The 65,284-nt window shown below is 32.0% G+C and overlaps 5 protein-coding genes across 11 annotated transcripts; 3 read left to right on the forward strand and 2 right to left on the reverse strand.

Annotated features, from left to right (window-relative positions):
- The first annotated feature begins 13,296 nt into the window (after positions 1-13,296).
- On the forward strand, positions 13,297-21,148 carry LOC107925872 (uncharacterized). 4 transcript variants are annotated; one of them, XM_016856605.2, is made up of 20 exons: positions 13,297-13,441; positions 13,580-14,082; positions 14,604-15,264; positions 15,810-16,010; positions 16,206-16,289; positions 16,904-16,963; positions 17,114-17,158; positions 17,307-17,506; positions 17,627-18,118; positions 18,280-18,382; positions 18,573-18,752; positions 18,838-18,927; positions 19,024-19,086; positions 19,190-19,264; positions 19,397-19,447; positions 19,597-19,677; positions 19,788-19,922; positions 20,126-20,233; positions 20,352-20,420; positions 20,598-21,148. In XM_016856605.2, the coding sequence occupies exons 3-20, from the start codon at positions 14,896-14,898 to the stop codon at positions 20,667-20,669; spliced, it is 2,478 nt and encodes an 825-aa protein (XP_016712094.2). In that variant the 5' UTR covers positions 13,297-13,441; positions 13,580-14,082; positions 14,604-14,895; the 3' UTR covers positions 20,670-21,148. The 4 variants fall into 4 exon arrangements, with proteins under 4 accessions (XP_016712094.2, XP_016712096.2, XP_016712097.2 ...); XM_016856607.2 differs by lacking the exon at positions 13,297-13,441 and having other exon boundaries at positions 13,593-13,738; XM_016856608.2 differs by lacking the exon at positions 13,297-13,441 and having other exon boundaries at positions 13,595-14,082; positions 20,355-20,420.
- LOC107925873 (WD repeat-containing protein 70) lies at positions 21,008-25,013 on the reverse strand. 2 transcript variants are annotated; one of them, XM_041097927.1, is made up of 10 exons: positions 24,352-25,013; positions 24,043-24,255; positions 23,748-23,948; positions 23,558-23,665; positions 23,291-23,428; positions 22,918-23,169; positions 22,476-22,796; positions 22,191-22,365; positions 21,984-22,062; positions 21,008-21,355 (listed from the first exon to the last, which is right to left on the reverse strand). In XM_041097927.1, exons 1-8 carry the CDS (start codon positions 24,856-24,858, stop codon positions 22,198-22,200), a joined length of 1,908 nt encoding a protein of 635 aa, XP_040953861.1. In that variant the 5' UTR covers positions 24,859-25,013; the 3' UTR covers positions 21,008-21,355; positions 21,984-22,062; positions 22,191-22,197. The 2 variants fall into 2 exon arrangements, with proteins under 2 accessions (XP_040953861.1, XP_016712098.2); XM_016856609.2 differs by having other exon boundaries at positions 22,188-22,365.
- A 5,885-nt stretch (positions 25,014-30,898) lies between these two features.
- LOC107925871 (MDIS1-interacting receptor like kinase 1) lies at positions 30,899-34,553 on the forward strand. The gene is made up of 2 exons (XM_016856604.2): positions 30,899-33,794; positions 33,886-34,553. The coding sequence occupies exons 1-2, from the start codon at positions 31,115-31,117 to the stop codon at positions 34,290-34,292; spliced, it is 3,087 nt and encodes a 1,028-aa protein (XP_016712093.2). The 5' UTR covers positions 30,899-31,114; the 3' UTR covers positions 34,293-34,553.
- Positions 34,554-51,505: 16,952 nt separating this feature from the next.
- Positions 51,506-53,582, forward strand: LOC107925945 (plasmodesmata-located protein 1). Of its 3 annotated transcripts, none has more exons than XM_016856705.2 (3): positions 51,506-52,452; positions 53,082-53,237; positions 53,326-53,582. In XM_016856705.2, exons 1-2 carry the CDS (start codon positions 51,678-51,680, stop codon positions 53,234-53,236), a joined length of 930 nt encoding a protein of 309 aa, XP_016712194.1. In that variant the 5' UTR covers positions 51,506-51,677; the 3' UTR covers position 53,237; positions 53,326-53,582. The 3 variants fall into 3 exon arrangements, with proteins under 3 accessions (XP_016712194.1, XP_016712195.1, XP_040953862.1); XM_016856706.2 differs by having other exon boundaries at positions 53,082-53,225; XM_041097928.1 differs by having other exon boundaries at positions 53,088-53,582.
- A 2,045-nt stretch (positions 53,583-55,627) lies between these two features.
- LOC107925946 (mitochondrial import receptor subunit TOM9-2) lies at positions 55,628-56,303 on the reverse strand. Its single transcript, XM_016856710.2, has one exon. It carries the CDS (start codon positions 56,210-56,212, stop codon positions 55,895-55,897), a length of 318 nt encoding a protein of 105 aa, XP_016712199.1. The 5' UTR covers positions 56,213-56,303; the 3' UTR covers positions 55,628-55,894.
- Positions 56,304-65,284: the final 8,981 nt, after the last annotated feature.

Below are 65,284 nucleotides of genomic sequence, written 5' to 3' on the forward strand. Positions count from 1 at the left end.
GAGATAAACAATCTTCTTGATATTATTCAATATTTTATTCATAAAGGAAAAAACAATTCTATTATGAATAAAGTATTTAGAATATGTATGTATAATAAAGCTAGGAAATTATTACCAGTAGAAATATTTACAAAATTAAATAATGAAATTTGCAGACAGCAAATTCAATTTCAAAAAACTTTTTCAGAATATTTTCTACAAGCTTATGTTTTTACTGATTATTTAGATAATGAATTTCCTACTTTAAAATACAGACTTGATCATGAACCATTTGATATAACCAATATTGAATGGGGTTTTACTAAAGAAATAGTTGTGCAAAATCTTTCTTTTCATATTTTAAAAGATTTTCCAGCTATAGTAAAGTCTGTCTTATAAAACATCATAAACAATGATGATTTTTATTACTATTTTCATATTGATATTAGTAGTCTAATTGGTATAGCTGAACAAGCAAAATTTTATCAGCCGTATCAAATTTGGATTATTAAAAAGATGATTGGAACACCCCAATTATCTGCTGTTAATGAAGATAAAGAACATTTGTCAAAAACAATTGATAAATGTTATAATAAATTTAAAGATTATCAAGTCCAAACAGGACTAGATTTATTATCACAAGCCCATTATCTTCTCCATGATAAAGTTTACAAACTCTGGACGGATGGTAGAAGAATTTTGGCATTTCCAAATGGAAACATCCAGGAGGAAAGAAATGAAGAATCTGTAAAGCTCTTAAAAAAGGTTGCTGAAATGGAGATAGAAGAATTTCCATCTCACATCACAGAAAAAATCAAAAATATATGGGAGACGTGGAACTCACCACCAAGACTCTCATCAGATTCTTTACATTTGGATGAGATTGAAGAAATGAATCTCAATAATATGCAAGATGGTTGAAGTCAACAAAGATAGCAACCTGATAAGTAGGAAATCCACATACCGACAACAAAGTTTGGCAATGTGGATGTCATCATCAAATCCATGGTGGAGACAAAAGAAGACAATCCATATGCAGACAAACAAGTCTTGCAACGTGGAAGCTATCATCAAACCAATGATGATGTAAGCAATGATGGAAGCTACCATAACACAAGCAAGTGATGGAAGCAGCCATTAATATAAGCATGCAATGTGGAAACAACCAGGTCCATGCAATTAAAGTTACAAAAAGATGGAGACGTGGAAGCAACCACAACCACAAAGAAGCCGAATCCTTATCAGAAATACTGTTCGGGATTCAAAATACAATTGTATAGAATTTTTTAATCTCCTCTATAAATAGGGAGGAAAGCTCAATTGTATAGCATCGAAAAATTTACTAACTACTTTACTTTTTAGTTTTCTCTCTTTTGTAAACGTTTTCCTTTTGTAATAAAGAGTCTATATTCCCTTCCGCTCTTACTCTCAAATACCCTGTCCTCACCCCTCCCCCTGTTGGTATCAGAGGTGCCGGTGTAACAACTTTCTGGAGAAAGTAGCGTAATATTTATTGTAAGTTTTAATCTTTGATTTACATTTCTGTTTGTTTCAAGATTATTTGTTTCAAAACCTATATCTGTTAATTTGTCTTCTTGTTGCCGTTGAGTCCGGCGTGGACGTTTAGGCGTTTGGTGAAGACGTTAGAATTACAGGCCGGTCTTAGGTACCTGAAGCAAATAATATGGAGCAAATCGAGTGTCATTTTAAAGATAAAACTTGTGATCATATTACGCATATAGACCCTAGAAATGAAAATAACATTTCATCTCTGAGTAAGGGTATTAATAGTCTTGTTGATATGACTTCTTTTTATTTTGGTAAATTATATAGTAAGGTCAGTTCTGTAGAAGAAAAAGTAAATAACATAGGTAATATAAAAGATTTAGACTTAAACCATGAGTCTAAAGAAATATTAACTAATATTAATAATAAATTAGATCAAGTTTTTAATAATAATATAGAGTCCAATGTAGATTTAGGTCCTTTATATTATGGTAATGGTCAAGATCATATTTTAGTTTTATCTGAAGAAGAAAACACTTCTTCTGATGAGTCATCTTCTATGATAAAAAATTATAAAAAACATAAAAAATGTAAAAAAGAAGATAAACAAAAAGAATATGATTTCCAGTCCTATAAAACACTTATAGAACATTGGAAAGAAAAATTTACAACTACTAATGATCAACTTGAAAGAGTTGAATATTTAAAATTAATAGAAGAACTTTATGAAAAACATAAAGATCTTTTTAGCATGTTTAATTATCATTATATGTTAAAATATGATGATAGTAGCAGTTCGAGTAATTCTGAAAAAACAGAATTATATAAGAAACAATTTGATGAAGAAAAAACTTCAACAGATCAGGATGAAGACATAAAAGTCTCAACCTATACTTCTGATGAAGAAACCACTTCATCTGAAGAAAAACATACTGAGATTCCTGAACCCATGGAGACTGAACCACCAGATCCTTGTGGAAAAAGGAAGTTAGAATCAAATAGTCAAAGAAATGATTATTCTATTAACGATCAATATACAACCAGTATGTTGACTAGTAATATTAAAAATTTAAATATTAATGAGAAAAATCCAAGAAAATAAAAAATCTTACAGAAAAGTTAGGAGTAAAACCTAATACTCATCATAGGCATAAAAAGAAATATAAAAAACATGTTATAAGAAAACTAGAAAATAAAAAGTTTTCTAGTCAAAGTTTAAATCAAATATTTAGAAGAAAAACTTCTAAAGAAATTAAAGATATTTTAGATATGAAAACAATTCATATAGTCAAAGACTTTTCTAATAAAAGAAAACAAATTGAAAAAAGAATTAAAAGTCTTGAAAAACAAGATTTACAAATAAGTCATAAATATTGTTCTAAAATATTAGAAAATGAATGGGAATTTTGGTGTAAACAAATATATCCCAAAACTTATAAAAAACGTAAAAAATATAAATTTAGAAAATGGAAACCAGGTAATAAAAAAATTTCTGGTCAAATTAAAAAAATGGTTAGGAAAAAGTCTTCCAACCAAAAGAAACAAATATGTAAATGTTTTATTTGTGATGAAGAAGGTCATCTAGCTAACAATTGTCCTAATAAAGGGAAAAATGCTAGAAAAATGATCAAAAATCTTGAAGAACAAGATTTAGAAATATGTTTCATACAGGAAACAAATCCTAATGAAATATTATATGAATTAATATCAGAAACTGATTCTGATGAAGAATATATTTTTATGTTTAATATAGGAAATAATTCTAAAAATCAATTAGAAGAAATTCCTAATTCTGAACAACAGAATATTAAATTAGGAAGTCTAATCGGAGAAGAAAAAGACTTTTCTGATGAAATGATAGAGAAGATTAACAAAAATCATATCTCTAAAGAAGAAATCTATAAGATCTCTAAGTTCAAAATCTGGACACAGAGACATATAGAAAAAATTAGCGGTAATACAGTCGCTAAAGATACAAGAGGAGGATTAACAGAAATCTCACTCTTTACTAAAGAAAAAATTAAGAGGATTAGAAAGAAATATCCTCAAGTTAGATATATTCATTTAGGTATAATCATGATTACTATAAGAGCCTTATTTAGGAGAGGTCATGATATTCCTATTATAGCAGTACTTTTAGATAAAAGATTTGAAAATCCAATAAAAGCACTTATTGGAGGAATTCAGTCTAATTTACATACATGTGTAATAGGATTTAAAGTTAAACCCAATTACTTTATTTCCATTACAGACCCTCTAATAGAAGAGTGTATTTGCCTTAGAATTCAGACAAAAAATTCTGATATTAATGATTTAGCAGAAGATCTAGCAATCAGTTGGACTTCTATTAATGAATATACAAATACTGCTGAAGTAGAAATAAAAGAGATTAATAACAAAATTATTGAACTCTTTGAACCAAACCGGTTCACTACTGAAATCCAGCCTAGATTATTAGATATAAGAGATCTGTCGATACCAAGAGATTGGATGATAGATAAAATTAGTAATGCAAGTACTTCTAAACCAGTAAGTACTATAGAATATATGTCATCTGGAAACAGATTATATTTTAAAAATAATTGTATAACCAATACAAATGAAAATTTAGTTTTACCCTCTAGTTCTCAACCCGAAGAAGAAGAGGATAATATTAGTACAAACAATACACCAATAGGAATTAAAACTGTACAAATTCCTATATTTCCTACCGAACCTAGTAATAATTCTAGAAAAACTAGAATGGAAGAAATTCAAACTTCAACAATTGACAAAAAGTCAAAAGTTGAAATAATGATTAAAGTTACATTTCAATTTAGAAAATATAAAAAATATTCTCTAAATGCTTTGGTTGACACTGGAGCTACAATCTGTAGTTGCAGAGAAAATGCAATTCCTATAGAAAAATGGGAATTAATGAGAAAACCTATAAAAATATTAGGGATAGATGGTAGCAAAAATATAATAAAATATAAAGCTAGAAATATACCAATTTACATAAACAATGTTAAATTTATAATTCCTAAGATAGTTTGTTTTCCAAAATGAAAACAGATTTCTTATTGGGTAATAATTTTATATGTAAGTATTTACCCTTTACTATTGATAAAAACTCTATTTGGCTATCAGCAAGAGATGATTTTATAGAAGTTCCAATTGAAGAAGATAATAAAATTTTGTGTAATAAAAAAATTACACCAGTTAAAATTAATTAGCCAATACTTGCAATTTATTACTAATATCTGCTGATTTCTTGAACAGGCCTCATGGATAGAGGTAAACAACCTCTAAGTATGGGAGAATGGACTATCGTTCATAAAAAACCCAACAAAGGGAAAGCAGAAGCAAAATCCAAAAAAGGATTTGTACCTGCACAAACACCATTTTATCCTAACCAAGGATATTATGTGTCTTATCCAATGGTAAACCAACCATTTGGAACAAATGTTTTAAATTACCCGATGGTAAACCAACCAATGGGAAATATTTTTTCATTGACCCCAAACACGGTGAGTCAATTACAATGGTCTCAAAAATCGAATTCAGTAACACAAAACAGTTTTGCTGAAGTCATCAAAAGATCAGACAATTTGTTGAAACAACAACAAATTGAAGAAGAAAAAGATCTTTCAAAAATTAAAGATTTTTATAATCCTGGTTTATCACCAGAATTTTATGATTTTATAAATGAAATATGGAAAACCCATGTTTCACAACAAAGAGCCAATTTCCGCAGAGCTCTTACCAGATTTTCATCATTCTTAGTTGAAAAAACAACTAAAGAAAATGAAGCTGAAGATTTATTATTAAAATCTATTTTATATAGAGATTGGGATGAATTCCAACTCGAATTTATGGATATTAAGGAGATAAACAATCTTCTTGATATTTTCCAATATTTTATTCATAAAGGGAAAAATAGTCCTATTATGAATAAGGTATTTAGAATTTGTTTATATAACAAATCTAGACAAATTCTGCATATAGAAATATTCAACAAAATTAATAGAATTATCTGTAACCAACAGACTCAATTTCAAAAAGCTTTTTCTGAATATTTTCTACAATCTTATATTTTTACAAATTTTATTGGAAATAATTTGTCCAACTATAAAATATAGATTGGATCACGAGCTATTTGATATAACCAATATTGAATGGGGTTTTGTTAGAGAAATAATAGTACAAAATTTCTCTTTTCATCTTCTATTAGATTTTCCAGCAATAGTAAAATCCTTTTTACAAACCATCATAAACAATGATGATTTCTTTTACTATTTTTATATTCAAATTAGTACTTTTATAGGTATTTCTGAAAAAGAAAAAATTTTTCAGCCATACCAAATATGGTTTATTCATACTATGCTTGATAGTCCTCGATTATCAGATTTAAATGAAGACAAAGAACACCAGGCAAAAACAATTGACAAGTGTCAAAAAGATCCAAGCTATTATCAAATCCAAATCGGAATTGATTTAATGGCTAAAGCCAGATATCTTCTTCAAGAAAGAAACTACTACATCAGAACTGATGGAAGAAGAATAATGGCATATTATTCTAGAATTGGTGATAAAGACGAAGAATCCATTCAACTATTAAAAAAGATAGCAGAAATGGATATTAATGATTTCCCGCCTCATATTCTGCAACAAATCAGAAGCGCATGGGAAAATTGCCATCAAGATATTTCTAAAGTTCATTATGATGGTTAAAACATCCAGATGAAGACAAAAAGTCATACATCAGGAAAATTATCAAGAAGGTTGAAGTCAACAAAGATGGCAACCTGATGAACAATCCACATACCAACAAAAAGATTGGAAACGTGGAAATCATGATGATGTAAGACATGATGGAAGAAACCATGAAGGCTAATCAAAGACATCCAGATGCAGACAACAAAGTCCTGCAACGTGGAGACTGTCATCAAACCAATGATGATGTAAGCAATGATGGAAGCTACCATAACACAAGCAAGTGATGGAAGCGGCCATTAATACAAGCATGCAACGTGGAAACAACCAGGTCCATGCAATTAAAGTTACAAAAAGATGGAGACGTGGAAGCAACCACGTCCACAAAGAAGCCGAATCCTTATCAGAAACACTGTTCGGGATTCAAAATACAATTGTATAGAATTTTTTAATTTCCTCTATAAATAGGGAGGAAAGCTCAATTGTATATCATCGAAAAATTTACTAACTACTTTACTTTTTAGTTTTCTCTCTTTTGTAAACATTTTCCTTTTGTAATAAAGAGTCTATATTCCCTTCCGCTCTTACTCTCAAATACCCTGTCCTCATCCCTCCCCCTGTTGGTATCAGAGGGATGAGGACAGGGTATTTGAGAGTATGAGCGGAAGGGAATATAGACTCTTTATTACAAAAGGAAAATGTTTACAAAAGAGAGAAAACTAAAAAGTAAAGTAGTTAGTAAATTTTTCGATGCTATACAATTGAGCTTTCCTCCCTATTTATAGAGGAAATTAAAAAATTCTATACAATTGTATTTTGAATCCCGAACAGTATTTCTGATAAGGATTCGGCTTCTTTGTGGTTGTGGTTGCTTCCACGTCTCCATCTTTTTGTAACTTTAATTGCATGGACCTGGTTGTTTCCACGTTGCATGCTTGTATTAATGGCTGCTTCCATCACTTGCTTGTGTTATGGTAGCTTCCATCATTGCTTACATCATCATTGGTTTGATGATAGCTTCCACGTTGCAAGACTTGTTTGTCTGCATATTGATTGTCTTCTTTTGTCTCCACCATGGATTTGATGATGACATCCACGTTGCCAAACTTTGTTGTCGGTATGTGGATTTCCTACTTATCAGGTTGCTATCTTTGTTGACTTCAACCATCTTGGATATTATTGAGATTCATTTCTTCAATCTCATCCAAATGTAAAGAATCTGATGAGAGTCTTGGTGGTGAGTTCCACGTCTCCCATATATTTTTTTATTTTTTCTGTGATGTGAGATGGAAATTCTTCTATCTCCATTTCAGCAATCTTTTTTAAGAGCTTTACAGATTCTTCATTTCTTTCCTCCTGGATGTTTCCATTTGGAAATGCCAAAATTCTTCTATCATCCGTCCAGAGTTTGTAAACTTTATCATGGAGAAGATAATGGGCTTGTGATAATAAATCTAGTCCTGTTTGGACTTGATAATCTTCAAATTTATTATAACATTTATCAATTGTTTTTGACAAATGTTCTTTATCTTCATTAACAGCAGATAATTGGGGTGTTCCAATAATCTTTTTAATAATCCAAATTTGATACGGCTGATAAAATTTTGCTTGTTCAGCTATACCAATTAGACTACTAATATCAATATGAAAATAGTAATAAAAATCATCATTGTTTATGATGTTTTGTAAGACAGACTTTACTATAGCTGGAAAATTTTTTAAAAGATGAAAAGAAAGATTTTGCACAACTATTTCTTTAGTAAAACTCCATTCAATATTGGTTATATCAAATGGTTCATGATCAAGTCTGTATTTTAAAGTAGGAAATTCATTATCTAAATAATCAGTAAAAACATAAGCTTGTAGAAAATATTCTGAAAAAGCTTTTTGAAATTGAATTTGCTGTCTGCAAATTTCATTATTTAATTTTGTAAATATTTCTACTGGTAATAATTTCCTAGCTTTATTATACATACATATTCTAAATACTTTATTCATAATAGAATTGTTTTTTCCTTTATGAATAAAATATTGAATAATATCAAGAAGATTGTTTATCTCCTTAATATCCATAAATTCGAGTTGGAATTCATCCCAATCTCTATATAAAATAGATTTTAATAATAAATCTTCAGCTTCATTTTCTTTAGTTGTTTTTTCAACTAAGAATGATGAAAATCTGGTAAGAGCTCTGCGGAAATTGGCTCTTTGTTGTGAAACATGGGTTTTTCATATTTCATTTATAAAATCATAAAATTCTGGTGATAAACCAGGATTATAAAAATCTTTAATTTTTGAAAGATCTTTTTCTTCTTCAATTTGTTGTTGTTTCAACAAATTGTCTGATCTTTTGATGACTTCAGCAAAACTGTTTTGCGTTACTGAATTCGAGTTTTGAGACCATTGTAATTGACTCACCGTGTTTGGGGTCAATGAAGAAGTATTTCCCATTGGTTGGTTTACCATCGGGTAATTTAAAACATTTGTTCCAAATGATTGGTTTACCATTGGATAAGACACATAATATCCTTGGTTAGGATAAAATGGTGTTTGTGCAGGTACAAACCCTTTTTTGGAGTTTGCTTCTGCTTTCCCTTTGTTGGGTTTTTTATGAACGGTAGTCTATTCACCCATAATTAGAGGTTGTTTACCTCTATCCATGAGGCCTGCTCAAGAAATCAGCAAGTAAATTTTCATCACTTTTAATATAAAAAACTTCAAAATTAAAAGTGCATAAATCATTATACCATCTAATTCTTCTAGGAACAGTTTCTAAACTGTTGTTAGTTAAAAACTGTTTAACTGCCTGATTATCAGTTCTTATAATGAACTTTTCAGGTGCTAAATAAATAAGGAATGTTTTTATCCCTTTTTTAATGGCTAATAATTCTTTTTCATAAATAATATAATTAACCTCATTAGGTTTAAATTTTCCTGAACTATACTCACATATTAGTTCTTCATTATTAGTAGCTATTTTAGCTTTTAGAATACATCTCCAATAGTATTGTGATGCATCTGTTTCTAAAATTAGTTTATCACCTTTTTTAGGTAAATAAACTTTTGGATTATAAGTAATTTCTGTTTTTATATTTTTTACAACTTCTCCATCTTGTTTAGTCCAACAGAAACAAATATTCTTTTTTAATTTATCATATAATCCTCTTATTTTTCAGCTAATTTTGGAAAAAAGGTTCTTCCATAATTAATAATTCCTAAAAATTGTGAAAGATGTTTTTTATCTTCAATCTTTTCAGGAAATTCTTTTATTTTTACAATAATATGATCTTGGAGTTGAAGACCATGTGCTGATAACTTTAATCCTAAAAATTCAATTTCTGTTTTCTCAAGCTCTATCTTTTTAGGGCTTAATATAATTCCATGTTTTAGGAATTCTTGAGAAATAATATTTAGATGTTTTCTATGCTTTTCAATTGTTTTTGAAAAGACTAAAATATCATCTATATATACCACACAAAATTTTTTATACTTATTAAAAATGTAATCCATCCATCTTTGAAAAATTTGTGGGGCATTACAAAGACCAAATGGCATTACCTTCCATTGATAATGACCATTAGGGACACTAAAGGCTGTCAAAGGTTTTGATTCATCGGTTAGCATGATTTGCCAAAATCCCGATTTACAATCAAATTTACTAAAGTATTTAGCATGTTTAGCCTGATTAATTAATACTTCTTTTCGTGGAATAAAATATCCATTGAAAATAGTATTCTGATTTAATCTCTTATAATTAATAACCATCCTAGCTTTTCCTCTTTTAATTTCAGCATGGTTTCTAACCATAAAAGTTAGGCTGGAATGAGGACTACTAGTTTTTTCTATTAATCCTTTTTCTAGAAGTTCATTTCTTTGAACATCAAATTCATCTATATCTTGTTTAGTATAGATTATAGGTTTAACCCTAATGATTTTATTAGGATTAATTAATTTTATTTCACAGTATCTTGGACTGTTTTTCCATAATTTTAATGGTTCTTCACTAAAATTATTTTCAAGAATTTTAAACAACCAATGATTTGTTTCTAGTTGTTTAATTTGTTCTTTCCTTGTTGGAATGAAATTTTGATCACACACAAACTTATGATTTTCTACAAGTGGTATTTCCACTGAGAAATTTTCTACAGATAAAATAACAAAATTTCTATCTATAGAAAAAGTTAAGTGTTGATATATAAAATTATTACCAAGTAATATGTCTCCATGCATTTCAGGAAAACATAAAATTTTAGGGATAACAAATCTAACATTGTTTATGTAGATTGGTATATTTCTAGCTTTATATTCAATTATGGTTTCGTTACCATCTATTCCTATTGCTCTTATAGGATTATTCATAACTTCCCATTTTTCTATAGGAATCGCATTTTTTCTGCAACTACTGGTTGTAGCTCCAGTGTCTAATAAAGCATGTAAAGAATACTTTTTATATTCTCTAAATTGAAAATTAATTTCAATATAAGTATAATATTTTTTAGGTTGAAAATTTGAAAAAGTAATGATATCATTTTTCCCAATTTTCATTTGTTGAATAATAGTTTGTACTTTTTTAATTCTATTGTTTATAGAATTTTCTAATAAAAATATTTTTTCATTTTTATTAGTTTTAATTTTATAAGGATTTATTTCCTTTTTATGACTTATTTGTAAATCTTGTTTTTCAAGACTTTTAATTCTTTTTTCAATTTGTTTTCTTTTATTAGAAAAGTCTTTGACTATATGAATTGTTTTCATATCTAAAATATCTTTAATTTCTTTAGAAGTTTTTCTTCTAAATATTTGATTTAAACTTTGACTAGAAAACTTTTTATTTTCTAGTTTTCTTATAACATGTTTTTTATATTTCTTTTTATGTCTATGATGAGTATTAGGTTTTACTCCTAACTTTTCTGTAAGATTTTTTATATTTCTTGGATTTTTCTCATTAATATTTAAATTTTTAATATTACTAGTCAACATACTAGTTGTATATTGATCGTTAATAGAATAATCATTTCTTTGACTATTTGATTCTAACTTCCTTTTTCCACAAGGATCTGGTGGTTCAGTCTCCATGGGTTCAGGAATCTCAGTATTTTTTTCTTCAGATGAAGTGGTTTCTTCATCAGAAGTATAGGTTGAGACTTTTATGTCTTCATCCTGATCTGTTGAAGTTTTTTCTTCATCAGATTGTTTCTTATATAATTCTGTTTTTTCAGAATTACTCGAACTGCTACTATCATCATATTTTAACATATAATGATAATTAAACATACTAAAAAGATCTTTATGTTTTTCATAAAGTTCTTCTATTAATTTTAAATATTCAACTCTTTCAAGTTGATCATTAGTAGTTGTAAATTTTTCTTTCCAATGTTCTATAAGTGTTTTATAGGACTGGAAATCATATTCTTTTTGTTTATATTCTTTTTTACGTTTTTTATGTTTTTTATAATTTTTTATCATAGAAGATGACTCATCAGAAGAAGTGTTTTCTTTTTCAGATAAAACTAAAATATGATCTTGACCATTACCATAATATAAAGGACCTAAATCTACATCGGACTCTATATTATTATTATTAAAAACTTGATCTAATTTATTATTAATATTAGTTAATATTTCTTTAGGCTCATGGTTTAAGTCTAAATCTTTTATATTACCTATGTTATTTACTTTTTCTTCTACAGAACTGACCTTACTATATAATTTACCAAAATAAAAAGAAGTCATATCAACAAGACTATTAATACCCTTACTCAGAGATGAAATGTTATTTTCATTTCTAGAGTCTATATGCGTAATATGATCACAAGTTTTATCTTTAAACTGACACTCGATTTGCTCCATATTATTTGCTTCAGGTACCTAAGACCGGCCTGTAATCTTAACGTCTTCACCAAACGCCTAAACGTCCACCCCGGACTCAACGGCAACAAGAAGACAGATTAACAGATATAGGTTTTGAAACAAATAATCTTAAAACAAACAGAAATGTAAATCAAAGATTAAAACTTACAATAAATATTACGCTACTTTCTCCAGAAAGTCGTTACACCGGCACCTCTGATACCAACAGGGGGAGGGATGATACCATCTGCGAAGCCTTCTTCTCTTACATTTATGAGTTGAAGTTTTTCTATGTCAATATATAGGAAAAGAGATGAAAAGAAATAAAAAATTTAATTCATTTTAACTATATTTAATATACTTATCAATATTTATTTATAATTCTTCAAAAATTTTATTATTTTACTTGTTAAAAAGGTGACTTAACGTGATTTATTGATGGTACATAAGATTTATACACCGACGGTGCATCAAATATTATCTTATAAAAATGTTAATTCTTTAACTGAATTTGATGTCTCAAGTGAAGTCATATCAACACAATTGATGAAAATAGTAAAAAACCTGTACATGAAAGTAAAATATAAGAGTGATTATCAATCTTTCTAGAATCGAATTGGTGGTTAAATTGATCAGGTCATAAACTTGCTGATCTAATTAAAAGAGTATAAAAAAAATTTTAGTTCAATCAGTTAAACAAATTTTTTAATCAGTTCAATCGGTCTGTACTGGTTCACAATGAAATTATCCGATTCATACCCAAATTGATATTGATTTTTAATTTAACAGATTTCATCGATCGGTTCAATTAGTTTGATTCAAACATCATTGGTATGAAATTAATTATGAAATTGCACTTATGAAGAAATCAAGTAAATTAATTATTTTTAAAATTGGACCAAATCGATGAATCAAATTTTTAATAATTTATTTAATAAACTAGAATGAAATTATTTGATACGTTCAACCATGGATGTTGTGAAAGCCTTCATGTAAGATAGACGGCAATGAGAATGTGCGATTTTCGAGGGTTTATTCAAACTTTTTCAAGCTTCTATGCTCTTTTACATCGTGCCAATACCAATAGGCGTTCAAACCACGCGCCTTCCGGTTTTAGCCAATTTCATACTCTTTTAACAGTGAAAATAATAGAGGATTAACTTTACATGAATAAATTTGAAAATTATGAGTAGTTCTAGGTATCATATCAAAAGAACAGATATTATTAGAATATATAATAAGATATTGTTCAAAAAAAATGTCTTGTTCTCATCTCTATATCGAGAAAATCTGAAAGAAAGACCACGAGCGAAAAATAGGTTAGAATATGTCTTAAATTGTTCAAAAAAAATGTCTTGTTCTCATCTCTATACCGAGAAAATCTGAAAGAAAGACCACGAGCGAAAAATAGGTTAGAATATGCCTTAAATTCATTTAACTTTTTAAAATTTGAAATTTAGTCTTTTTATTTTGTTTATTTTAATATGTCTAATTAACAAATTTAACTGTGTTAACAATTAAATCTGAATTTTGTTTATAAAAATTACAGGATTTATAACGTGTTTTAACTAAAACGATAACCCTGAAGCCCAGCGAGGCCACTGATCATGAGTGCATTTAAAAGGGTAAAAACTTAGGTAGTCACCCTTTTTCCAATTGCATGACCGCCACACGTTGAATCAATCTCCATTCTACTTTCTCGTTTTATGTAAGTTGATGTATTATTTCTCTTTTGTTTTTAGACAATTAATATATGAAAGAACTTCCAAAAACCCATGCCATTTCCATGATTTCAGTACCTTTAGAACTCTTCCATTTTCCTTCATTATGACTTGGATTGAATTACATTTTTCTCTGGAAAAGAAGGGTTTCTGTTTTTTTTTTAGTTGAAGAGAGAGTATATAATCATGGTACAATGATGATTATTTGTTTTAGACCTGAATATTGTTATATAGTTAAGCATTTCAATGAAATAGCCATAGCAATAGGATGATGACACAAAGCTTGAACCCAACCAACCAAAAGGGGAAAAAGTTCTCAGCAAAAAATGAAGTAAGCTGGCATTTGATTTGGATATTTACTTCCCATTATATATATTGTCATGTTTACAATTTAGCTGTATTTTTTTTTCATTTAATTTTTTTTTTGTTAATTTTCAAGAACAGAAAAGCCTAGAGATGGCTTAATCTCCTTTTCTTATGTGTAACCTCTCCTTCTCTTTGTATTTATAACTCATTCTATTTTTAGCATTTTTCTTTTTCTCTCTCTTGCTTGAAGGAACAAAAACTTTGCTAAACAGATCCAAAAGGGGGAAAAAAGAAAAAGAAAAACTCAGGAAAGGCAGAATCTCTCATGTTGCTATTCCAATTAAAATTTTGCTGTTTTTCATCCCATGTTATAATATCAAATTTCTTTTACAATAAAGTTGTGTGTTGATTTTTTTTTTTTTGAAGAATATAAAGCTGTTGGGAATTTATTTATAAGTTATTGGTTTGGCATTTTTCATATTTGGTTATCAAAGTTTTGCAATAATTTTTACCAATTTCAGTTTCTTTTTTCTTCTTTGTAAACAGGGTGTTATAGTGTTTGAATCATACAGCCCAGGAATTGGCGTTGGAATTGTAAATTTATATAAAAAGAGGCAATTTTTGTATTGGATTTTAGAAGAAAATATATTGGAAAGGTTACAGATTTTGAGGATCAAGGGGAAATAAAAGGGGAATTCCATTTATCTTGGTATAATTTTAAAGGAATAAGGAATGAACTTGTTTCATGTTAGACATGGATGACAAACTAATGGAGGAGAGATTTGTATGTATTTGGTGAAAAGAGCAAATGTAAGATGAGATAAGAGAGTGTTTAGAGATGGAAACCAAGGAAGAAGCTGAAGGAAATGAAGATTATCCACCATCACCCTCTTGGGAATTAAACCATCTCTTTGAGGTGGAGGAGGAGGAGGATGTCAAAGGGGATATTGGAGTAGCACAAAATCCTGAGCCCTCAGGGAGTTCGAATTATTCACGGTTGCCGCCGTTGGGGCATAGGCGCACTCAGAGCGATGTTCTAAATGCAGCACATCGCCATAACAATAGTTTCCAGAGATTGAAAACATCTATGCAGAAAGCTTTGCGATGGGGTGGCAATTTGAGGGATGACAGGTTCCGTTCAAGCTTCAATCCTGAGGTTCTGGCAAACCAGAAACGCCAGTGGTATCAACTCCACTCCAAAACTATGGTATTTGAACTGAGCCCTTCCATCTTCTTTCTTTTCTTTTCATTTAGTTTTTCCTTGGTTTTCTACAACCAGTTTGTGTTTGCATTATATGCAGCTTTAAATTTGTTTGATTGAATATAACTTGTTCTTGAAGAGCATCAGTACTTACACTGAACTTGTTTCCTCCCTTTTAGATGCATTTTGTTGCACTTTGTAACCTTAATCCTACCTTGATTTTTATTTGGTTTATACATCAAACATTGATGATATATAGGAAGCCATAATACATGGCTCTTATTGTTAATTGATTTTAGGTTGAATAGCCATGGAACTGGATAAACATTTTGCTCTTTCCCTTGCTTGAAATACCAATCTATAATAATCTAGTATACCTTAATGTAGGAAGTCAAGGGCATACCATAAGTTAGTGATTCTGACAAAAATCTGCTATTGCTTGAAAGAATTTAGATGTTTAGATAAAATGGCTTGTGTAAGTTAACTTTGATGGGATACTGATACATATTTGTATTAGAAGTTTGGAATCTAATTGGAGAATGTTGTTGCAGGATAAGTTTAGATATGAGCAGCCGACTTCAATCTTTGAGCACTTCATTATTGCTGGGGTTCATCCAGATACTGATCTTGGGACTGTGGAGGAAGCCTTTGCTAAGAGGAAGAAGTGGGAAACAGATATGAAAAGATCTGGGATGATAGATGTTAAAATGCTGCAGAATCATGGACCTCCACTTCCAATATTTGAACCGCAGGTTTAGTACATAATTAAATATGACGAAACTCTTCTATATTTTTGACAATAATTACATGACCTTATGGAGATTAGTTTCTCCTTGCAAATTAAGGCTATGCCATTATAGAAGCAAGAATTTACTTTGTGTTTATTTTCTTTTCATATATGCTGACATCATTATTCTGTCACTCATTTTGTTTTCCCTGATTATCAGATACTTTTTAGATACCCTCCTGGGAAGAGGTTAGCTATGCGTTTGAAGGACTTAGCCACCTTTTGTTTTCCTGGAGGTGTTAAGGTTTGATCTCACTATTTTACTGTGATACTCTTGTCTGCTGCAATATCAATTCTTTAACGTGGTGTGAACCATATTGAATGAGAACAGTCATTGGGTTAATTTGTCTGAAATTCCTTCTGTTGGTTCACACACAGCATTTGAAAATTCACTTTATCATTCTGATATTTAACCTGTTTGAGGGGAGAAAATGGTTATGATTCATTGAAGTTTATCCTTTCTATGACATTGTAATTTGTAACTTGGTGAACAAGTGAGAAAATTGCTTGTGATGATCTAATTGAAAATTATCATCTCTTAGCCTTACATATAGGAGTAGCTAATGACATTTACCAGGAATGTGGAAGAATTTGCAGGATATGTTCCATAGGCCTTTTGAGCACTGCATAAATCATTTATAGTGATTGCATTTAACTTTTGTACACATATTACAAGAAGCATCTTTCGCTTTTTCATATATATTGTATCTATAGTTTAGATTTTAAGTTGTAGTCGTCAGCCCGAAATAGGATTTTGATGGCTTCTTGTATCTTTGTTCATTGTACTGGATTTTTTTTCCTTTTCTGGGTATTAATATATAGGGACCTAATCCAAACATTTATTTTTCAATGAATTAGGCACGATTGCTGGAAAGAACTCCGTCATTTAGCGAGCTAAATGAGCTTCTTTATGGACAGGTATGCCAAATTAATGCATCTCTAATTGTCTCGTGTTTGAACTGTTAAAGGATTCTTGTAATGCATCTCTGTTTTACAAGTTTACTTGCTTCATCTTTCATTGGCCTAAATCCAAAACGTAACATTTTCACTATTCTATATTCTCCACAGGAGCATTTAAGCAGAGATGATTTCGCATTTATTTTTTCACTCAAGGTACATTTCGTATGTTCTCTCCTGTCAGTACTGCTGACTCCCACAACATAAGAAGTTGCCTGTTCTGTATCTCAGTTTTTTTCACTTGTTTGTTAGAGGAAGAGGACCATATATTAGGTTGTGAAACATTTTATGCTCCCTTGGTTAGGTGGCAGGCAATGCTACGGTTTATGGCGTTTGCTTGCATGTACCAGAACTTGTACAAAGACAGCCTGGTAATTTAGGTGGTTCATCACGCCTTTCTTCAATTGCAGGATCAAGCAGACAGTATATGGTTTCTGCACCTCGATGCTATTGTTTGCTAACTAGAGTGCCTTTCTTTGAGTTGCATTATGAGATGTTGAACAGGTTAAAGTTTAATCCCTTTTCCCCCATCACCTGTGAGAATTGTTTATCACCGAAATTTGAACGATATATAGCTATAATCTTTGCTGATAACTGAATTCTCAAGATCTTACTTGCATGCAGTATCATTGCACAGGAGCGCCTGAATCGAATAACCGAAGTTGTTAGTGAAACGAATCCATCTCTTGATGATCTTGCACCGTCTTCCTCGAAACAAGATGATCAAATAAATGATAACACCGTCACCAGCACTCCCAACAGCGAGTATGTTAATGAGTGGATGGCTTCTGCATTACCTGTTAACAGCACTGTAGTTCTTAGTAGTGACACTGCTGCCAATGATGAGGTTTCATCTGCTTCATTAAAGATAAGTTCACCATTGTCATCTGGAAGTGTAGCTGCGAGTGATGCTTCGGATTGGGGTCATGTTAGGGAAATAGAGAAGGATGTTAGGAAGGGTGTGCTATATATTGATGATAATGCATCTGAAGCCTCAGAAATTCGTTGCAGTGTTTTGGAAAGAATAAATGGCACCCATGAAAATGGACAAATTTCTCCAGATATTGGATCAGTTTTCAGCTTGCGGAGTCGTACTTCTTCTCAATCACTATTCAGGTGGTGAATTATGATTAACTAAACTGCTTTTGTTTCCGTTTACATTACAATATTCCTGAACAAAAGAAGTTTCCATTTAGATTACTTCTCTTAGTTTCTTGTGGTTCTTTTCCAGTTTTTTCCGATCACAATTTTCAGTAATATATTGTTATCTTTGGCAGTCCAGCTAGAAGCCTGACATCAGAGGATGATGAAGAGGAGGATGACCTTTTCTGGAATAATGAAAAAGAATATGGAGATGACTTGATAATGGAATGGGCTAAGGTTAGTTTTTCTCTTGTTTCTGATTTTTTGCATATCATTGAGGCCTATGTTAGTCGGGTGACTCAGGTGTTGGTATCAGAACATATACGGGTACAGAACTCATGTACTTCAAGAAATGAAGAATCGGAGTAGCATAGATTTTGGTTATTGAATTTCCATTTGATCTTTGTGTATCTGATCTCTTTGGTAGGAAAACAAAAATGATCTGCTACAGATAGTTTGCAGTTATCATGCTTTAGCTCTTCCACAACGAGGAAGTGAAATAGTTTTTCAGCCTCTTGAGCATTTACAGGCTATCGAGTATGTGAGACCTCCGATATCAGCCCTTGCCATGGATGAAAGCTTTTTTTATTCAATGGAACCTTCTGAGGTATTTCTTTGTTAACAGTATTTTCAGTCAGGTATTTCCTTCATAACTTATATATTTACTTAGATGTCACTCAACTTGGTGAAAGATCAATGCGAAGTTCGCAGCAGCTGAGGAAGCTCTTGCACTTTCAGTATGGACAACTGCAACGATTTGCCGAGTTCTCTCTCTCGATGGTGTAATGTTCTTTGATGCATACCTATTCTTTAGCTGTTTCTATAACCATCAGCATTTGAATTGCAAATGAAAATGAACCTTATGATTGTTCCTTCAGATTTTGGCAGTGATTGCAGGAGTGTTATTGGAAAAACAGGTCGTAGTCGTTTGCCCGAACCTGGTAAGTTAAACCAGTTAGAAGAGATTGTAATTTTTATTCCTATGTCAGCTATAAAACGTAGTATTGGGGTGACGACAGTAATTTTCATCTATCATCTATGCAGGGTGTTCTATCGGCCGTGGTGTTATCCCTTATTCCTATCATTCGTCCATTTCAGTGGCAGAGCTTATTGCTTCCAGTAATCTTCCATATCCCTGCTGCTCTTTCTTTGAAAGTTGACAGATATCTTTGTGGATGTAGCATTGTTTCAATTAAGACTAATTCATGTGATCCACTATTTCTCATTTTTGTGAAATTCTCTTGCACTCAGGTACTGCCTATGAGGATGCTTGATTTTCTTGATGCACCTGTTCCATTTCTTGTGAGTTTTAGTGTTTTATTTTTGGGTGTTAAAAAAAAAGAATAGTACCCTTTTTGGCATTTGTCAAGCAGGTCAAAGCTTTTACTTTATTACGTATAAATGAACTTAAAAACACAGATGCATGATATCACATTTCTTTCATTTTGTAGGTTGGCGTACAAGATAAACCAGCTGATTTGAAAATGAAATCAACATCCAATCTTGTTCAAGTTAATTTGCCCAAGAAACAGGTATTTTTGTGGTTTTTGAACATAGTTTTGCACTTTATTGGTTAGTATTGCAGGAAGTGTTTTGCCTTTACTCCCAAGTATTGTTGTTGGTTGTTTCGACTGTTCTTCAGGTGAAAACATGTTACGTGCCGCAACTTCCTCAACGGAAAGAGCTTGTATCAGAACTAGGGCCGATACATTCCACACTTGCCTTTGAAGGTTCAATTGCTAAGAAGCATCCTACATATAGGTGCAATGAAGTGCAGGTGTATACTCGTCACCACAACCATAATATGCTGTTTCTACTTGCATGCCAACATGAATTCTGTTTTAACAGTAGATTTTACCATCCAACTTGTTTTCTGTTCCTTTAGCTTACACAACCGTCTTTTTTTTCTGTACTATTTACATTCATTTTCCAACAGCAACTAACTTCCGACCGAATATTTTTACCTTCTTACGCACTCAGGCTGAAGCTGCAATCCAGTTTTTGGCAATCATGAGGGACTACCTAGAGTCAATCTGTGCAAATCTGAGGTCTCATACAATTACTAGTGTACAATCAGACCAGGACAGGGTTGGGCACTTCCTATGCTTCTAATATTATGCTGTTGGTTTTTCCAGTTTGTTTCCTAACGATTACTGCAGAAATGCTACATGTTTCTCAGCTTCCTTTTTTGTCTTTGATTAACTAGCAGGTTTCCTTGTTACTTAAAGATAGCTTTATCGATTCTTTTCCGATTAAGGACCGGCCATTTATTAAGGTATTTTATGCAGTTTTGGTTTTAATGATACAAATGTATTTTATGCAGTTTTGGTTTTAATGATACTTCCAAAGCATACAACTCTCCATACAAATCTCAAATGTTCAGAATGATTGCTTAGACTTGGTAACTGAACAGATTCAACTACTTGACATATTCCTGTTTTGTTGTTTGCAGCTATTTGTAGACACACAACTATTCACCGTTCTATCAGATTCTCGTTTGTCAAGATATGAGAATGAGCACTAACTTAAACCCCCCCACTAACAGGTATGTTGGCATCAGGTGAAATTTCCTAGGTGCAAAAAGCTCCATCAGCTATAAAAAAAGAAAAGAAAAAAAGAAATGCACTTTATAAAGCCTGAAAGTGATGGTATCTGAAACTATATTGGTACCGACACTAAGCCATGTCAAATGACAATGGCTGCTGCAGAGGAAGAGCCATAAAATGTGAACTCACTTGCAGCAAACGATTGGGAAAAAAATGAATTTTGTAACATATAATGATAATAATAATAATAATTGGGAAATGCCATAGAGAAGGTTGCAAACAACTGTTATCATCCCTAATATTTTATGGGATGTGATGCTTAGAAGATCAGAGATTTGTTATTACTCGTGAATCCTTGTAAATGTCAATAGTTTAATCGCACAGTCTATAGAGCAACTCATATTCTTGGTCATTGTATTTAGCTATAAATGTTACTGGATCATCTGTTCTTCTATCAGCTTACACATCAAAGCTTCGCAAACTAACCTACCCTCTTTGACCACGAAGGTCAAACCAATCATCATTAATAAAATTTAACACTATCCCTTAAAGCTAAAAGTAGATTTCATTAAAGATACTATCCTCACCATGAAAGTCAAACAGGGCTATAGTAGCCTAATCTTTTACAATGATTCACCATGGGCAGTAAGTTCAAGGATCCATCCTGCATAAAATAAGTAAAATATTCAGTGAAGAGCCAAATAACTAATCGGTATTACTCATTCCGGGTATTAATCATTCCAGTTTTGAACCGGCATATGAAAAAGAGAATTATCTCAATATCTATGATGAAAGGGTAAAACAAGCAATGGGTAAATCTTTGAGTGATTGTAAGAGAACTATCTATTTATGGCAGCTTGAAGTAAGGTTTAACAAAAAAGAATGAATCAAACAATCCCAGTTAGAAGAAGATAGGTATAACCCAGAATCAAACAATCCCAGTTAGAAGATGATAGGTATAACCCAGCTAAGCTTCACCCATGAGCAGTTGACCACTCCAAGATAAACAAAAGAAAACATTTAAACAAGAATTAATTGCTTATGCACTCAATTTCTATGATTCACATTGGACAAATATTTAGCTTGATTGTGCATATTTCTATTTAGCATGTAATACGATATACCTATTGATATTATTGTATATTATGATAAAATTACAAACTATTTTTGACATGAATCCTACAATTGGTAGGACAAATGAATCAATCATTTTTTGAGGATGACATGCAAATAATAAATTACAGACCAGTCGAACAAGACAAGAATGTCAGCAAAAAAATCAATAATTGCACCTTCCAGATAGCCAGTTCAATTCAATGAGTTCCGTCGGAGCCATATTAACTTGGGTAACATAGAGATCATACATATCAGCTGCCAAAAAAAGGGTCAAGAGTCAGAACCTTAACAGTAAGAAAGTAACCTATATACCATCAAGCATTGGATAATCATCATTTAGAAAAGGGAAAAAAACTAAAAAGTAGAGAATAAAATGCCACCACAATCAGATCATTTCTCTTCATCCTCAGAATCTGACTTTGCAAAAACAGGTTCTGGCTGGGTTTCAGCATATGCAGGAGCAATGAACTTTGGGTCTTTTTCAGCAACATCAGCGTACTTAAGTATAGCTTCTCTAGGATCTTCTTCCATCCATGTTTCTTTGATCATTCCCCCTTGCTGCAATGACAGGCAACAGGTAAGTCTCTTCCACTAGCTTTAGTTATACAACATTAAAACTTTAACGAACTCAAGACAGGCAAGTTCTTAGAAAGGAAAAACACCATTACCTTAAGAAGGTACTGGGTCAACAAACTTCCCTTGGTTGAACCAACCCTACCACCATGTCCTGGTCCTGTTATTGGAAGTTCAGGTTTATGTGACTTGACAGGATCCTTCAGTATCTTCTCCCGTTGACGCTTACGGCTTGGTTGGTCTCTAAATAATGGTAGTGCATGAGGATTGTGAATCACAAGCGGTGCCTCAAAATCATCAACAGATTTCTTCCTAGGTGCACGTGCAACACATACAAGAGCTCCTCTCTCACTAAGTGTTGGATCATATAGTACATGAGTCCCTCCTTGGCTTTTGTCTCCTGATGTAGCAAATATCTAGAACAGAAACAAATAAATTAGTGTATTATTTTATTGTTATAAGTTCGTGCTTTCTTACCATGCATGCATATGAATCTGCGCTTATGATAATGCAGAGAGAGACAACACTATGACATACCTGATTTAATCTTGGGTGCCAAGCACACTGCACCACACTGCAAGAAGGAGATATCCCAACTCTTTGAACAAGTTCAAGTTTTGAACAATCATAAAAACACAGCAAACCTCCAACGGTACTTTCCTTCTCAATGGATGTTCCAGTTAGAAAGAGTTGCTCATCGGGACTAAATGCAATATTTGTTTGGGCATAGTTATTTGGGAGATCATCAAACACCTTGAGAGGGGCTTTAATTTGGCGTAAATCCCAAAACTGACATTAATTCACAATTCATAACAAATATCAAGATTCTAGAATGTATTTTTTTGGTTTTGGGGTTTGGGGTTTGGGGAAGAGGGGATTTCATCACCGTCTGAAACTCTGTGAAAATTACCTTGAGTGAACCATCAAAGCTTCTGGACAACAAAGTTCTCCCATCACTAGAAAACCTAAGCCCAGTGATATCATCAGAATGACTTTTTTCAATGTATATATCTGGTCTGCTTCCCCATCCAGGCTTAAGGGTCCATATCTGCAAAATAGTTCAAGCAATCAACTCATCTGATTACTGAGAAAGCAGAAGCAGAAGCAGCAACACAACACCAAGCCATTTTGCAATCAATCAACATAAAAGAAGTGTTTAGCTATCAGAAACAAGTACCTGTATAGAACCATCACCAATTCCACCAGCAATACATTTCCCTTCACGATCCCATGCACATGTTGTAACAGGAATTCTTCCAGGCCTTGCAAGTTTTGGTTTGATAACCTGGATAATAAACAAGTGAACCATTTTCTTACCTAATTCGCTTCCAATAAAATCAGCAATGTAAACACACACACACACACACCTGCTTTTGACTTTTGAAGTCATTCACATCCCATATACGAAGTGATCCATCTTCAGATGATGTCAAAATTGTCTCCTTGGTTTTTGGATGCCACTCTCCACAAGTCAGCCCCGATATATGTCCCTTAGTATTCTTCAGATCGCGAATATACATATCCCCTTTTACAAACTCGCCTAAAGTAAGTCCATCTCGATCATATATCTAAATTGAAAATCAGAATACAATCATGAGCAACTATTCAATCAATACTAGAACATCCCACAAAAACACACTAATTACTTATGTAAGAAGTAACCTTAGCTTGAGCAGAGCCAGTGACACATAAGAACCGGTCTGATGTGGGACTCCAGCTTAGATTACGAACTTGGTGGCCTTCAAATGGTTCAAGCTGTCTAAATGATTGTAAACGAGAATTCATTCCTTGAAAATCAAACATTCGAACCGTATAGTCAAAACTACCCGAAAGAACCCTAGAGCCAGAGTGATCAATTGCAAGAGCTGAAACAATCTGAAAGCATTAAACATAATTAGGATTAATTACTTTAGTAATAAGGGATAGAAAAAAGGAATTTTACCTTGGAGAAATTACGATTAAATGAATTACCTTAGTATGCCCTTTGAGAACAATCTCATTGCTTAATGGAATTCGATAACGGTTCTCCTCCTCCTCATCCTCCTCCGAGTCAGAAATCGGCCCAACTGGCGGGCGTGGCGGCCCAATCATGACATCGTTATCGTCATCCTCACCGGAACCTGGAGGAGGCGGAGGAGGTCCTACCATGACGTCTTCGTCATCCTCATCAGGAACTGGACCAGGTGGCGGACGAGGCGGGCCAATCACGGAGTCATTAGGGTTAGGGTTGGGAGACTTAGAATTGCGAAGGGAATCGAGCCAAGCTTTGGAATAGGAAGAAAGAGACGGAAGGGCTTCATTGGTTTTATTATTACTATTACTAGCGGTGGTACTAGCGGTGGAGGCAGCGGCTCCGGCGGTGGAACGGCGAGTGGCGTTGTGAATGGCTTCAAGAGAGGTTTGGGATTTTTGCTGCTTACCAAAAGCAAGAGGGAACTGAGCTCTGATTCCATCGTAAATTTCGGCTTCGTCTTCCATTTCGTTCTTTCCCCTCGCTGTTGGATCGAATTCGAAAACGTAACTTTATTTTTGATTTACAGAGGATTATAGCTGTAGAATGTGGTAGGCTCCCGGTAATGGTCTAGCCTTGATACTCGAGCCACCCAAATCAAGCCAAGGGGTTTAGCGGCTTGAAAATGGAAACAAGCGGGCGGTACTTTCTTGGTCTTGCATTGTGGTTCAGCCTGGGCTGGGCCACTTTTTCGATTCATTAATGGATTTTATGCTTTTTCATTTTCGGCCCCTTATAATTTAAGGCTGCCAACTTTTAGCCCGGATAGTGGAGACTTTAAGCCTTTGAATCGATCGGTTTATTTCAATAAACATCCCACCTAAATTTTAAAGTTATAATTAAATCCTAAAACTATCAATCTCATTTCAATAAGGTCTTTCAATCAACCTAGCTATTACCTTGTTTGTTAAATACTAACTTAGATCTAACATAAATAATGTTTAAAATATATTTATCAAATTGCAAACACGTTGTATCTAGGGGAGAAATCAAAATTTTTTTGAGGGGGACCGAAATTAAATTGTATATTTTTACGATAATAAAAATTTAATTTTACCATTTTAATAGCATATATCTTTATAATTTTTAATGGGTTAAATTAAAATTTTATCATTTTTGAAGAGGCCAAAGAATAATTTTACCATTAAAAATTTTAAAAATTTTCCGTTTTAAAGGGAGTTGGGGAGCCTGCCAGCCCCTGGGTTCGCCACTAGTTGTACTTATCGCATAAGCGATCTCATGTTAAAAAAAATAATCCCTTAATTTTAGTGACATTGTTAAAAAAAAAGTAATTTCCAAGTTCCCATATACAAGAATGAAGCCATAATTTTTTTTTGTTAAGGAAGGCTGGAATAAAATAAAATAAAATAATTAGAGGGTGAAAGCATGAATTTTGTATTAAAAAACCTTAAATTGAATTATAAATTATTAAAAATGACTAATAAGTATAATTGAAGCCCTACTTCTTAAATTTGCCCTTGAAAAGATACACATTTATATAATTTAATTAATATGTTTTAAAAATACTTCATCTCAAATTTTAGTTTGCATTTAATACCTAAATTGATATATATTTTTTGGTTCAATAATGCCTACATTGAGATTTGAGATAATAGAGACACATAATTGATATAATTAGTGCAATTAAATTTTTAAAATGTATTTCCAAATATCATACTTTAAATAATTTTGCATGAAAAAGATAAGAGCAAAGGCAAAAAAGTTTTTAGGGAGGTGAGAATTAAATTGTATACTTTTATGATAGTAAAAATGAAATTTTACTATTTTAATAGTCTACATCTTTATAATTTTTAAAGGATTAAATTAATTTTTTTTATTTTTAAAGGAGCCAAAGTACAATTTTACCATATACTAATTTAAAATTTTTAATATTATAAAAGTACTGAAGGTGAAATTTTCCATTTAGCCACTCTGACGGTAGGGTTTATTAGGTTTTTCCTCTAAGATGAGAAGAGACAAGAAAAGAGTGTAGTTGAAGTCATTCTAATAGAACATTTTGAACTTTTCTTGTTGTCGCGGACAACCAAGAACCAAACACAGACTCATATGCGCAAGCAAAGAAGCAAAACCCATTGAAATCAACTGTGATATTCTTTTTGACCCAACAATTCCAAAACAAACCAACCCAAAAAAAACCCCAACAATGTTGGGAACCGATGGTACCCCAGAAATTGGCTTAGGCTCTTTCAACACCATTAACATAGAAGGAACCAATGCCGGAGCTACGATGATCATCCGTCACGGCACGTCCGGCGAGCACGAAGGCTGTTGCTGCATCAACATTTACACCAACAGCAACGTTCAAGGTTGTAACAGTTCTGTGTTGGTGGGGAGTAACATAAAAATGAAGAATCCAGGGGTGCATATCTACTTGGGAGATCTTAAGTTTGGCGGAGGAGGATGTTCAAAACCCAGATCATTTAGTAGAAGAAGAACAGGCGGTGGTGCTACAGTAGATTTTAGTAGCGTCTTTCTGTTTGTATTTGTTCCTGTTATTTTAAGTCTCTTGCTTTCTCATGTGCTGCTTTAGTGAGTGATAATTGTATTTGTTCATAGTTTATTTATTGTTATTTGAAGAATAATATGGTTTGTTGTTCATAGTTTATTCTCCCAATTCCCCCTAATTTTAGGATTTATTCTGCATATAAGTATAAATATAAATGAGTAAATATATTTTGGGTAAACTATAAAAATAGTCACTTTTATTTGCCTCACATTTTAGTCACTTAGGTTGTCGTTCTGTTATGAAGTAGTCACTCTGCCATTAAGCTCTGTTACCTCCCTAACGGCAACCCTACGTGATAGTCTGTCCAAATGGGTTTTAAATGTCAAGTTGGATGTCCAATTAGGATGAGAATAGTTTTTTCAGTCAAAATGGAATACAAAACTAAAGAAAAAGGAGAAGAATTGTTTTTCTTTTCCAATTCAAGGTGTAATTAATTTAAAATTTTAATTTATTTATTTATTTAATCAAAAATATATTCTTGTCCCGGTTGGATATCCAAGTTGGCATTTAAAACTCATTTGGACTACCACGTGGGATTGTCATTTGGGAGGTAATGGAGCTTAACGGAAGAGTGACCACTTCTTAACAAAACAATAACGTAAGTGACTAAAATGCAATTTGAGGCAAACAAAAGTACCTATTTTTATAGTTTACCCATATATTTTTAATGCGAATATAACTTAGATGTGATATAAATAGACCTACTCATGGGTTGAGTCATCCATCCAGGCTCGCAGACTTGTTTGAAAAGTGGGAGAATTTGGACAAAATACGAGACTCGGAAGATGGGCTTGGATAGAATTTAAGACCAAATTTCTATATGAGCCAAGCCTTGGGCAAGATTTTTTTGCCCAAGCTTGGCTTGACCCGGATATATTATATTATAAAAATATCATAATAATTATATATATTTATATTTATATTAAGTAACTAACTCAATAACAATTAAACCCATTACTCAAAACTTAAAAAAAATATCCAACTAAATAATCCAATCCAAAATATAAAATTTTAAAAATTATATTTAATACAATAAAATATTCATTATATTTATTGTGTTTTTTAATATAATAAATAATTTATTATATTTATGGTATTGTTTTTTAATGTCTTAGAAAACTTTTATTTTAACCTTTTTTTAGTGTATTATATTTTAAAATAAAAATTAATCTAAAAAAATCAAATATAGACAGATTAGGTCGAATTTACCTTTTTAAAATTGGATCAGGCTTAAACAAAAATAAACTCTTTTTCTGAGATGGGTCGAACTCGAACTTAAAAAATAATCTAAATATATTGCATGGATCTAGCCCGAACCCATCCCGACCCGACAATGAGCCGCTCTAAATTTAACCTATTATTCATATTAAAGTATATTATATCAGGTTAATTATGTGGAAATATAATTATTTGGTTCACATGTCATCCACGTCCACTTTAGTAATCTTCAATAGGAAATGCACCGTTTCACCTTTTATGAAATAAATAAAATAAAACCAGCCCACATGTTAGCATGTGGAAGATTAGTTTATTTATTCAAGTAATATTATTGAAGAAAAAATGGCGGTGGGGTGGTGGAGCATGATTGATGATGGTGCATCATGGCTTTAACTTCCTAGTATTGTTTTCTGTACTACATAACTGATGACCGAACATTCTTTTTCTTTAATATTGCAACTCGGTACTTCTTTCTTCCTAAAAAGGATAAGACAAATCTGTCCACATGCATCTTTCTCTCTATTAATTCTCTAAATATTAATATTCATATGTTTAATTCGGCTTTTATAAAAAAAATGGAGTAGGAATAAATTAATTACGAAAATAGAGTGTTTGTTATAGTAATTTTGGGTATTGTTAGTGGCGGAGTTAGAATTTTTTTGGGTTAGAATTAAATCGTATTACGATAGTAAAAATATAATTTTATCATTTTAATAGTTTATATATTTATAATTTTTAAAGGATTAAATTAAAATTTTATCATTTTTTGGGGCTAATATGTAATTTTACAATTACTAATTTAAAATTTTATAAATTATAAAGGATTTAAATAAAAAAAATTCATTTTAGGGGGACCGGGACCCTTGTCAGACCCCCTAGCTCTGCCATTAGGTACTGTCTAACACAATGACAACATCGATGAATTTTTAAAAAAAAACCTGAAAGAGTGAGAAAAAAATATTTTTTTGTGGTGCCGCCTAACCATTGGTGACACTAGTGAAATAAAAAAAATGATAAGAAAAAGAAAAGGTTGAAAAAGTTAAGAAAAAATAATTTTTTTACTATATTTAATGTCTTAATGTACTTTCCCTACATTTAATCCTTACAATCATAATTTTTTTAATCAAGAGGATGCCGCTTGATATATTGGCAACACCAATTAAAAAAATATTTTTTCACTTTTTTAATGTTTTTTTTTTGTCTAACTTTTATTTTTAAAGTTCATCAGTGCCACCAAAATGTTAGGCGGCACAAAAATTTACTGTAGCAAACACTCCATTTTCGTAATTAATTTGTTGTTTACTCTATTTTTATAATAATTAATTTTTTAATATTATTTTTGTAAAAAAATGTTTAATTCAATTAGGCGTTTTATTATCTTTCATTTTGACTATGGAAGGGTATTTTTTTTCATTACCATTATGTATAATAACATTGGGTCTTGAATGTGTTTAAAGAATGATATTTATAAGAGAATAAAGGTTAATCAAATTGAGAAAATAATAGAAATTCCAACAACAACAACAAAAAACTTCATTATTTCTAAATACCAAAGCTATAAATGAATTATAGTTTAATGTGCAATTGTATACACGAACTTTAATTTTGTGCAATTTTATATATAAAATTTTGATTTGATCCGATTATTGTAAATTATCAACACAATTATTGATATAACATCATTTTATTTATATATTAAATAAAAAATTATATTTATCTAATATAAAAATAAATTAAAACATATTTATTTCTTTAAATGTGTATGGTTAAATCAAAATTAAAGTTTCAAGTATACATTTGAACCACAATTAAAATTTTATATGTATAATTATATCAAATTATTAAAGTTTATATATACAAAATTACATATTAAATCAAAATTGATATACCATTTATAAAATTTGTCTTTCTCTCTTTCTCTATTTAGTTGGCCTATAACATGGAAAGATTCCTTCCAATTCAATCATAACAAATAAGTAAAGCCACCCTCACATAGATTATTTATTTTATTAGGACATGATGGGACCAGGTTTTTGTGTCTTTACAATAATAAATTAGGTTTTTAATCTTTAATTTGTATTTAATCACTGTTTGTTCTATTAAAAATAATGGAAGTGGAAGTTGCCAGTATTACTTTAGCTTTGATGTTGAGAAGGTCACATGTACACCAATAATTCCTAAATTCTTGTCATACTTTGAAGTTAACCTTACCCTGTTCTTCACCTTCACCTGGAAATAATTTGAACCATCTTCCCTTTTTCTTTTAAAAACTTTTTAGTATGAAGTTCAAATACGGGTAAGCGCTCATTTTAACTTGATGTGAAATTTTTTCGAATCGAGTTGAGTCGAATCAAATGAAATTAAAATCTTGTTATAGTATAATTAATCTCATGTTAGAACACGTATAATAAACTTATTTAGCTCCCTAAATTATTATTTTAGAAAATTTTTAAATTTTAAATTTTCTTTATATAATTTTAGAAGTCTTTTAAAAAAATTATAATTATAAAAAATATATGAATTTTAGAATTTTTATAAATATTTTGATTTTTTATTATTTTTTTGTAATTTTTGTTGAGTAAAAGATTAATTTGTTTATTTTTAAAATTGATAAGTACTAAAGAGGTATTTAGGTTGACAGTGTTATTTCATAGATGTAAGTTTGTATTACTTGTATGTTTAGGTTTATTCTCTTTTATCTATTCACCATGTTTAATGTCGGAGAAACTTCCATTAAAGTCCAAAAGCTTCCCTGTATAACAGCTGTTGCAGAACCCAAGATCACACGAGCTCTCCAATAATTAAACTAATCACCCATTTCTTTATTATTTATATACCAATACTTATGCATCAACCACTCTTCTTTTCTTCCAAAAACACTAATGTAACCATGCCACTTTGCTCATCTTTTCCCTGTTTCTAGTTCTTGTATATGAAAATGGGAATCCATCCATCATTGTTGCTCTTCTGCTACTGAGATGCCACTTAAGAAGATCAATATGAAAATGGGAATCCGTTTATCATTGTTGTTCTTCTGCTACTGTATTGGTTCTTGTTCTTTCGGTCTTGCTGAAAAAACCAACCTGAATAATGAAGTATCGGCTTTGTTATCGATAAAAGCCGGTCTTATCGATCCATTGAATAGCCTTCGAGATTGGAAATTGCCGGACAATGTGGCATTGAAGCATTCAGCTCATTGTAATTGGACTGGTGTATGGTGCAACTCTGATGGGGCAGTTGAAAAGCTTGATCTCTCGTTTATGAATCTCAGCGGACGAGTTTCTGACGATATCCAACAGCTGAAACGCCTTACTTCTCTCAACTTGTGTTGTAATCAACTGTCGTCGGCTTTACCGGAAACCATATCCAATCTCACATCACTTAACAGCATTGACGTGAGCTCTAATTCATTCACCGGCAGCTTCCCTGTGGGTTTTGCAAGAGCTGCAAGGCTAACTTTCCTGAATGGTTCAAGCAACAGTTTCACAGGAGTTCTCCCTGAGGAACTTGGCAATGTAACTTCATTGGAGACGCTAGACCTGAGAGGCAATTTCTTCCAGGGTTCAGTTCCAAAGTCTTTCAAGAGCTTGCACAAGTTAAAGTTACTTGGCCTTTCAGGGAATAATCTCACTGGCCAGATACCAGGAGAATTGGGGCAGCTTTCATCACTGGAGACTATAATTATGGGGTACAATGAATTTGAAGGGGGAATACCAGTTGAGTTTGGGAACCTTTCTAGTCTAAAGTACCTTGATTTGGCAGTTGGTAATCTTAGTGGAGAGATTCCAGCTGAACTAGGGAGACTCAAGCTACTCGAAACAGTTTTCTTGTATAAGAACAGTTTTGAAGGTAAGATTCACCCATCAATTGGCAACATCACTTCGTTGCAGCTGCTGGATTTGTCTGATAATGAGTTATCTGGAGAAATTCCTGCTGAGATATCTGATCTTAAGAACTTACAGCTCTTGAACCTAATGTGCAATCGGTTATCAGGCGCAGTTCCAACCGGAATTGGAGGTTTGACACAATTGCAGGTACTTGAGTTGTGGAACAATTCCTTGTCAGGCTCACTGCCGATCGATCTTGGCAAGAATTCACAATTGCAGTGGTTGGACATATCGTCCAATTCATTCTCTGGTGAAATCCCGGAAACCTTGTGTGATGGAGGCAATCTCACCAAGCTCATTCTATTCAACAATGCTTTCTCAGGGGCATTGCCAGTCAGCTTATCAAATTGTCCATCACTTGTTCGTGTTCGAGTGCAGAATAATCTTCTATCCGGGACAATTCCAGTTGGACTTGGTAAACTTGGGAGGCTTCAGAGGTTAGAATTGGCAAATAACAGCCTCACCGGGACAATTCCGGATGATATAGCTTCTTCTACATCACTTTCTTTTATTGATATTTCTAATAATGATCTTGAATCTTCTCTCCCTTCTACCATTCTTTCAATCTCGAGTCTGCAAACGTTCATTGCCTCGAACAATAACTTGGTTGGTGAAATCCCAGATCAGTTTCAGGATTGGCCTTCACTTTCTGTGCTTGATCTGTCAACAAACCATTTCACAGGAAGTATTCCAGCTAGCATTGCTTCATGTGAGAAATTAGTCACTTTGAATCTAAGGAATAACCGATTGACCGGAGATATTCCGGAATCGATTGCTATGATGCCTACTTTGGCTGTTGTCGATTTGTCTAACAACTCTCTAACAGGTGGGATACCTGGTAATTTTGGAACCTCTCCGGCTTTAGAAATGTTCAATGTTTCGTATAACAAACTAGAGGGTCCAGTTCCTGCAACTGGTGTGCTAAGAACAATCAATCCGGATGATCTTGTCGGCAATGCTGGTCTCTGTGGTGGTGCTCTCCCTCCATGTAACTTACATTCACAAACTTCATCAAGGCAAAGAAGTTTGCGAGCAAAGCATATTGTTGCTGGATGGCTCACTGGGATTTCATCGGTTCTAGCAGCTGGAATCTTACTCATCGGTGGGCGATCACTCTATAAAAAGTGGTACTCACATGGTAGTTGCTTTGAAGAAAGGTTTGAAGCAGGAAAGGGAGAATGGCCATGGAGATTAATGGCATTCCAAAGACTTGGTTTCACAGCTGCTGACATCTTAGCCTGTATCAAAGAAACAAATGTGGTTGGGATGGGAGCCACCGGGGTCGTATACAAGGCTGAGATGCCGCAGTCAAATGCAGTCGTAGCAGTTAAAAAGCTGTGGAGATCAGGAACTGACATCGAAAACGGAAACAGTGGGGATTTTGTTGGAGAGGTGAATCTCTTAGGGAAACTTAGGCATCGAAACATAGTTCGGTTATTAGGATTCCTTCATAATGATACTAGCATGATGATAGTGTACGAGTTTATGCAAAATGGTAGCTTAGCAGATGCCTTGTACGGCAAGCAAGCCGGTAGGTTGCTGGTAGATTGGGTTTCAAGGTATAACATAGCACTTGGTGTTGCACAAGGCCTTGCTTATCTTCATCATGATTGTCATCCACCTGTAATACATCGAGACATCAAGTCAAACAACATACTGCTCGACGCAAATCTTGTGGCAAGAATTGCAGATTTTGGTTTGGCAAGGATGATGGTTAGTAAGAATGAAACGGTCTCGATGGTTGCAGGGTCCTACGGCTACATAGCTCCCGGTAAGTCAGCAGTTTTAACATCTCACTTCCATGGATTTGATTCTATTTTTATATACTAATCCTAATGTATTGCTTAATAACCTTGTCACAGAGTACGGTTACACTTTGAAGGTCGATGAAAAGATTGACATTTACAGCTTCGGGGTGGTTTTACTGGAACTTTTAACCGGGAAACAGCCTTTAGATCCGGAGTTCGGAGAATCCATTAACATTGTTGAATGGATTAGGAGAAAGGTTGGAGACAACAGAGCTTTAGAAGAGGAATTAGATCCTAATTTAGGGAACTGTAAGCATATTCAAGAAGAGATGCTCTTAGTTGTTAGGATAGCACTTCTCTGCACTGCCAAGCACCCAAAGGACAGACCATCAATGCGAGATGTGATTACGATGCTCGGTGAGGCAAAGCCTCGGAGGAAAAGCAGTAGCAGCAACAGCGGAAATGCATCGACCAAAGAGATGCCGGTGTTTAGCACATCGCCTGTAAATGGCCTCTTCTAGGAACAGAATAACATTTCCCTTTCCAAAAACTGTATTCTATTTTGTATCTAGCATTGTATTTGTTAAGCCTTGTAATCACTCACTGGTTCATTTTGTTCAGAATATCAACAGGGATATCAAGCTGGCTTTCACCTGCAAATAAAGTCCCATTTTTCGGGGGCGAGCCATGCATGATGATAACTCCATTGTAACTCAAATTTTTATTTCTCCTTGTCAAAGTATTTGTAATAGTGCAGATCTACAGATAAATTTCTTGTAAAATCCATCTTCTTATGCACCCAATTGCCATAGAAAAGAGAGTGTCGATTACAGTAAAATATAATCAGTTATGTATATTGGTATTCAAAAAGTAAGATTTCAAAAGAAAATATGCATACAATAATCATACAGCAACAGCAGGAGGGCACAACACAAAGGTTTAAACGTTACACAACATACAGCAGCATTGGTCATCATCCTTCACCTTCATCAAAATCGTTGCAGTAAGAACCATACATGAACCATGGTTGATTAGCCAGTAACAACCGTGGTTCATTAGTTGGTCCGTTCTTGACATTTTTGGGCCCTAGGCGAAATAATAAATCGAGCCTTTTTAAAAAAAATTATAAAATGTAATACAATAAAATAAAATCATATACTAATAATTTCATTAAAATAATATTTTTTATGACATTAAGCGAATAATATATTTTTCTAACAAATTTTAAATTAAAAAATATATTTTTCATTCAATCTACTCCTATGTCATCAACTAGAAAAACACAAAAATTATAACAAAATGGGTTTTGCGAGAATTCTGAGATGCAAAATTAGTAATGATAACATCAACATCAATGTTTTCCAAAAAAATCCTTCTCGATTGATAAAATTGCCAAACCATTCAACCGTGCTTGTGACATTGACGACCTCAAGATTCATTTCTCTTATAGGTTCCTTTTCAACTAAAATGTCTCTTGTTTTGTTATCAAGATTAGTTCAATTTCTAATATTATAAATATCCAAAAAAGGAATTGTTTGTTCTTCATCAATGCCAATATCACGAGGAATTGTTTGTTCTTTATTAAGACTAACATTTTCAATATTGGATACATTTAACACATCATTAAGCTAATTTGAATCATTAATTTCATCATTCTCATTCTCATTGTCATCATTTCATTTAATTGATCTAAAATTTCATTAAAAACTATTTTTTTTAAATAAACTTATCAATAGCATATCACTATGATTTTTTTAACTCTTCAACACGTTTTCTCTTTTCTCCTTTTTTATAAAGGAGATACTCAAGTAACACAAGAAAATAAAACAATAACACCTGATAGAAGAATTCTAAGTTGAATATTTGCTTAATTCAAAACAATTGATAAAAATTAAATATAAAAAATAATAAAATAACATGTAATTAAAATATCATTATTGTGAGTAAATGCAACTAATTATGATCACAATTAAATTCAATTGCTAATATAAGAAAGTATGTAGTAGTATATTGTACTATGGTTCATCAAAAAGGAATTAGGGGGAGAAGCTAAATATAAGGATGACTTAATGACTTTATTAGTTAAAACCCAAAAATATCATCAAATTAAGAATGAAAAGATTACAAGAAAGAAGAATAAGGAGGGAGAAGCATACCTGCAATAATGGTAAATCTGACATATCATGGATGAGAGGCTCTCAGTCTCTCAAATATAAAGTAATAATTAATAACTTCAATTGATCAATGCTAATGAGGATGAATGATGTATTACTCAAATCAAAATTGACCCTATTTAATTTATAGAAAATTTCTTCCATTGTCATGGTTATACGAAAATAAAGAAGGTTGTGCTAGTAATGGTTGATTTTTTGAGAAAATTTGATTTTTTTTTTTAAACTTTAATGGTAAGAGTTGGAATTTGGGAATTAGAGAAGGCTTGGAGAAGCCAAAATGAAGTATTTATGGCAAAGAATTGAAAGCCCTAACTATTTAATTAATTTATTTTAGTGTGAATTTTTTTCCACATTAAAAACTGAAAAAATAATTTTTTGGGACTCCTTTTAATCTTGAGCCCTAGGCAGCTACACTTCAAAACAGCCTCAGGGCCGGCCCTGTTCATTAGCTATTGATTAGCAATTCTTGATTGGCGAGTCTAGATGGCTACCAGATACCTGATTTTGAAATTAACTCAAGCTTAGTTAATTTGGTTGCCAGGCTAAGGAGCTGAGTAAAATGCTAGATATATATAACTATTTGGAGATTTAAGGCGAGTTTGATAAATTGAAATTTTAAAATTAATTATTGAATTTTCAATATTAAATTTGATGAGTGAATTTATACTAAAATTTTATTTGGTAAATTAATAAATATAATTATTTAATATAAAAGTTTATGTTTAAAATTTTATTTATTTCTTAATTTTAATTTTATTAATATAATATTTTATATTATTTTAAATAGTTTTGATAGTAGAAAAATATGATAATTTGAATCTCATTTTTTTAAAAATAATTATTATTTTTAATAAAATAAAATCAATTTAATACACGCCTTAGCATAATCAAGCTATTGTAGCCCTAACTTTTTATAACGATTCGATTTTTAGAAGTGTCCAAAAACGTGATTTAGGAATTTCATATTTGTAAATCAAGTTCGTAGGGATAATATATAAAGGTTAAGGAAGTTGGTATGAAAATATATTGAAGTTCAGTTAAGTAATTTAATCGAGAAAATAATTAATTAATGTTCGAGGGCTAAATTGTAAAAATTTAAGCGCTATTAAATTTAAATTTAGAAAATGCTTAAAGACCTAGATAGCAATTATTTAAAGGACCAAAATGGTTATTAAATCATTTTTATTTTAAAGTTAATAGAGAATGATGATAGTGTTAATTTATTTAGTTAATTTATTTAGTAAAATTATAATTAAAGAAAAGTAAATAAGATTAGTTAAATAAGTAATCATAATTAATTAAGTTTAATTAACTATTTAATCTAACTATATATATTTTTAAGTGGATGGAAAGAATATGTCTGGCTGTCGCGAGAGAAAGGAAAGACGAGAGTCGTAGACAAGAATGAAGTTTGTACTTTCATGATTCGAGTTCAATATATATATGCATGCATGATTGTTGCATACTAAGGGCTAGTTTAGTATTGCTTTTGAAAAGTGTTTTTAAAAAATGTTGTGAAAAAGTGCTTTTGAAAAGTTTGGTTTAAGATTTGAGTGTTTAGCATTGTTGTCAAAAAGTACTTTTAAGAAATAAAATATCCATTTTATACAAGGTATTATCAATTAACAAATATGTATTTAAATAATTTTCAAATTAGTTAATATTATTATATTTTAGTAAGAATATAAAAAATAATATATTATAACTTGTTGTTAATATTTTAATATATGAAATATAAATTTTAAATATTTTTAAGTAATAAATATTAATTATTTATAAGATTTAATTAGAATATATAAAGTATATTCTAAATAATTAAGTATAACCATTAAATATCTGTAATTAGATATTAGAACATTAGTATTATTTTAAAAAAAAATTTTATTTTTGATTAATGATTTTAACACATTTGCAATTAAGCACCAATAAAAAAAGGAAAGTACCATGTTGTTGGAGGGATGAAAAAGTAATTAAGCACCAAAAGTGCTTTTGGGAGAGGAAAAACTAAAAATTTTAGCTTCTCCTTTTTAAATGTGCTTTTCAAAAGCAAAAAATTTTAGTCAAAAGCAGCTTGTTTAGCACAGTTTTTCTTCCAAAGGTGTTTTTTTGAAGCAATACTAAACAAGGCCTAACTATTGAGGTAAGATCATTATTTGTTTCATGAATCGAATTATGTTTCGGTATTGAATTCTAAGAATTGAATTGTTCTAAGCATTGTAGAAATGAACATAATATGAATTGCTAAATGATATGTGATATGAATTGATGATGAAAATGGTATGAGACCATGTGTAATGACCCTGTTTCTAATCGTGTCAAAAAATGTGATTTTGGGACCTAATTTCCTTAAACTGAGTTTGTAAATATTAAATAGAGATATTTACGGAGTTAGTGTGTTGCTGAATTGAATTTTGGATAAGCAGTTTAGTTTAAAATGTGGTTAATTAAGGTACAAGGACTAAATTGTAAAAGTTTAATTGCTATAGATTTTTAATTAGGAGAAGGTTTGAGGACTTAAATAACAATTATCCAAGGGACTAAGATGAAAAATAAACCTATTCTAAATGGATGATTGTAACACCCCGGATTTTGGGGTTAGAAGTTTTGAGCTTTGTGGTTAGGGACAGTGTGTAGGTTGAGCTATTGTGTTTAGTTGCACATTTTGACGTTAGAATGAGCTTGCTGGTTTGGTGGTTATTTGTGAGTTAGTGTATCTCTGGGTTGCGTGCTCAAACTCTTGTGTGTGCATTTTGGAGAAATATTTTTATTTTGTTAAATAACAAATTTGTTTTAAGTTTAAGAATAATTATTTTGTTTTATTTTTATTATTTTTATTTTTACTTTGGTTACAACTTTTCTTTCTTTTCATGTTCTTCTCTCCCTCTCCTTTGTTCCCCTTTCTTATTTATTTATTTATTTGTTTTGTTTTGTTTTCCTTTCTTCTTTTACGAAAATGGTGTTGTTTGTGGTTTCTGGAGAGCTTCGGTTTTTTTGTTGTCGAGTCGATGTCTAGACGTCTTTGATCGCGAATCAGGTGTGAGTTCAAACTCTCCAACTCCATTTGTGATTTTTTGTTTCGATTATGTGGAATTTGATATATTTTAAATGGATTGGTGAATGTGTGGAAGGTTTCGCTTTTAAGTTGCGTAAAACTTGGTTTCCTATGGCATGGTTCTAAACTGTTAGAGCTTAGAGGGCATTTGATGTGTAAATTCATGATTTGCAGGATGTTTCAAAGTGGTTTCGAGACCACATGGGTGGCCACACGGGCGTGTGCCTATTCATATGGCCTTGTAGAATTAGGAATTAGGGTTTCCGGGCAAGATTAGGTGTCACACGACAATGTGGCTGATTTAGGGAAATTAGTCGATTTTCACATGGCCGTGTCCCTTGGGCACACGGGCGTGTGCATTTGAGAATTAGATTTTGGTTGATTGGGTGCCACAGGACTGTGTGGCTAATTTGGGGATTTAGGGATCCCACACGGGTGTGTGTTTTGGACACACGGCCATGCCTGGGGGGCACACGGCCGTGTGCCTCTTTCCACTCGGGTGTGTGCCCCTCCGCAAGGGCGTGTTGACCTCCCATACGGCCTAGGTATTTTCACACGGCTGTGTGGCCCCTTCTTGTTGATTTTTGACCTGTGTCCATTTCAAGCTTGATTGTGTTTCTGTATGTTCTGACTCTTAGCTAAGTTTCAGTAAGGGTGGTCAGGACTTTGTTTTGGCTTTGGCTTTTGTGTTTTCGTAGTTATAGCTTTTTGTAAGCAACTCGTTTGAATGTTATTCGATGTTATTATGAAATCAATTATGAATCTGGGTTAGTAAGTGTACGCATTTCTAAATCTGTTTGATTGGTGTGTGGGTGTTTGTATGTGGTGCGCATTCTGTGGCTGCACGAGAATTCTGTGATTAATTGACTGAATGTGGGCTTTTGTGTCCATATGATTGTCTGAAAGTTGTGTATTTTGATTTTGTACCCCTATCTGTATACATACATTTGCATAAAACATTTGGGGTTTGGTTGTAAAGAGAAGGTAGACTAATTCTGATCTGATCTGGTAGTTTAACTACAACATATCTATACAACGATTTACCGCAATGCACTGTACTGCATATACGTCAGCTTTGCTGCGTATTATTATCTGAGTGGCCTAGTCCACATACGTAGTGTGTAGGGTTGGATAGGCCTTTTGAGGTCCTATGTGGTGTGTTTGGTTGGATGAGCTTAATTAGCTCTTTTGGGGTGTGATTGATGGATGGAGAGGTGTTTGGCTAGATGGGTGGGTTCATATTGATGCATTTCATTTTCCACATTCTGTCTCACTATCTGATTTTAAGTTTAAGTGTTTATAGGCCGTTGTGTTTCAGTACTGATACGTTTGATTTGTTTTTGATGGTGAGTATTTTGGTATCGACCCGTTAATGGGTTTACTAATTGAGTGTTCTGGTTGTATGATATGGTGTGCTTGATTGTTATGTACGATTAAGAGGTTAGTACTGTGTTTACCTTTCGATTTTGTATTTCTCTGTAAGTGCATTCCGCTTTTGAACTGCTGTTTGGTTTGTTGTTCTATAATTTTGTTGTTAGTCACCTTTTGAACTCACACTGAGCTCATGTAGCTCACCCCCTTAGTGTTTCCCCTCGAAGGTACATTTCTGAATTTTGATGTTGGACTCGACACGTCGAAGGTCTCGAAGTTACACGTTTTAAATAATTAGTTTAAGTACTGTTTTGAAAGCTGAGGTATGAACTTTTGTATTAAATACATGTAAGCATTATTTGGACTGAGGTTTTTGTAATACCGGGATTTTATATCTTAGAGTTTTTATGGAATTGAAATACTGTAATATTTTTCGATTTTTTAAACTAAAATTTCCCACGATCACTTTGGTGATCAATGTGACCTCTGAAATTTGGTCTAAACTCCTAGGCTGAGTGTTGGGGTGTTACAATGATGGCGAGATGTGATGTTAAATGTCATTAGTTTAAATTAATTAAAGATTAAAGCTTAATTAAGCACGATTAAGTTAATTAAAATGAATCATATTATACATATGAAAAGTTAGCAGAAAAAGATGATTAATCTCATCTTCTTCAACCTTTCTTACATTCCACCATTGAGGAAAGCTTGGAAAACCTAGTTTTAACATTCGATCATCTTTACAAGTAAGTCCCTAGACTTTTTTTTTATTTTTATAGATTTTTTTTATCATGGAAGCTTGCTTAAGCTAATCCATTAATTATTAATTCCACACATTAGGGACCAAATTGAATAAAATAAAAAAAATTATGAAATTCTCATAGAAATAGAAAGTAGATGGTCCCTAATGAATATATGTGAAGTCAGATTTTAATCTAAAGCCCTGGATTGAAAGTTATGCTTATCTTGGTTTTAGGGACTAAATTGAATAAATACAAAATATTCATAAATTGATATTTGGCTATAAATTGGCTGGTAATTGATTGTGTGATATGCTTTGTGACTACTTGTAGCTAACGTCGACGTAGAATCTTCGAGAAGGAAAGGAAAAAACGAGAGTTGTTGACAAATGACGTAAGACCACGATTTGTACTTTTATGATTCAAGATAGATTAATTGCTTGCCTATTTGTGTTAATTATATAATTATATGTCAAGGTGAGCACATGGTGATGTTGTGAATGGTTTTGATTTGGTTTGATATAGAATATTGATATAGAGGACTAAAATGAATAAAATGGCATGAAATATTTGAATTGTGATATGTTGTATAAAAATTGAAATGAAATGTGTTATATAATATGAAATATATGTATTTGATTATGAAATGGGATTGTGTTTATGAAAATGATATGAGATATAATACGGATTGAATTGTGAAGTGAAATTGAATATTGATATTCTATTAGTTATTTGGGTTGTGGTAGATATAGTTGACATGTTATAGGATTGGTTTGTGTATGGGATTATGCGCTTATGCCCCAGGATGCACTTCATGTGCCAGATATGCACTACATGCACCAAGATACACTTCATGTTCCAAGATGTACTATGTGTGCCAGTATGCACTTTGTGCACTAGGATACGCTTCGTGTGCCGATATGCACTTTACGTGCCAGTTTACCCTACTTTGGTTTATCCGGTGATGCACTTCAGTGCCAGTTTGGTATGTTGGTTGGATGATCCATTTATCCATCCTAGTCCAAGTCACGTTAATAGAGATTTATAATTGGTTAACTTGGTAAATGATATATAAATGAAATGGCATGATGATATGAGATGATTTGTGTACATATGTGAATTGTGATAGACAAAACAAGTAATCTATTGTGTAAATCAATTGAAAAAGAGACATAGGGGACAAAACAATTGTGAATGAGTCAATCAACTCCAGAAAAGACATTGAAAGGTAGTTAATAATGTAAATGTTGTTAATTGAACATGACATTAGTTAGCATACTAATAAAGGTAAATAGTTGTATGTGTTTGATTTATGATTGGCACTGAATTGGTATATATATATTCATGGATTGATAATTGACAAGTAAATGAAGTTGGTCAAGGATATGGCAATGTTGAATAAGTTGTTTTAACACGATCATAAATATGCTTTCATGCATTGTAAGATGATGAGAATGGTAGACATTTTGGACCATGACTTGGTTAGATATTGAGTGCATATATACATCTATTTGTCTTGAAATGTATTACCTAAGTTTATGCTATAATATCTTGGATCATGAAAGTACCATTGAGCCCTATCGCTCCGTGTGCGGTTTGTTTATTTCGTACGCATGTACAGGTATTCTTGAAGCCCTGGAAAAGTGAAGTCAGCACCCAGATGATAGAAATCAACTCAACCTAAGTTTGTATAGCCTTTTTCATTATATCAATGACATGTACCTCGGAATTCTTGGTCTAACTTTTGAGATGGTCACCTAAATGTACCTAAGTTATGGATATAACTATAATGGTTTTGGTCATGTATGAAATTGACATTTATGGCTTGAAAATGGTATATTATGCACGTATATTGTGTTTATTGGATGATTTAGAGCATTGTGGCAAAACCTCTTAATGCCATATGCTAGGTGAATGTTAATGGAAAATAAGGACATAGGGGTCTACTACCAATGTCATGACTTCACACCTTGAATGTCATGACATCAGGCTACCACGTTGCAATGTCCTCTATTTGTGGTCAAGACGTCGGTCCTATCTTATTTTGAAAACTTTACAATTTGCTCTTTAGGTTGGGAAGCTTGGCTACTGTCTTCAATGTCATGACACCAAACCCTGGAAGTCGCAACACCCACCTGAAATATTTTGAAAACTTTCAGTTTAGTCCTAGTTTGACCCTGGGATGGTATTAAGCTTTCGTAAGCTCGTATATGACCCAAAAATGATTATATATCGTGTTTTAGGTTTGTAATACTTTTAATTTAATAATTAATTTATGAAATTTGTTTGTAATCGATCGTAGTTGCTCCGGCAACGAATGTAGCATTCTATAGCTCAAACCCGAAGATCGGGTTTGGTATGTAACGACCCAGTTTCCAGTGGTATAAAAAATACAATTTTGAGACCTCATTTTTGTAAATCGAGTCCATAAATATTAAATAGGGATATTTACGAAGTTGGTGTATAGATGAACTAAAATTTGGATAAGTAATTTAGCCAAAATTGTAATTAATTATGGCGTAGGGACTAAATTGTAAAGTTTAGTCGTTATAGGTTTTTAATTAGGAAATGACTTGGGGACTTAAATTTCAATTATTGAAAGGGCCAACATAGTTAATAAACCATTATTAAACATGTTATAGTGGACAGTAATGATGTTAGATAATTAATTAAGAAAAGTATGATTAATTAAGATAAAAATATGATTAATTAAGTTTAATTAAACTATAATCTTAGTATAAAAGTGAACTTTGGTGGATGGAGAGATAAAACATCATCTCCTTCAACCGACCATAAGAGAAAAGAAAGAGGAAAATGCCAGTGCTAAGGTTTTAATCTTTTGGTCTTTAATTCAAGTAAGTCTCTATCCTTTTTTTTATTCTTATGGAAATTGAATCATGGGAGCTTGATTTACATAGCCCATGTATTAATTATAAAAATTTTTAAGTTTTTGAAAGTTACCATTGTTGAGAATTGGTGTGAAGAAATTAAGCTTAGTTTAAGAAAATGACTAAATTGTAAATTTAAATTATTAGTTTAGTATATTAGGGACCAAATTGAATAAAATCCAAAATTATTATAAAATTTTTGGACGAATAGTTAAAGAGTTTGTAATGAATATAAGTGAAATCAGATTTTAATTTGAAGCTTTATATTGAAAGTAATGTTTATCCTGATTTTAGGGACTAAATTGAATAAATTGTAAAATGTGTGTAAATTGAAATTGGTTATGAATTGATTGGAAATTTATTGTATGATATATTTTGTGATTATTCGTAGCTAACGTCAACGCGGAACCTTCGAGCGGGAAAGGAAAAGTGAGAGTTGTCAACGAGTGACACGAGACCACGGTTTGTACATTTTTTATTTAGGCTCGTATTAATTGATTGCATATTCATATTAATTGCATTTAGAAATATCAAGGTGAGTACCTAGTGATAATGAAAGCTATTAAATTGAGTTTGATTGTGAATTGCCGAAATGAGAGACTAAATTGAATAATTTGTAAAATATTATGAATTACTCAGAATATGATATGTGCTATGAGATTGGGTGAAAATGTATTGAATGACATGAAGCTTATGTGATACGTTAATTGATTGGGTTGTGATTGTGAATATAATTGATAAATAAATTGTAAATGAATTGAATATTGGTACCCTGTTAGTTGTTTGGGTCGTATCAGATATAGTTGGCATGTCATAAGATTGAATTGTGTATGAGATTATGTGCTTATATGCTAAGATGCAACTTATGTGCCAAGATTCACCTCGTGTGCCTGATACATGCTCCATGCGCTGGGATGCACTTTGTGTGCTAGTATGAATTTTGTGCACCAAAATGCGTTTTGTACGCCATTATGCATGTTACATGCCAATTACCTTACATTGGTTTGTCCAATGATGCACTTTGGTGCTAGTTTGGTGTGTTAGTTGGATGATCTGAGTATTCGTCCGAGTCCGAGTCAGGTTAATAACAGTTGTAAATTGTAAGATTGATAAATTATGTGAATATGGTAATATATGGTGCTATTGAACTAAATATGTATATATGTGAATTGAGATAAAGGGAAATATGTTGATGATTATGAAAATCAAACGAAATCTAGCCTTGGGCACCGAAACGAATGTAAATTAGTTGATAGACTCCAAAAATGAGCTAAATAAGGTGATGGCAAAGTAATGGATTGTATAGTATAGTTCATGATTAGTATATTGTTAATGATATATTGTAAAGAATCCTAAATGAATGTTTGACCCATGACTAAATTTTGAATTAGTATATGATGAATAGTTGGATATTGATAAGTAAATTAGAATTAGTCAATCATGATGTATAAATTGGATAAGTTATTTAGTATTTGCTATAAGCATGATTATATGTTTTGATTAATGATGGGAAACTTGATAGTTAACACATATATTAGATTGATATTATGTGCAATTTTTTTATGTATTAGCCTTAAGTAAAATGTTAATGCTATGTTACACATATACCTTGAATTGTAAATGAACCACTAAACCTTATTGCTCAATGAAAGGTTTGTTTTCTTCGTGCACAGATATAAGTGAACCTCAAGAATTCAAGAAGTTGTTCCAGCATCCAAAAATTGATTCTCCGACTCAACAAAGTTTGTAATGTACTCTTGGATTAAGTTTTTGGTTTGTTTTGTATATGGTGAAAGCTAGAATTTAATAGTTTGATGTTATTTTGAAGTACCATATATGTATATTTTGGCCTGGTTGCATTTGGTATGTTTTTAAATTGGTTGTATGGAAATGGTTACATATGATTTCAGGTCACCCAAACTTGTACCATGTTGATTTTTATGGAAATAATATGTCACATCACGACGACGTAACCCTAACATCGTGACGAGGAACAACTCAAGATTCACATTGCAATGGTGTGCACTCGAGGTCACGAAGAGCCTAAGTCAGAGAGTTGCATTGCAATAAGGAACCCCCAACATTGCGACATCAACCCAAAGTTTTGAAATCTTTACAATTTGGTCCTATTTTGACCTCGTGTAATACCCCGAAAATTACTACAGTAAGAAAGTAGGTATCATTGATAGTAAAATAAGGAAATAAAGTGATAAAAAGGGAAATTTTGAGTTATGGCAACATTGGGAATTATATTATGACATATTAATTCAAGAAAGGATTAAATCGCAAAAGTGAGAAAAGTTTTGTTGCCCAAGAGTAAATATTCAAAATTTGAGGGATTAAAGTGTAAATAAAAAAAGTTAAAGGACCAATAGTGTAAATATTTTAAGGGTGGAATAATCTAGAAACTAAGGAAAATGGATGAATTAGGACCAAATTGAAAAGGTGAAGAATTTTAAGGGACTAAATCACAATTTTACCAAATTAAGTGATGACTCAAGGATGAAATTTTTGAAGATTATAAAGGGCAAAATGGTCAATTAGAAGAGAGAGAAATCTAGAAGATAATGATTATGTTGGAGATATTTTATATTAAATAAATAAATAAATATTAGTTTATTAATATTTTAATTTAATTTTTAAATGATATTTCTTATTTTATTAGTATTTTATTTAGTATATATAAGAAAAAGAAGATGAAGAATCACCCATTCCACCATATTTCCATGCAACTAACGTGAGAAGAGATGAGAAGAAAGAAAGTTTTGCTTTCTTTACAATTTGGTCCCTCTACCAAAAATTTACAATTTTCACCTAGAAATCAAAAGAATTTCCATAGCTTCCAAGAGAGAAGAATAACAAGGAGACAATGAGGAGCTAGAATATCAAGTTAGATTCAAGAAATAGAAGCTGGAGGAAAGAGAACATCAAGTTAAAGATTGAAATCAATAGCACAAGGTAAGAACATCAAGATTTCAATATATTTTTAAGTTTGATATTATTGAAAAAGCATGGAAATAATGTTATAGTAGAGTTTTCTTATATAAGGTCTTATGTTCTTGATATATTAGTGAAGAGAAATAAGTGAAAGTGATGAGAAATATTATAGAGAAAGGGAATAAGGGAGTTATACACCTAGTAATCAATATTTTGCACTAAAACAGTTTTGGACAGTAGCAGTAGGTTAAGCTTGAAAAAACACCATAAATTGTGGAAATAGAATTAGAGTATTAATAAAATATGGAAATAAATCTTATTGAGTCTAGTTTTTCATAGAAGAAACGGTGTAAGTAATGGAATTGTAAATCATGAGATATAATAAATTTTGTGATACAAGGTCAGAATGAATTCGGGTTCCCCTGTTCTGACTTGGAAAAATCATTAAAAATTTTAAAAAAATAATTATGGATTATAAATTATATTTTTAAAATCCTTAATGAGTCTATTTTAAATAGAAACAAATAGAAACATCATCTGAATTCTGTACAAAGAGATAATTAATTTTTAGTGAAGAGGGGTCGGAACTGTCAAATAGTGAAACAAGGGAAACTTTAAAGAATAAACTGTACTTATTGGCTAAACCAAAAATTCTGAAAATTTTATGGTAAGAATATATGTGAGTCTAGTTTTTGATAAAATTTTCTGATCTCAATTCGGAGTTTTGTAGCTTAAGATATAATTAATTTAGTGACTATGACTCAAGTGAACAGCTTGTTATGAGTAAACAAGTTAATAGTGGTATTACGTATATATCAAGGATATGGAATGGAGTGGAGGAGGAAAAATATATGTGAATATTCAGATAATATGATTTCATTTTAAAATAGCTAATTTACATGTTTTAGGTTCAGGGACTAAATTGAATAAAAGTAAAATTTTAAGGGTAATTTTGTAAAAATGTCAAAATGTGACCAAATTGCATGAAATGAATTGTATTATTATTTAAATTAATAAATTTAATGAAATATTAATTTATATCAAGATTGGGTGGAAATTCGAGGAAAATAAAAAAATTACCAAAATGTCCCTAAATTTTGGTATTTCTGCAATTTAGCCTGGTAAGTTCGTGTAACTTGAATTATATTCTTAGATGATTGAAATATATATATTGGATTGAGAAATTGATTTGAATTGTGAACATGAGAAATTGTGAATTGAATGAAATGGAAACGAAGCTTTGAATTACATGAGTAAATATCGGGTCTCGTAGGCCCTATTTGTTATGAATATAATATTTCAAGGATATGTTATAAAGAATTATAAAATCACGTTAAAAATTTGAAAGTTTTAATTCGGATGAAATTTTGTAACTCGGTTTAATACGTATGCAAATGTATGTCTTCTAGTAATGCCTCGTACCCTATTCCGGCGTCGAATACGGGTAATGGGTGTTACAATGTGACATCGCCAAATTCGGTCATAACGTTTAGACCGGGTTTGGGGTGTTATACCTCGGGTTAGTAAAAGAGCTTTCGTAAGCTTGTATTAGACCAACAAATGATTATGTATTGTTTTATACATATGTGTTACTTATATTTAATGCTTAATGGTTTTTAATCAAATGTAATTTTATAGTAGTTACTCTAGCAACGAATGTGGCACCTTGAAGCTCGGACCCGACAATCGGGTCGAGTAATAGAGTGTGGCAGGGTATGGGGTGTTACGTCATGATATGTGAATTGGTTTATAATATGTAATTGAAACATTAATTACCCTACTATTTGTTCAAGCAGAATTGGATATAGTTGGCATGCCATAGGATACGGTATAATGATTAGAAACTATCGTTGTTAGACAACCCAAAGTGGTAAAATGTACATATTCTAGCAGTCGTCGTTGCCGAGCAACCCAGGATGATAGAATAAACATATTGTGAAAGCCATCATTGTTGGGCAACCCGGAATGGTAGTATGTACATGTTCTAGTAGTCATCATTGTTGAGCAACCCGAAATGACAAAGTAATATATTTGTGTATGCGTCCTAAGTCTATGTTGGGTTAATAGGGTTTAAAAAACATGAATTGGTTATATGATAATTGAAATGAAATGTGAATGAATTTGCTATACTTTGTATATATATGGAACATGGAAAATGATAACATGTGAAAAACCATGCGAATTGGCTTATACGAGCCTAGAAGACAATATGGAAATAGAACAAATTAATAGATCTTTTGAAATGAAGCTATATGTACCATATTGTTGAATGGAATGATATGATAAGTTTAAATGCAAGTGTCAAAGGAATTGGTATACTAAAATTGTTCTATGCATATATCATATGTTAATGGAAACTTTTGGCATGAATGGAATGTGAATTGGCTAATTGTTGAACTTGAATTGATTGTGTTCATTTGATTAATGCTATTGTTATATTGACTTGAATAATGAAAGTACCACTAAGTTTTATCGCTCAACGTACGGTTTGTTTATTTTGGGCGCAAGCTTTAGTAGATCTCGAAGACTTAAGAAGTGATCCAACATCCAAACCGCGATACTCGACTTAGCAATATTTGTATAGTTTCTTTTGTTTTAACAATGACATGTACCTAGATTTTGAGTCGATTTTGTATTGTAAATTGTCATTTTGGAAGTTTGGATAATTAATGACAACTTGAATAAAAAATATGATTTATTTAGCATGTATGGAATAGGTATAACATTTGAAATGGCTGAAATGAGTCATTTATACATTTGTTTTAAGTGTCCTGAATTGGTACCATATGGACCTTTTGGAATTAGTTTGTGAAGTCACGACGTCAAGCCCTCAATGCTGTAATGAGGAATGGTCAGTGAGTTGCATTGTGACCAGGAACCCCCAAAGTCGTGACGTCAACCCGATAGTTTGAAAATTTTATGATTTGGTCCTTGTTTGATCTCGAGTTATCTAAAGAGCTTTTGTAAGCTTGTATATGATTGTATAACATGTCATAATAATGTTTTGGACTTAATAATATGTATTAACTATTAGATTGAATTGTAATCGATCGTAGTTGCTCCAACAATGAACGTGATATCCTATAGCTCAGACCTAGCGATTGAGTCAGGTATGGGGTGTTACACTTTCCCAATGCACTTCTTATATAGCCCAACTCTTTTTGTATTAGTAAAACCTTTACTTTATCACTCAGCTAAAACTCTATTTGCGCACGAATAATAGGATTTTTAGTATTTATTAGTGAGTTTTAAAGAGTTTTTATGATAATAATATTCTTAGTTTTAAAGAGTTTGTGTGGGAATAATTTCTACTCTTTTTTTTCTAATATGTAAAGAAATAAATATTTAACTTATTAAAGACTTATTTGATTTTACTCTTTCATTAAATTTTAAATTTTTATAATATTTTTATAATTTATGATATTTTAATAATTTCTTATCATTTTTAATAACTTTAATAAAATTTAATATTTTATAAAATTTTATTTGAAAATAAAAGATTAAATTTGTGGATGCTAACAGTAGTCATTTCACACGTCTCGTTTTGTCAAATCGTTGATTTTAATAGTCAACATGATTAAAAATGGTTTTCATTGATGAGAGGTTTAATTATTGTTTTGGATTCACAATATTTTAGTTTTTATATTTTTTGAATTTTGAAATTTTAGTGCTAACTCAATAGTAACAAATAAATTTGTTTGGTTAAATTATGCCATTAGTCATGTATTTTGCGTAAAATTATAAATTTAATTCATATTCACCAATTGAATCATTCTTAGTAGCTATGTTTTTTGAACTTCAAATTTTTTAACCCATCAAATAATAAACAGACATAGCATTACACATACGATAATATATTTGACACATCAAAATTTAAAAATAATAGAACTTAACTTTATGAATTTAATAGTTATCATTTGGTTAGGATTAAAGTTTTCTAATTCTAAAAGTACAAAGACTAAAAATGACTAAATTAAAGTACAAAAATTAAACCTACAACTTATGCAAAATATAGGGTCTAATAACGCAATTTAACTATTTGTTTATGGTCTTCCAAACTTTAATTAAAGCTAACAACTTGAATATGAAGAAACAAAATTACAATCAGGAAAGCAACCAAAACATAAAACTAGTCTTTCCGTATTTGATAATTGTCGAGAGGTATCAACCCCGTGGGAGAAGTCTTTGAAGTATCGTTCACCAGGCGATTTATACAGCCTCCAATAATCATAGGTATTGTCTCGGGCTCGGGATGTTTCGGGTTTTGTCTCCTAATTCCATGAAGAGCCATGAGGGTTCACGGAGTAGGAGTGCCTTGATTAGTGGTTCAATTCACATCGCGCGCGACTTCATCGATTAATTATCTATATGTCTCTTAAGTACGTACTCTCTCTACTAACCGAGACGCTTCTATTCCACGAACCCCTGAGGGCTCTCCTGGGAGCCAAGAGATAAAACCTAGACCATACCTACTATTGTTGAAGGTCATATTGGTCACCCTACAAACAATATTTCAAAGACTTTTCTTAACGGATAAATATCCCTCAACAATAATCATAATGAACTCTAATTAAATTTGGACATGAATTAACTCAGACGGAAACTTTGCTGATAACACCATATATATATACATATAGTCCCTTTCCTTTTTGCAGCTAAACACATCTAGAAAGGCCTATAGAAACCCCTGTTCAAACCATACTTTTTTTATGTTTGTCAAAATAAAACAATCCAGTTCTCTGAAATGGGTTTACCCAGAAAGCCCCTCTCTTTGCTCTTTGTTTCATTGTTTTCAGTCACAATCTTTCGTGGTGGGTCTTTTACTTTCTTTACAATAGCTGCAGATGATACCAACTTGGTCTTTAAGGGCTGTGCAAACCAGAAATTTCAAGACCCATCAGGGGTTTACTTACAGAACCTGAAAAACCTTATGTCAACTTTGGTTTCACAGTCATCACAGAAAACATTCTCCACCACAAGCTCTGGTGAGGATCCATATGCAATCATGGGCCTTTACCAATGCAGGGGAGACCTCACACCAAGCCAGTGTTACACCTGTGTGAGCAAGATCCCAGAAATGAGTCATAAACTTTGTGGTTCAGCTGTTGCTGCCAGGGTTCAGCTGAGTGGATGTTACCTAAGGTACGAGGTTGTTGGGTTCAAACAGGTTCCAGGGACTGAGTTTTTGTACAAGGTTTGTGGGTCATCTCGGGCAGGAGGGACCGATTTTGAGAACAGTAGAGACGCCGCTTTCAACATGGCGGAAAATGGTGTAAAAAGTGGCGGCGGTGGTAGTGGGAGCAGCTTGTTTTACACCGGAAATTATCAGTCTGTTTATGTTTTGGGGCAGTGTGAAGGTGATTTGGCTGCAAGTGATTGTGGGGACTGTGTGAAAAGCGCTTTCGAGACGGCTAAAGATGATTGTGGTGACTCAGTTTCAGGACAGGTTTACCTGCACAAGTGCTATATTAGTTATAGCTACTATTCTAATGGAGTTCCAACCATATCCTCTCCTTCAGGTAAAGCTGTAGATAAAAGGAAAAAAGGAAAAATAATTTATCTTTCACATTAATATGTCCTTTTTTAATTATATTTTTGTATTCTCACCTGTTGTTGAAAGAATGAAGATCATTTTCAATCTTGAATTCTAGGGCCAAGTCTCCACCTGGACCTCTCAGCTTTGTTTTTTTCTTTAAAGATAAAATAGGTGACTTAAAAAGTAATTAAGGATTTGTAGCCAGAGAAAAAGATATTGGTCTCCTTGTGTGAAGAAGACAGGTGGATTTCCATTTCATTTCCTTGGGATTTTGTGTTACTGTCAAAATGCTTTTAGTTTCACTGCTTGTTAACTATTTACAATGAAACATATAATTTAAACTTGAATATAGAATTTCCAAATTTCCAAAACCTTCATTTTTATGTATTTTTCATCCTACATTTAATCTAGAGTATTATAATAATAACTCATATATATATATATAAAGGAGGGATAAAGAGTGTTGAAACTTCGAACTCAATACTTTATTTTAACGAAAGCCTCTAGTGGACGAGTTCACTTGTTGTCCTTGATTAATGTTATTAGCCTAGCCCCATTTTTGTCTTTGAATAAAATGGAATATGGTGAGCTGGGGCTTTTTGATTGGTGTAGCGACAGGGACTGGGGCAGGTACAGGGACAGGGACAAGGCAACATGCTCAGAGGACAGTGGCAATAGCAGTAGGAGGAGTGGCAGCTTTGGGGTTCATTATCGTTTGTCTCATGTTTCTGAAATCAGTGTCTAAGAAACGAAGAAGTAAATATTAAGGTTATGTTACAATGTCTAAAACATTCACTCATCTCTCATGCCTTTCTTTTTTTGGAAACTATATAATTTCTCACATGATTATGTGCAGGGTATTGAGAGAAGCATGCTGGGAGTGTGAGAATTTCATGGAAAAATATGAAGCTTCCCCACAGTTAAATACTAACCTTTTTGACTTTCAAATATAAGGGATAGGGTTATTCAAAGATTGAATCAGTCTTTTGTCACTCCACGTATGTGTATATATTTATATATGTATATATAACATGAACAATGGGTAATTTTACAATCTTGTTAATTTTGCTGAGTACTTTGCAAATACAATGGTACGGAAGCTTTATTCTTTGACTGGTTTTAGCCACCTAATCGAGTGAATTAAGTATGTGGGTGAGAATCAATCATAAAAAACATAATCCATCACTGTTAAGGCAATAACTATTTAGCATCCAAGTCCCAACTACCTGTTCTATCATTATTGTTATGTACTAAAGACTGTGTTAGTCTTTGTCCTAAAAATTTATCAGGGGCTGGGCACGGTTGGTTTTCTGGTTCTCTTGTCTCAGAGGGCCACCACCAATTTCACTGATCATTCAACGCTGTCACCTACACCTAGTGCATCAGGGTCAAAGTTGTTTTGTCCTACCTCAGGGCTCATCAATGCCGTCGAGTTCAACAAGATATCCAACGTCAATCTTAAAAGCAGAGAAAACCATATCCACAAGTCTGCTCTAGGGCCCGACCTCTCTAATTCTCCACCGACCAGGATATTTATGATGAAGTTTGTCGAATGACCTAAGCTGAGATCACATTACCAAATTCTCTAAGTCTTGGCTATGTATACAAAGAAAATTCTAGTTCCTAACCGTCGGTGTCTAACTGATTCTTTGCTTGTTTCTTTACCCTTTTACATTTCACAATACTCGGACCATTCAACTTAGGGTGGGTTTGGATGGGCGATTGGGTACGATGCGGTACGTTTAGCTTACTTTTTACCTCACGCTACAGTATCGCTACAGTAACTAATCTCACTGTCACCGCTGTTTTTACATTAACCGCAGATAAACGCACCGCCCATCCAAACCCACCCTTAGTTTGCAGATGTTGCTGCTCCTATGGCTACCCATTGCTTCATTAGAATGCGGTGTGCCTCTCTTCTTGTTGCAGGGAAGCTAACTAACATATCCTTCGGCAATGAACAGAAAACAAGAGCTTATGAGTTTCTTTCTCTAGACCGCTACTTTGTGTGCCCCCTTATTGGATAATCCAAGAGGGCTAGTGTAAGGATCGTAATTGTTGTGAACTTTTGATGGTAATATATAATTTGGTCTGTCCTATATAAATAAATCTTCTCCTAAACATTCCTCACCTGGACAAAGTACTCTCAAATCATTTACACCTCTAACTCTAAGCATTTAATCTGCAAAATTGCATTTTCACATGGCTGCAACTGAAACCACCAAAAGAATGATGAAAAGCCATGTACCAAATATTTTCACTTCATTCAGGTTGATGCTAAAGGAAATCTAACAATACGAAGCACTGCTGCAATGCCTCATCCTTGGCGGTGGGATTTAGCTTATTAAAGAGAAGAATATTACTCTTATCTTCTGGAGAATATGTAATTTGTGTCCTAATCCTGATCTCTATAGAGCAAAGATCAAGCAGTGCAGTTGTAGTGCAAGAGTCTTATCAGAAAATCTTACAGTACTCTCTTTCCTACAACCCAACTTTTGAACAAAAAGTTATTAGAAAAAAGGCATCAGAGACCTAAGATTGATCCAGACCACATTCTTCTCAATTCTCATCCTTGCCTCTGATATCAGATGCCAAGCTTTTTGATCTAACAGATTCAACCACCATAGCAATTATAAAAGAAACAGCCTCAAACCCTCCTAGAATAATTGTTCAAACTATGAATCTAACAACTACAGTCCCTCGAGAACTTATATCATCCAATATGCTTTGCAATATGTCATGAAGGTCGTCCTAGTAAAAAACAACTCAAATCTTCTAGTACTTAACCTTTCTACACCTCCTGATTCCAAACTATTCATCACCAATGCTAATGGTAAACAAACCCCAATGTTTGGCCCATTGGCAAGGGCGTTCACCCCATCCCCATGACTTGCCTGGTAGTGGGGGAGGGGCGATCCCAAACAAAAGCATGACCTCTTCACATATCTATCTATGGTTACAACATAATCCATAAACACAGATTCAATGCAAAGCGATGAGGTAAATGCATTTTCTTATATGTTTGGTACATATACAACCATAAAACATAGTCCTTACTCCTTAGAACTATGAAATTTCATTTACAAAAAACATACAAACTAGAACACTTCATCAATGGTATCCCAATGAATCCCGAGATCATTATATGCAATGAAACATCAAAAAAAAAATCATTCCACGATCATTTAGTTTCACCAATTTTACTTTATCACAACAATGTTCAGTTTCACTTAAAAATTCATACGAATAAACTCAATCGATAAAACAAAGTCCAGTAACAACATTCCGACAAGTAAAAAACTTAAACTCAAATTAAAAGGAAAAAATTCCTAAGACTGAATCTAGAAGTTTCACTAAACTAGGACAACCATAAAATTTGATAAACAACAAGCTCCTCTGACCTGATATGACACAGACCCGGTTACTCAAGAGCGTGCAGCTGCAGTGGCTGGGGCACCGAGGAGACTAGCTTGCTGGAGCTCGAGTTCATTGAACTGCTGCTCGCGGTCCATCTCAATGATCAAAGGGACAAATAAGATCAAGAAGGTAGTTCCGGCGATCCAAGCGGCTTTGCCGGTGCTACGGAGGAGTTTCTTGGAGACGAAAGCAGCGTCAGAGGCCGCTTGCTTACCACGGGAAACAATGGGGGAAGAAGTGATCCTGGCGAGAATGTTGGAATGGGGTTTGGAGGCGGATGACCTCTCGGGTAGGGAAATTCCGCCTCGTCTGGGTTGGGCCGCCATAGGAGGGAACAGAGTGTTTTTGTTGGAGGGTTTTCTGTTTTGACGTGAAGACTGAGCAGTGAACTTGGAGAAATTGACTGTTATGACTTATGCGCCAGTTTTATAGGTCGAGGGATTAGATACGGAGGTCAAAATAGGTTTTTTCTCATCACTATTATTTCGCTAAATTAGCCAAATATTTTTTTTTCTTTTATTGGTCAAATATGCTTTTTTTTTTCAAAATTTAAGAGAATTGGTCAATTTTGGAGAGAGTTGGACGTGTTTTTCTCGAACCGTCATTTTCTAACTGTTAAAATTTGTCATTTTTCATTCTTTTCACTTAAATTTAACTTTTTCAATTCTCTTTAGACTTTCAATTCTCTCAAATCTCTCAATTTTTTCAAGTTTTATTCAAAATTTTCCAATACATTTAGTTAAAAATATTATAGTTTTATTTTATTATTTTATATATTATTTATTTCGATTAAATTTTCACAAATGACAAGTTTACTGATTCGTTTTGACAATAAACACATTTTTGTCACTCAATAGGTAATGATAAGGAAAAAATTTTAATTTTGTTATTTTCAATTAAGTTAATTTTAAAGTGTTTTAATTTTTAAAATTATTTTATTTTGTTGATATATATAAGTGGATGATCGTGTTTTGGAAGGGCTCATACACAATTTGTCAAAAAGCCCAGACACTGAAATTCGTGATTACTTGCAATATACGAGATTTTTACATGTGTCTCGAATGCTTAGGGGATACAAATTGGATCCTACACTTATCAGCGTGTTGGTAGAAAGATGGAAACTCAAGATACATATATTCCATCTTCCATTCGGTGGGTGTACAATCACGCTCGATAACGTAACTTTGCAACTTGGTTTATTGGTGGATGGGCCATTTGTTATGGGTTTAGTGGTCGTTCCCAATAAAGAAGACTTTTGCGAGGCATTTTTGGGGAAGGTGCTGAGGAAGTTTTAAGGTGGCCGAATATATATGAAATGGTTGGAAGATAATTTCAAAGACTTTCCTCCAAATGCGACCGATGTTGTCAAAGAACAATTTGCTCGAGCATTCATCCTGAGGTTAATCTGGGGCATTTTAATGCTCGATAAATCTTAAATTTTGGTACACATAAGGTGACTACTACACCTAATCGACTTCAAAGCATGCATACAACTGAGTTGAGGATCATCTGTGTTGGCCACGTTGTACAGGAGTTGTGTCGGGCTATGGAACCAGATAAGATGTCAATCAGTGGTTGTCTACTCCTGCTACAATCATAGGCATGGTGGCGATTACCTTTTTTACATCCCCGGGTGCATGACCTTTATACATTCCCATTGGTGAAAAGATAAAATTTATTTGATAATAATATATAGTTACCATAGTAAATGTTGTTTATTTATCATATGTTTGAATTAACATATTGTTTAAGTAGGTGGAACCATGGGCTGAATTATATGGACTACTAGAGCAACTCGAAGATATCTAGCTGTTGTTAGATCAACGCTTGGAAGCCAATGTTAGTTGTTGAATTTTTTTTCAAATCTATAATAATTACACAATAATTAGGAATTTAAAATTTTATAGATGATAAAATTTATAATTGTGCACTACAGTTTGAATGGATGTCATACGTCGATCCGGATATCATAGAATGTGTCTTGCCCAAATTTTTAGCCATTCAGAATATGTGGGATACGAATGTGCCATTGATAGTTTACGCAATAGTGGAGATGCATGAATCAGATCGAGTGATACAACAATTCAGGTGGAGACAAAAAAAATTTCCATCACCACTGCAAGACATCGAAGCACTGCACAAGCTTAATCTGCGGGGAAAAATCGGCGAAAATTGGCGAGATTTCCACAAGGACTATATCGATATTTGGGATCATAGGATGGATTTCTAACCCATTTGCGAACCTTTTTTCACATCAGACACAACAACCTATTTGAAGAAAATGCCTTGGTTTAAGGTCGCCGACAAGCCATATCTACTATCGGTGGTGTTGGGAAATGTGTCCATATTGTAGTAAACATGTAATTATTTTCTACGTATTTGAACGATGAATAAATAAATAAAATTAATTTCACATTTCACTATTATATCTTTTGTGTTTCTATCTTTCATGTTTTGCATGCTTAGCGAAATTGTGACAAGCAAATATTAGCTCATTGATTGTCCAAGTTCAAACTGATGATAAGTGACATTGTAAGAACGTTTACATTATGAGAAAGACAACTTACATCAGTAGATAATCTAAACGAGCTTGTAATCCCGTAAAAGAATCAAAGTAAGCATTTGATTCAAATACTTAGAAGGATTATTATGTCGTTTACAATTTCAATTGGGGAAATTACTAGTCTTAACTATCAGAACAATTGACTCCACATGTAGAGACATAGATGTACTCATTGGAAGAATAATATATTGGATTGGACCTAAGATGAATTAATTTTCAAGTCAAACAAATAGATTCAAATACTAATACATGTTTTAAGTTATATAGGAGAATGGATGTGATATTATATATTTGTATATAATTTTTTTTTGCCAATGTTGTGGTTCTTAGGATATAAACTGTGAACTATCATCTCCATGTAGGATTTTTTTTTTAAATTCATAGAATTCTTATGAGCCGGAAACGGATATTGGATTTAAATGTAATTTTTTCAAAAGGAGTCAATGATAAGGAAAAGATGTAGCGATAATGGTAGAAGACCCAATGAATGCCTTGTGGTGAAAAACTGTGTAATTTTTTTTCCATTCGTTTTCTAAAAATAGAACCATAGAAACATTGGCTGGTAATTTTTAAGGTAATGATCCTATCCTGACATGACATATGAAATGCATGTGTTTTAAGACGCGTTATCGCATCCCTATCTCGTCAAATTTACCTCTAAACTTTTATGGTTTCAATCTCAAAACCCTAATTTCTAAACAAAAAACCCCTAATCCTAAGCTTAAAAAAACACTTAAAAAATCAGAGATTGAGGATGCGCTTTCCCACACTCTTTCCAAAATCGACCTATTTTACTAAATTTTTTTAAAAATGGTCTATTTGGCCAATTAAAAAATGGCATATTTGGCTAATTTATTATTTAAGCTTGACTATAGAATATTTTTATAAAAAAAATTATTTTAGGTAAACTATTTTTATAATTAAAAAATGTTTGTATAAAATAGGTAAATTATATGTATGATTAGACTTGCTCATGAGCTGGGTCATCTGCTTAGGCCTGAAGGCTCGCCTGAAAAATGAGAGGATTTAGACAAAATATAAGGCTAAAAAATAGGCTTGGATAAAATTTAAGGCTCATTTTCTATATGGGCTGGGTCTTGGACAAGATTTTTTGGCCCGAGCTCGGCCTGGCTTGGTTCGAATATATTATGTTATAAAAAATCATTATATTAATCTTATATGTTAAATAATAATTGTATATTTATATTTATATTAAATTATTAACTCAATAACAATTAAACTCATTATAAAAAAAATTACCTAACTAAATAACCCAACCCAAAATATAAAATTTTAAAAATTATATTTAATGCAATAAATATTTATTATATTTATTTGTGCTTTTAATATAATAAAATATTTATTATATTTATAGTAGTGTTTTTTAATATAAATATTTTTTAATATATTTTTAATGTGTTAGAAAATTTTTATTTTAACATTTTTAGTGCACTTATTGTATTCTATTTTTTAAAAAAATTATTTTTAAATAAGAATTAATCTAAAAAAATTTAAATATGTACTAGTCGAGGGCCCGGAATTATCATTCTTACAGCACGTTTGGTTCGCTATATTGGAATAGAGGCGTAATAGCAAATCAATTGTTTGGTTGAATGTAATGGAATAGAGGCGTAATAGTAATTTTGTGTTTGGTTGAATGGAATAGAGGTGTAATAGCATAATGGAAAAAACTAAAATGACTAGAATACCCTTAGCATAAATTTGTTTAGGTAAATGATTATTGTTATTGTTATTTAAATTTTAATAAGATTATTAATATCAATAATAAATAATTTAATCATATTTAAACATAATTATTATTAAATATATTATAATTAAAATATATAATTTAATAAAATTCTTAATAATTAATATTCTTATATGAATTTAATCAAATCATAATATATGATACTATAAAAGATAATTTAACATAATTATTATTAAACATATTCTAAATAAAATATATAATTTAATAAAATTCTTAATAATTAATATTCTTATATGAATTTACACAAATCATAATATATGATACTATAAAAGATAATTTGAAATAATTAATATTAAATATATTTTAATTAAAATATATGATTTAATAAAATTTAAAATAATTATAACTAATAAATTTTCATATATGAATTTGTATAATTTAAAATAATTATTATTACATATAATTTAATAATATATAATTTCATAAAATTCTTGATAATAAATTTTCTTATATAAATTTATACAATTTAAAATAATTAATATTAAATATAATTTAATAATGATATATAATTTCATAAAATTCTTAATAATAAAATGTTCTTATATGAATTTACTAAAATCAAAATATAACTTGAGTGTGATATTCTACATAAACATAATTAACTTATATTAAGAAAATGTTAGATGAAAATGAAATTCTACATCATAATCCATATGTTGTATAGTTTTACAACATCAAAAAGTTTGAACATTGATTTTTTATGGGTCAGAAAGAAATCTTCTGACCCATTCCAATCGCGCAACAGAAGGTAAACTAAAGAAAACGATCATTTGAGTTGGATGATCTGGAAGTTTAATCAAAGCTTGATACCGCTGATCGTCGGTTAAACCTTCAATTTCCCATAAGGTTGAATATAAATTTGAAGCTTTCTCTTCCATCTTTTGACATTCTTCTGACTTCTGCTGAACTACAACCTCGGAGGCAATACTCCTACTGATTTGATCGCCAACGGCCTTGATGTTTTCGGCCAATAAAGTGGCAGCCTCATCAAATGAAGAAGACATATCACGAGCATCAGATTTCTTCTTTCTCTTGTTTGAAGATGAGGAACCCCCTTGGTCTCTATCTCGTTGCGGCTCCGCAGCAGAAACATCCATGTCATCCAAAGAGATGTTAGCTTCGCAGTCATAGAATGAGTTTCTTTCTTCATCCATACCTGTAGTATGTACACCCTCAGCATTTATTTCTTCAAGAACATCAGCAGCTGTTTGAGCATTTTTTCCAGTTGCTCGATCTCTTGCGTATATGGTAGTAAGCTGGTCGTAGTAAGGGAAACTACGATGTCTGAATTGAGCGGCTTCTTTGTGACTCTAAAAAAATGAGTAAATCATATTAGTTATAAGTTTGGTAAAAATAAGATAATAAAGACTTGAAATAATCTTACCTTTAAATAGGAGTCCCAAACCGCATCTTCAGCAACAACGAGCTGCCTATGCTCGTCCTAACCAAAACCACTATTGTTTTGGCCATTAAGCATGTCATAGACGATTGACCACTCCCTTTTTAGTAACCTAATCCTCGATTCAATATCAGGTTTCGCCTTCAACATTGCATTTGGCAAAACCTTTTGTAGCATTCTTTCCAACTCGTTTAAATAACCGGCTTTGAACCCGGTATCAGCATTAAATGTTCCAACATTGTGCAGGTCCACCATGCAGGAAACCAATGCTGCATCTTCTTCTGAAACCCATTTTCTTTTGGTTCCTCGAGAAGCTTGAGAAGAAGCATTTGGTTTTGGAACACCTGACATAATTATCTTAAGAACAAAAAAAAACAAATTATATTAATTACTATTTTAATTATCTTAAGAACATAATTAGCCCTTAACTAGAGTAAGATTCAATATACAAATCCCGTCCATATTAAGAAACAACAATAGAAACATGCAATCGGGGAAAACTAAACATTTCAATCGAACATGCAATACAAACAAAATACCTATGGAAAACTAACCTGTAATGAGCAAATCGGATGAAGAAGTCAATGCACTAACAAGGCAGTGATTCGAATCTGCTTACATGCAGAAAAAACAAAAGTCACTAACAAGGCAACCAATGAAACTCATTACACAGAGAAAAAGAGAGTTTAGAAACATTAAAGCAATTTGAGAGCAAAAGAGAGTTAGAAACCTTTACCTTTCAATTGCAGAAACTTGGAAACCCACCAACTGAGAGCAATCGGAAGAGTGACAGAGAGAAAACAAAAGAAAAGGTTCACTGGTTGAGAAGGCCAAGCGTAATGTTGTAAAGAAAAAGAAAAGAAACAGAAGACGCAAATCGGCAGAAACTGAGAAACAGAGGGAGCAAATCAGCAGAAAAGAAAATAAAAGAAACAGAGGGAGCAAATCGGCAGAAACTAGAAGGAAGGAACAGAAGACGCTTAGATTAGAAATCGGGAGGGTAAAACAGGGAGGGTAAACTGAAGCAGCACCTAAACTGAGCAAAAGGGAGGGATTAGAAATCGGTGGATTTCACCGATTAGGTCAGTAATGGTTTAGCCTCGTAATAGCAATACATTGAACCAAACAACGGATTAGAGGCGTAATAAGTGAGGCCCACCGATTAGGGGTGTATTGGCCTAACCAAACATGGTGTTAAATTGTGCCCAAAATTGAACTTGATACATTGCATGAGGATACAACAACGTTTGCAGAACGACGACAACACTCCTCTTAACATTCTCGAAGAAATCATTTGGCGCAAAGCCATGGGAATTTCCCAAGTAATTTCCTCAATTTTTAATTTAGTTTAATTTGAAATTTATTAAATTTGTACCATTTTGGAATGTGTGATGATAATTATATTTGGGTTTAACTGATGAAAGAGAAGAAGCCTTTGGCTAGGTTGAAGAAGTATATCAAAAATGCACCTCTGACTAGAGACTTTGTTCGGGGCCCTTAAGACAGCGTATTCGTAAATTGGACTGTCTAGTAGAAGCCATTGAGTTAGGCTACAAAGAAATGCTAGGAAATGAAACAATAAATTGGCCCCTTTAAAAAATATAAAATGTAATAAAAATTGAAAATTTTCTAGGCCCTAAGAAATGAAGCATTTATGGTAAAAATTTAAAAGCTCTAGACATTTAATTAAATTATTTTAGTCTATAAATTTTTTTTCTCACATTAAAACTGAAAAAATAGTTTTTTTTAGTCCCTTTCCAACCTTAGGCCGTGGATGATTATCCTCTCAAACAACCCCAGAGCTCGGCTTGGTTCAAACCTTTGGTTGAGGGTACGACTAAAACAAAGATATAAAAGCTACACCATTTCTATATGTTTTGGTTTAAAAACAAAAGCTCACGTACAAATTAAAGTATTAGGTGGATTTCTAAAATAATAATAATATATTTTTAAAAAAATATTCATGTCATTTCTATTTATAACTTTAATGAAAGTAATTAAAATCATTAAACTATATAACGTGAGTGTCTAAATTGTAAACCTTTTTTGGTGCTTAAAATAAAAATTTTAAAATTTGAATGACCATCTGTGTAATTTATCCTATAAAATATTATTGTTTGAACATTTAAGTAATCATAATTTTTAGGGTCAACTACACCCAAGGTTACAAAACTATTAGTAAATTTACGTTTTGATCACTTAACTTTAAAAAGTTATAAAATGATCACTAACTATTCAAAAGTTTTCATTTAAGTCATTAAACTATTTGAAAGTTTTTATTTAAGTCACTAGGCTGTTAAGGTATTTTCTTAAGTCTTGGCTAGCGAGCTCTAAGCGGCGATTCGACGACTGGTACAGTGAACTAGTACCATCGATGAGTAGAATAACACCTTAGATCCAAGTCAATCTGACGACCTATGTCAGAGATTGAAGAAAAAAGCTATTTGGATTTTGGTTTGCAGATTCGTGGTGTTTAAAACTGTTTTATAAAAAAAAAAACTGAATTGTAGAAAAGAGATTGGTGCAGGCGGTGCAAACAAAGAAAGCCATACAACAACGATTTTATCATCCTAGTAACTTAAATAAAAACTTTTGAATAATTTAGTAGCTATTTTATAATTTTTTGAAATTAAGTGACTAAAATGTAAACTACTAATAATTAAGTGACCTCGAATGTAATTCATCCTATTTTTTAAAAATATCAATTTAATTTAAATTAAAACATCATTTAATTCATATATTTTGATAAATACAAAATTTAATTTCATAACATTGAAAACAACTTTTACAAAATTTCAAATATTCCCTCTTCAAATAATAGGAGATTTTAACACTAACCTTGTAATATTTTCTATTTATTTTTATTAAGAAAATAAGAAGTAGTTCATATTTTATGTATCTAATTTAATTATGTTAGATCTTGTGTTCAAGTTTCATTTCTTGTAAATTATGTGTAGATTATTTTTAAATTTATTTTAGTTTAAGTCTCGATGCTAAAGTTTAATGACAAATATTAGTATCTAAACGTGTGAACCCTATTTAAAAATATTTTCATTTAGGTTCAGGTTATAAATATAATAATGTTTTGTGATGTTTTATTATGATTATTATTTAAATGCATTATTTTATATTTTTCAATTAAAAATTTAAACTTCTACTAGTAATTATATTTAAAAAGCTGCTCAAATTATTAAATTTCATTATAAAAAAGTGCTTAGAGAAAAAAAAATTATAACTTGAGTAGTGGCGGGGTCAAGCTTGACTCAAAATTCGCGGTTTAATACTCAGTTTAAGCTCGAATGAATATTAATTTTTAAGTTCAATCCCGATCAAGTTTATTTGTCATTTTTTATATTCAAGATTATGGCTGTGTTTTCCAATGCTTCTCAGATGAGCTTTTTCATTAAAAAGTACTTTTCCCTAAAAAGCAATAAAGAACAGATGTTAGTGTAGAAATTTTTTTAACTTATTTTAAGTACTTTTTCACAGATAAAAAAGTAAAAATTTTTAGCTTTTTTCAGCCCGAAAGTGTTTTTGGCTGGTATTTTACTTTTTTAACCTTACTATTTCTTCTTCCAAAGCAGAAATAATACAAATGTGTTAAAAGCATTAATTAAAAATAAAAAATAATTTTTAAAATAATACAATTATATCAATATCTAATTACA

This window comes from Gossypium hirsutum, chromosome D07, assembly GCF_007990345.1.
Source record: "Gossypium hirsutum isolate 1008001.06 chromosome D07, Gossypium_hirsutum_v2.1, whole genome shotgun sequence".
In the NCBI taxonomy this organism is placed as follows: Eukaryota; Viridiplantae; Streptophyta; class Magnoliopsida; order Malvales; family Malvaceae; genus Gossypium; species Gossypium hirsutum.

Excerpts from the sequence above, each read along its gene's own strand:
- LOC107925872 (XM_016856605.2), top strand. The coding sequence starts at position 14,896 with ATGGAAACCAAGGAAGAAGCTGAAGGAAATGAAGATTATCCACCATCA. Across the intron at positions 17,159-17,306 it reads CATTTATTTTTTCACTCAAG|GTGGCAGGCAATGCTACGGT; the intron begins GTACATTTCGTA and ends TCCCTTGGTTAG. Across the intron at positions 18,383-18,572 it reads TGATAATGGAATGGGCTAAG|GAAAACAAAAATGATCTGCT; the intron begins GTTAGTTTTTCT and ends TCTCTTTGGTAG.
- LOC107925873 (XM_041097927.1), bottom strand. The coding sequence starts at position 24,858 with ATGGAAGACGAAGCCGAAATTTACGATGGAATCAGAGCTCAGTTCCCT. Across the intron at positions 24,256-24,351 it reads TTCTCAAAGGGCATACTAAG|ATTGTTTCAGCTCTTGCAAT; the intron begins GTAATTCATTTA and ends TAATGCTTTCAG. Across the intron at positions 23,429-23,557 it reads TTGGTGATGGTTCTATACAG|ATATGGACCCTTAAGCCTGG; the intron begins GTACTTGTTTCT and ends ACTATTTTGCAG.
- LOC107925871 (XM_016856604.2), top strand. The coding sequence starts at position 31,115 with ATGCCACTTAAGAAGATCAATATGAAAATGGGAATCCGTTTATCATTG. Across the intron at positions 33,795-33,885 it reads CTACGGCTACATAGCTCCCG|AGTACGGTTACACTTTGAAG; the intron begins GTAAGTCAGCAG and ends ACCTTGTCACAG.
- LOC107925945 (XM_016856705.2), top strand. The coding sequence starts at position 51,678 with ATGGGTTTACCCAGAAAGCCCCTCTCTTTGCTCTTTGTTTCATTGTTT. Across the intron at positions 52,453-53,081 it reads AACCATATCCTCTCCTTCAG|CGACAGGGACTGGGGCAGGT; the intron begins GTAAAGCTGTAG and ends TGATTGGTGTAG.
- LOC107925946 (XM_016856710.2), bottom strand. The coding sequence starts at position 56,212 with ATGGCGGCCCAACCCAGACGAGGCGGAATTTCCCTACCCGAGAGGTCA.